At 44.9% G+C, this 71,331-nt stretch overlaps 1 protein-coding gene and 1 pseudogene across 1 annotated transcript; both read left to right on the top strand.

Moving 5' to 3' along the window:
• The first annotated feature begins 14,834 nt into the window (after nt 1-14,834).
• On the top strand, nt 14,835-65,199 carry SMYD2 (SET and MYND domain containing 2). The gene is made up of 12 exons (XM_053604960.1): nt 14,835-15,173; nt 35,042-35,105; nt 44,347-44,457; nt 46,769-46,829; nt 47,521-47,645; nt 52,436-52,503; nt 55,363-55,465; nt 58,045-58,155; nt 58,820-58,940; nt 60,182-60,356; nt 62,295-62,403; nt 64,763-65,199. The coding sequence occupies exons 1-12, from the start codon at nt 15,001-15,003 to the stop codon at nt 64,841-64,843; spliced, it is 1,302 nt and encodes a 433-aa protein (XP_053460935.1). The 5' UTR covers nt 14,835-15,000; the 3' UTR covers nt 64,844-65,199.
• Nucleotides 65,200-67,407: 2,208 nt separating this feature from the next.
• LOC128596404 (mitochondrial carrier homolog 1-like) lies at nt 67,408-68,308 on the top strand (annotated as a pseudogene).
• The last annotated feature ends 3,023 nt before the right edge of the window (nt 68,309-71,331 follow it).

Below are 71,331 nucleotides of genomic sequence, written 5' to 3'. Positions count from 1 at the left end.
AATGTGTTGCATAGGGCGGCGCCTGTGGCTCAGTTGGTAGGGCGCCGGCCCCCATATACTGAGGGTGGTGGGTTCAAACCCGGCCCCGGCCAAACTGCAACCAAAAAATAGCCGGGCGTTGTGGCGGGCGCCTGTAGTCCCAGCTGCTCGGGAGGCTGAGGCAAGAGAATCGCCTAAGCCCAGGAGTTGGAGGTTGCTGTGAGCTGTGTGAGGCCACGGCACTCTACCCAGGGCCATAAAGCGAGACTCTGTCTCTACAAAAAAAAAAAAAAGAAAGAAAATGTGTTGTATATTTCATCTGTACGTCTCTGTACAGTTCTCAAATAACAAACATTTAATGTTGCTAATATTTAACCCTTATTAGGAAATAGAAAACTAAGCCAAAACATGGGACCGTGTTCAGCTCTTCCATGGGTTCTTCCTCGGCTCACAGCTATTAACATTTTCCCTCCTGTATTTTTCTTCTCTTTGCATATAAAAGAAATAACTATACTGATATATTCAAATTTCTGTTAAGATTAAACCTATAAAACAGGTAGTAGGTTCAAATATTGCACCTCATCCTTTTTTTTTTTTTTTGGTGGAGCTGCTCTGCTCTCTCATAAAATCAATGGGGATTTCACAGGGGGTACGAAACCACTACAGATCTGTCCTCATGTGAGTTGCTCAAGGTCACCAGCCTTTGGCAAAGTCAGATTCTGCACCCAGCCCTCCTCGTTCGGCCACTAGATGACACCACTGCCTCCCACCAAAATAAGAAAGTTGTTAATACACGTAAGTTCTCACAAGATGGAAATGTGTAAGATTTCTGAACTTTGTTACATTCAATACTTCCTTTTCCTTTTATTTTCCTTTTCTTTTCTTTTTTGATGGGGAGAAACTATAATGAGACTTTCCAGAGATAAAATTGTAAAAGCTCACACATCTAGTTCAAGACCGAACAGCAGTCTTTTCTTGGCTCTTTGTTGCCTCTTTATTCAGTTTTTGGTATCTGGTCAAAACTATTATATTGCCTGAATCATGAGGACAAAGTCAGCTTACGCTTTTTTTCTTCTTTCTTTCTTTCTTTCTTTTTTACCTCAAACACAAGAGAATATAGCTGGCAGTTTAAGAATTGATCAGTTCTGACCCTGAAAGAGTTACTTCTGCAGGATGTCTCTGGCTTTCTTACTTCTCCCGCTGATATAAATAGCTTCTTATTCTGGGGGAAGTGTGCCTCTGGTAAAAACGCTGCAATGCGGCTGAGAGGCTGGTAGTAGGACTCTAAATTATGCGTTAGGGAGTTTTGCTCTTGCCACTCTTCAGCCTGGAAGCAAATTAATATTTCTGTTCGAGTCCACAATGCTTGCTTGCCAGTGAGACAAAAAAACATTGCCCAGGTGCCTTTTGACCATCTGCATGCTTAGGTCAACTCTTGGCACTTTCATAATTATTGTTTTAACTACCTTAGAATAAAGATTCTGATCTTTCTACCTCAGAACAAAGATATTGATCTCTTAAAACTCTTCATAGATTCACTACCTAGTTTTGTTTATTCATTCTTTGGATATGGTATCATGAAGTCCAGGAGCTGGGTCAAAAACATTATCAGTGTAACAGCCTCTTAAAACCAAAGTGCACCACCAGTCAAAGCCTTATTAGTTCTCTCTATACTTCAGTCACTCAGAAAACATGTCAGATTCTAACACATAACAAGTATCAAGCTATCCATTGAGAAGAATATGAAATAAATACAACGTATGTATTTCCCTTTGAAGACCTTTTAATGTACACAGGGAGATACACTTATGTAGGTACATATATATGAATATATAAGTATCCATGTACACAAGCACATATACACATAAAGTTGATCATATGCCAACAAGGTACAGATAAGACCTACCTTAGGAACTAGAAAGTGCTATGGGAAGAAATGTTCAGAGAGGCTTCTCAGAATAGGTACAACTAAAGCTGAGTAAGACAGAAGTTAGGTTTTTAAAGTGGGAAAGAACAGCTTGGCCTTGAGGAGCTAGACGGTAAGGGACTACTGGTAGTTCTTCAACAAAAGTGTCATTAACAGAGCAGACAAAGGCATATGGAATAGGGAGAGACTGGAAAGATGAAACTCATCTATGAACTCATGTCCTTAAGAAACTGACAGTTGTTGTTATGAGCCCTTGTTTTTCCGGCAATGTCCTCTCAGCTGGTTCCCTGGAGTTGCCCCTTCCATGTGGTCAGCATTGTGACGCGAGAGCACTGCGTGTTTGGTGGGGGTGGGAACATCTCCAGTCCTTGGTCATCAGTCCTTCTAGATCTCTGGGCTGGTCCCTGTTCTCACCCACAGTGGTGCTCCTGGATGGTGCCCTAGTCTATCCCAGCTGCTGTAACAAAAGGCCACAGTAATTTTGGTTTGAGAAAGAAAGACCAAGGTGCCAGCACATTCTGGAAAGGCTCTTTCCTCATACATAGCACCTTGCTGCTGCTGCTTCATGTGTGAAAGGGGCAAACAAGTTCCCTGCGCCTTTTTCATAGGGACGCTAACGCCATTCATGAGAGCCAGGCTGGCCCTCATGTTCTAACCACTGCCAAAAGGGCCCACCTCTTAAAACCACCACCATGGACATTAGGATTTCAGCCTATGAACCGGGGCACAAACATTTAGATCACAACATATGGCTCTTTGTGTACTTCGGGACTCCTCCGGAGTCCATGGGAAATCACTCTCTTGCTTCCCATGAAAAGTTGCATTTCCCCCACACACTCGTTTCTATTACGTAGGGAATCTGGGGGTCCGTGTGAGACTAGGACATAGTTATCTCTTTTCTGAATCCCTTCTAACTGACCAGGGGTGGGCTTAGCTCTGCTTCCCACTCACCGAGGGTTCAGTCTGGAAGGAGACCATGGTGCCTGCCCCTTCTCAAAGAAGTGCCGCAACTTCTCCCTGGCCTTCCCTCCAGTTCTCCCACACCCGGCCTCTGGAGAATCTTGTCTGGGCAGAGGGACTCCTCACTCCTGCATCATCATGAATTTGATAAGATTGGAGCTCTGAGCTCTCCGGCCAGTCCTCAGGCTTTTGTAATCCAAAACCCTAGGCTTGTGAAGCCCAGGAGGCTTTCACCCCTATCTTGCAATATCCTTTCTTCTCCAAGTCAATGCCCCCGACTAAATGGGAGGTAATGGTAAGTGGAAAGAAAGGTAGCGCTGTATGCATGGTCCTCGGCTAACGTCTCAAAGCATCACTCCACTGCAGTGTTCAGGAGGCTACTGCGCTAAACCAGATGTAAAGCCATAAGGGCTGAGCAGCTTAAGAATAGGAGAGGGCGGGTGGGGTGGTTCACAACTGTAATCCTAGCACTCTGGGAGGCTGTGGTGGGTAGATCACCTGAGCTCAGAAGTTCAAAACCAGCCTGAGCAAGGGCGAGACCCTCATCTCTACTAAAAATAGAAAAACTAGCTGGGCATGATAACACATGCCTGTAGTCCCAGCTACTTGGGAGGCTGAGGCAAGAGAATCTCTTGAGCCCAAGAGTTTGAGGTTGCTGTGAGCTGCGATGATACCATGGGGCACTCTACCCAGGGCACAGAGTGAAATTCTGTGGGAAGGGAAGGGAAGGGAAGGGACAACAGATATGGCGAAGGAAGAAATAAAACATCTTGTTTGTGGAATACATACAGGGCTGAAGTGGGGAGAACATGAACTTGAAGGATTTGTTGGAGGTGACATCAGCTATCTTTAGACTATTTCTATGGCCATATTCCACCTTCTCTTTTCCCTTTTCCTGCCCAATCCCCAGGTCCTGTGAATTAAGTTCTTCAGATCCGTACTGTTCCTCCTCATCGCCACCGTCACTCATACATGCCACAACATCCCTCCTCTGCAACAGACTCCTTAGCTCTCTCTTCCCAGCCCTTTCTAATATAGTCTCTATTTAGCACTAAAAATGACCTTTCTAAAGTAAAAAGCTGATGTCAGCCAAAACTCTTCTCTGGTTCCTAGTACAGTCTAACTCCTGGGCATATGGCCTTCATCCTGCCCATCTTCCTCCACCCCTAGCTCTGGCCTAACAGAGGCAGCACGGTGGAGAGGTTCTGAGCCTGGACTCACCCATCTCGCGGCAGCCCAGCCCCCCAGTTCACTCACCCAGTTATTTCAGGGCTCCCTTCAGCCACTCTACGTCTTTTGACTGGAGACTTTGTTATCACTGATCGGTAAGGACTTAATACTGACATGTTGTTACTGAATTTCTGGTTGCTTTGTGGTCTTGTCTTTCTTCTTTCCGATCTTCCTTTGTTAAAAGTGATTTTCTCAGGTAGCGTATTTTAATTTCTTGCTTTTTATTTTCTGTGTGTCTGTTGTAAGTTTTTTGATTTGAGGTTATCATGAGGCTCACAAAAAGAAACACTTTAAACCAATGCTTTCAAACAGATGACAATTCTGCGTACAAATAAATAAACTAGCAAAGAAATGTAACAGAAATTCTACCCTTTAACTCCATCTACCCCACCTCCACTCCACGGTTTTTTCACTTTTTGTTGTTTCCATCTATCTCTTTTTATACTATCTCTCAAAAGGTTGGGTGGCTCATACCTGTAATTCTAGCACTCCCAGAGGCCGAGGTGGGTGGATTGCCTGAGGTCACAGGTTCGAGACCAGCCTAAGCAAGAGCAAGGCCCTGTCTCTAAAAAAATAGCCAGGTGTTGTGGTGGGCGCCTGTAGTCCCAGCTACCCGGGAGGCTGAGACAGGAGAATCGCTTGAGCCCAAGAGTTGCCGTGAGCTGCGACGTACTACGCAACTACACCGAGGGCAACAAAGTGAGACTGTCTCAGAAGAAAAAAAAATACTACCTCTCAAAAAGTTGTTGTGGTTATTTTAGACGGGCTGTCTTTCAGTCTTCCTGCTCAAGATATAAGTGGTTTATAAACTATAATTACAACAATGGAGTAAGTATTCTGTTTGTGTCTTTACAGCTGAGTTGTATGCCTCCTGAAGATTTGTATGCCTCCTGAAGATTTCTTACTGTTCTTTAACATTTTTTTCTGTCAGATAGAAGAGCTCTTTTTTGTTGTTGTTAGGGTTTTTTGTTTATTTGTTTGTTTGTTTTTGAGATGGAGGCTTACTCTGTCAACCTGGGTAGAGTGCGGTAGCATCACAGCTCACAGCAACCTCCAACTCTTGGGCTCAAGCGATTCTCTTACCTCAGCCTCCTGAGTAGCTGGGACTACAGGCACCCGCCACAACACCTAACTAGTTTCCTTCCTTCCCTTCCTTCCTTCCTTCCTTCCTTCCTTCCTTCCTTCCTTCCTTCCTTCCCCTCCCTCCCTCCCTCCTTCCTTCCTTCCTTCCCGCCACAACACCTAACTAGTTTCCTTCCTCCCTCCCTCCCTCCCTCCCTCCCTCCCTCCCTTTCTTTAGAGACAGGGTCTCCCTCTTGCTCAGGCTGGTCTTGAACTCCTAAGCTGGTGCCTGGCTGAAGAGCTCCTTTAAGCATTTCTTGTGGAGCAGGTCTGGTGAAGATGAAGCCTCTCAGCTTTTGTTTATCTGGGAGTGTCTTTATTTCTCCTTCAGACTTGAAGGATGTTTTTGCAGGATATCATATTCTAGGGTTAAGGCTTGAATATGTCATGCCACTCTTTCCTGACCTGCAGGGTTTCCACTGCCGTCAGATGTATCAGAGACCGTTTATGTATTATTGTGTTCTTTTTCTTGCCTCCCTTAGGACCTTTTCTTTAGCTGTGACCTTTGGGAGTGGGACTGATGATTAAATGTCTTGAGGTAGCTTTGTTACTTAAGTCTGCCTTGTGTCTTGTGACATTCTTCTACCTGACTTTTTTATCTTTCTCTAGATTTAGAAAGTTCTCTCTTATTTCCTTGACTAAACTTTCGACACCAATCTCTCTCTCTATCTCCTCTTTAAGGCCAATGACTCTTATTAGATTTGCTCTTTTGAGGCTATTTTCTGGATTTTTCAGGCATGTTTCATTCTTATTCTTTTTTTTCTCTTATTCTTTTTTCTTCTTTTTCTCTTCTGACTGTGTATTTTCTTTTTTCTATCTTTCTTTCTTTCTTTTTTTTTTCTTTTTGTAGAGACAGACTTTTACTTTGTTGCCCTCGGTAGAGTGCCCTGGTGTCACACAGCTCACAGCAACATTCCGGTTCCTGGGCTCAAGCGATTCTCTTGCTTCAGCCTCCCGAGTAGCTGGGACCACAAGCGCCCGTCACAATGCCCGGCTATTTTTTTTGTTGCGGTTTAGCTGGGGCCAGGTTTGAACCTGCCACCCTCGGTATATGAGGCTGGCGCCTTACCCACTGAGCCACAGGCAGTGCCCTGACTCTGTATTTTCAAATAGACTGTCCTCATGCTCACCAATGTTTTGTCAGTTCTTTTTTTTTTTTTTTTGTAGAGACAGAGTCTCACTGTACCGCCCTCGGGTAGAGTGCCATGACGTCACACGGCTCACAGCAACCTCTAACTCTTAGGCTTACCCGATTCTCTTGCCTCAGCCTCTCGAGTAGCTGGGACTACAGGCGCCTGCCACAATGCCCAGCTATTTTTTTGTTGCAGTTTGGCCAGGGCTGGGTTTGAACCCGCCACTCTCGGCATATGGGGCCGGCGCCCTACTCACTGAGCCACAGGCACCGCCCTGTTTTTTTTTTTTAATCTTTTTTTTTGGCTGGGGCTGGGTTTGAACCCGCCACCTCCGGCATGTGGGACCGGCGCCCTACCCGCTGAGCCACAGGCGCCGCCCAGCACCGCCCTGTTTTGTCAGTTCTGCTATTGAGAGACTGAAGCATGTCTCGGTTTGTCAATTGAATTCTTAAGCTCTGGAATTTCTACCTGATTTTTCTTTTATTGTTTCAATCTCTTTGTTAAATGTCTGTGATAGGCTTCTGAATTTCTTCTTGGTGTTGTCATGGAGGTCACTGAGATTCTTCAGGACAGCTATTTTCAATTCCCTTTTTTTTTTTTTTTTTTGTAGAGACAGAGTCTCACTTTACCACTTTAGTGCCATGACATCACAGGACTCACAGCAACTTCCAGCTCTTGGGCTTCCGGGATTCTCCTGCCTCAGCCTCCTGAGCAGTTGGGACTACAGGCGCCCACCACAACACCCAGCTATTTTTTTGTTGTGGTTCGGCCAGGGCTGGGTTTGAACCTGCCACCCTCGGTATATGGGGCCGGCGCCCTACTCACTGAGCCACAGGCGCCACCCTTGAATTCCTTGAAAGCTCACCTACCTCTGTCACTCTGGCATTGGTGACTGATGCCTTACTTCGTTTTTTAGTGAGGTCATATCTTTCTGGATGTTCCTGATTGTTGTAGATGTTCACTGACTTCTGGGCATGAAGAGGTAGGTAATGTATATTCATCTTTATGGCCTGGGCTTGACTCCTCGAGAAGCCTCTTCCCACTTTCAGAAAGAATTGAGAGCTATAGTCTAAGTCCTAGTCCCTGCAGCTGGATCAGCACTGGGGCGGCCACGCCTAGTGCTGCTGTGTCTCTTGCAAACTCTTGGTGGTACAGCCTTGGTGATCTTGGGTAAGATACAAGAGAATTCCCTGGATTACATGGCAAAGTCTCTCACTCTCTTCCCTTGATCTCTGAGCTGGGAAGGAATGACACAGTGACTCTCTCTGGTGACCACCAGCACCGGGTCATACCTGAAGCCAGGCCAGTCTCACCCAAAGCCAGTGGCGACTATTGCCTGGATACCTCCAATGTTTGTTCAAAGCCCAAGGGCTCTTAATCAACAGCGGTGCCTCCTGGGTCCTTCCCTTGAGAGCAGTATGTGTCCTTCTGGCCCAGCATGGGTCCAGAAGTGCTATCCTGGAACATGGCCTGGACTCCGGGCCTCAGGAGTCTGCTTTGTACTTTATTTTACTGTGGCTGAACAGGTACCCAAGTTAGAAAACAGAGTCCTCTAAGCTCTCTCCTTTCCTTTCCTCCAGTGGAAGAGGACTCTCCCTGGGCGGCACTGCCTATGGTTGGGGGAGGGGTGACACAGGCACTGGCCTGGATGCAGCTGCTGTGGCTCATGGGGTCATGTGCATCCCAAGTCCGCTGGCACTGAGACGGCACAATCATGAGAACTGCCATGCTGTGTCCAGGCTGCCTTCAAATTTAATCCAGGCCCCAGGCTGCCCTTTGTCTGCTAGTGGTGGTGGGCTACCAGGGAATTGGACTTTGGGGCAGAGGATTTCCCTCTGGCCAGGCTGGTCCAAATGCTCCCTCTGTGGGCACCAGCAGAATTCTGCCGTGTGCTGTGTTCCCCTGTGCCAGGGTGGCCCTGAGTTTCAATGCAAAGCCCACAGTCACTTCACTCTCTCTCCCCCCAACTGGGTACACAGATTCTCTCCACTGGGAGTGTTGGTGAGGGAATGGAGGAGAGCATAAGACAAGCAAAACTTCTGCCCTAGGGGCCGGGTGGATGTGGTGGTGGCTCATGCCTATCATCCTAGCACTCTGGGAGGCCCAAGTGGGTGGATTGCCTGAGCTCACCAGTTTGAAACCAGCCTGAGCCACAGCAAAACCTCACCTCTAAAAAATACCCCGGTGTTGTGGCAGACCCCTGTAGCCCCAACTACTTGGAGGCTGAAGCAAGAGAATTGCTTAAGCCCAAAAGTTTGAGGTTGCTGTGAGCTGTGACACCATAGCACTCTACCTGGGGCAATAGCTTGAGACTCTGACTCTAAAAAAAAACAACTTCTGCCCTCTCTGGTGCCTCTTTTCTTGATATAATATTAAAATTCACCTGATTTTTGGTGCCTTTGAAGGCACTGGCTGGTGTGTACAGCATGGCTGTTATGTGTCTGTGCAGAGGGACATTTGGTGTCTACTCAGTTCTCTATCACCTAAGGTCCAAGTTATTTCACTTCTGTGATTGAATGTCCTCATTTTTAGGTTCTCATTTTAGGAGGACTAAATGAGAATATATTTTAAAGATGTGCCTGCTATATAATGACCGCTATGTAAATATTTGTTAAATCCAAGAAAAACAGTTCCCTGGATTGTTGAATTCTCTCTTGAATTTGTACTATTAGTACCTTAAACCATTTTTGTAGTCCCTTTTTCCTTTGGCCAATCTTTACTCTTCCTTTTAGAAAGAGCTATAAAGTCAGGTTCTCTGTGAAGCCTTTTTATTGCACTTCGTTGAACCCTTAGTCACATTTTATTGTACTATAATTATTTGGTGTTTTTTTGTTTGGGGGTGTTTTGTTTTTGCTTGTTTTTTTGAGATAGAGTCTTACTAGGTCGCCCTGGCATCACAGCTCACAGCAACCTCAAACTCTTGGAGCTTAAGCACGTCTCTTGCCTCAGCCTCCCAAGTAGCTGGGACTACAGGCTCCTGTCACAACGCCTGGCTACCTTTTGTTGCAGTTGTCATTGTTGTTTAGCTGGTCCGGGCAGAGTTCAAACTCACCAGGCTTAGTATATGTGGCTGGCACCATAACCACTGTGCTATAAGCGATGAGCCTGTACTATAATCTGTATTAGTTTCTGGTGGCTGCTGTGCCAAATTACTACAGATTGGGTGGCTTAAAACAAAAGGAATTATTCTATCATGGTTCTGGAGCCCAGAAGTCTGACATCAGCAGAAACAGTGGGGTGAAATCAAGATGTTGGCAGGGCCACACTCCACCCAGAGGATGTGGGGGAAAGGAAACTCTGTCCCTTACCTCTTCCAACTACTCAGTGGCTACTGGCATTCCTTGCTTTATCACCAAGTCACTCCAATCTCTGCCTCCTTTCCTGTCTGTGTCAAATCTCCTCCCGCCTCTCTTATAAGAACACTTATGACTGTCTTGAGGGCCCACCTGGATATTCCAGGATACCCTCACCATGGCAAGATCCTTAATTCAACACATCTGTGAGACCTTTTTAACCCATCTACGGTAACATTCACAGGTTACTGGGCTTAGGACCTACTATCTATGAGTGTCGTTATTCAGCCACTTCATAACTGTTTATATGTATGTTGGTCTTACCTCCTTCCTCATATGACTAAGGTGTATCATAATGAAAGCACATAACATATACTCAATAAATGAAATACATGTAGAGGAATTGCAATATCGGCTACAGGTCCTTGGTTCATGTTCATTGCTAAGGTTTTATTTCCCTAGGCTGGAACTATTTCTTTCATGTGCTAATGTGTAGTTGGAAGGGTAGTTTCCTCATGCATTAGATCGATTTCTAGGTTAAGTAAAAGGGCCCTTTGTCCTTTTAACCCTCTTTTCCTGGGTTTCAATGAGACAAAGTAATCAAAAATCTCCTTTCAAACTCTTATTCTTCAAAGTTATGAAGCAAAGGGAGTGGAAAAGGCCCATGGGCCTGGCAGCTCCAGGACTGCCCTCCCGGAATGTGAGAATGCAGAGTGGCCAAGTGACAAGTGTGAGCTTCGTGAAGAGGGCTGTCATCGGCCTGCCTTGCCTGATTTGTTGCCATTTCTTGACTATTTATTTGAAACAGTGGTTTTCAAATTTAAAAAAATAGTTTTCTTCATAATTTAAGTTCCTAAATTCAAGGCTATTCCTTCACTGACCATTTCTCCATCCCAAGTCACTTAACTTCAGCACAGGAATTTTTCTGAAATGAGGCTGTTTCTTTTCCAGTGTTCTCAAATCACAGTCACCTCTACCCTCAAGAAAAAGTCTCTTGAAGAGACTTCTTATCTGGAGAGACAACTCAGTAGCTATGCTATTGTTTTTTTTTTTCTTCTCAGCGGTGGAAATCTTTCCCAGTAAAAGAGAACAAAAAATTACTTGTACTTAAAAAAAAAAAAAAACAAGATTACTTTGCACAATTAATCCTTGAAACAGCAAACTGTCTGCTGCATTATAATTGGTTCTTGACTTTGAAATGTTGGGTTTCAAGGCAGCTGCCTATGTCCTAAAAGGTTGGGGTTTCAGGCAGCTGTCTTCCTCCTTAGTTCTTGGAGTCTTCTTGGTTAAAAAGTGACCAGACATCCCAAAGGCAAGTGGGAAACAAAGTTTATTGAGGAAGGGAAAGATAGGCATACAGAGCAAGACAGAGGTTTACATAACAAGATATGCTCACCACAACAGCAAACGGAGCCCACTGCCACAGAGCCCACTGCCACGGCAAATAGGCAGAGGCCAAGATTATGGCCTTGGATTCTGTTTTATACTGTCTGGGTTGGGCCTACCTTGTGGTTCAAAGGTCACCTTGGAACCAAGGTCCTATTGCATATCTGGACCTCCCATGAGCCTCTCTGAGAGCCCATTGAGGGGTGTGGACCATGATGTAGATTTAAGCTAATGACATGATAATTAGCCTTAAGGCTGACCTAGGTCACCTACAAGACTCTATTGTACCTGTTGCTAGGTCTGTGGGCTAGAGCGTCTTCTATATCCTTTTTCCAACTGGCACACTAAATTCTGACTGGTAAATTAGTAGGGTGTTTCCTCCTCCCCAAGTGTGAGCAATCACTTGAGACAGAACTAAGGTGGACAACACCAACATGGGGTACTTGGGACCCTGCCCTTGTCCTCCTTCCCCAAGAGAGCCAGATTTCTAACTACCTACCTAACATTTCAGTCGTTTCATCTTCATACTTGGTTAGAGACCCAGAAATCAGAATGTTAAAAAAAAAAAACTGGAGTCTAAAAATGTATCGAAGATCTGCCTAGGTAGGTGTATATTCAGAAACTTCTTGGGTTTGACAAAATTCTTCCCTTTACATGAAACTATCCACCTGTAATAAAACACAATTGTCAGGGTCAAATTTATCTAACACATAAACCCGTCAGAGCTTTCTATTGTTCAAGTAAACTCCCATAGCCTGGCCAAGGGTACCTATTACTTCCTAACTTCATCCTGAACTGTCGTTCTAGCTCTGGTCCAGTCATTTTGTCTTCCAAACAGTGGAATTTTGCAAACGCTATTCCCCTGCTTAGAATGCTTGTCCTACCTCCTTTTCTTTTGGTTAATTTCTACGCATCCTTTAGATTATATAGGTCAAGCATTCCTCTCAGAAAAGCTTTTCTGGGGCTGGCATGGTGGCTTATGCCTATAATCCTAGCACTCTGGGCAGCCAAGAGGGATGGATTGCTTGAGCTCAGGAATTTGAGACCAGCTTGCGCAAGAGCAAGACCTGGTCTCTAGTAAAAATAGAAAAACTGCCAGGCCTTGTGGTGAGAGCATCTGTAGTCCCAGCTACTTGGGGGACTGAGGCAAGAGGATCCTTGAGCCCAAGAGTTTGAAGTTGCTGTGAGCTATGATGACACCAGGGCACTCTACCCAGGGTGATATAGTGGCTCATGTCTATAATCCTAGCACTCTGGGAGACTGAGGTGGATGGATTACTTGAGCTCAGGAGTTCAATACCAGGCTGAGCAAGAGCAAGACCTCCTCTCTAAAAATGGCTGGACATATGGCAGGCGTCCCAGCTACTCAGGAGGTTGAGGCAAGAGGATCACTTGAGCCCAAGAGTTTAAGGTTGCTATAAGTTATAAGACCATGTCGCTCTACCAAGGGCAATGAAGTGAGACCCTGTCTCAAAAAAAGAAAAAAAAAAAAGCTTTTCCTGACTAGATCAAATCCCCTGAGCTCTGCCTTAGCACGTGAGACCACTGACAGTTTGCATTTGTTTGTGTGATGATCTGATCAATGTCTGCCTTCTCCACCAGACGATACAAAGCTCTGAGAGGGCAGGGAAAGAGGCAGTTTTTGTTACCATTGTATCACCAGATCTTATCAATACTCCTGGAATCATCTCTTCATGGAGATTTGCCTTCCTAATTATCAAGAAAATGCCTTTAAAAAAATTATAGGATATTTATGGCTCCTGTCTTGAAACTACAAGTCTAATCAGGCTAAAGCTAGAAAACCAACACTATCTGCTACATGCCTGCCTTTCATCTCCCCATGTAGACAAACTATATGGCTGGACAAGAAACTGGAGTTACCCTTAATATCTGTTCTTTCCCTGATGCCACTGCCTTGATTCCAGCTTTCTTCACCTCCTTAACTGCAAATGCTCCCTTAACTAGTGGTCGGGTTCCCTCCAGTCCACCTGCAATGCTGCCAGCAGCACACAGTCTAAAACACTGGACTGTTGGTGGTACCCTTCTGCTTAAACATTTTCAGTGGCTCCCCTATGACCTCTGTGACAAAACTCACCTCTAGAGAAGATGCCCCACCACCGTTTTTGCCTGACTTCCTGTCCTCTCCCCAAGAACCTATATTCTACTTGTACGCTGAGGGGGCCCCAACTGTAACTTTTTAGTTCTCTCTGCCCAGATAATTCTTCTCCCATCTTCAACTTGCAACATCTCGTCCATCCTTCAGGCTCAGCTTGAATGTTACTTAAGTGTGGTGCCTGCCTTGACAGTTCCCCAAGCTAACTTGGCCACTCACTCACTGTACTCCCACAGAACATCATAATTACATTTATTTCAATGAATTCTGCCTGTCTGCAGCAGAACATTGTGGTTAGGAGCAAGGGCCTAAATTCACACTGACTTTAAAATCAAATTCTGCCATTTATTGTATGACCCTGGAAACCATTCTGATTCCTAGTCGCCTAATGTTGGAAGTGGGGGACAGAACACTGAACTTATTAGGCTGTTGCAAGGACTAAACAAGATAATGTGCTTAATGACTAAGAAGGAGCCTTGATCCTTAATACTCGATAACTAATGTTAACTATTATCAGACTCGAATGTGTCAAATGTAAGGACCCAGGGCTATATTTTGTCCATCTAGCTATTCTAGTGACGGGCATAGTCAATGCTTCTTAAAATGCAAACATGAAATAGTCTCCATGATAGCTTTTCCTTGAAGAAGGGCCAGATGCTTATTTATTTTGCCAAAGTTACACTGATCTAATGACACACTCCAAAGCATATTCATCTTTCCCTTTGCTAAACTAATCCTGAGCTTACAAAGGTAGCACAGTTTAAGATCATAGTTTGAAGTACTTGTTTTCTGCTGTTTGTCACAGTGATAAATCTTTATTGCACATGCGTCTATTGCAGTCTTCACATGAGTCCTATGTGAAACTCAAAGCATATTCTTTTTCATATGAGCAATAGCACACACATGGATAGGGCTTATTGTCTTGGGCTTTACGAGCTTTAAATCCTCTGTGACTCACAACTGGAAAGACTTTTTCTAAGATCACAGTTGGTGGGTGGTCAAGCCTATTAAGCCAGCTTCAGCACAGTGTTCTGGCCCCAGCTTCACACGGGCCCCAGCAAGAGTCTAAGTTCCTTGAAGGCAAGGTGGTCTCCTTCCTCCGCGTCCTCCGCGTGCAGACGCGGCAGGCTGGGCAGAGCAGTCCACTTCCTCTTCCGTCCTCCGTGTAGTTAACTTCCACTAGAGGAGCAGAGGGCAAACTGCGTTCCTGTGCCTTACAGCGTCTACAAACCTCTACCCTTGGGAAAGTCACTTCAACCCTCGGCACACAAAACTTTTCCTCTGTTGGTTCCCCCTTTGCCAGTTTCTCCCCAGCGTTTCTAGATCACTCCTTCTACAGGTCTGTGACAAGGACCTAAGAACACAGGGTTGAGAGACATCTTCTCCCCGTTCCGTTTGCCCAGGGCGGGTCACCCTTCGAGCCAGGCCATGCAGGCCCTGGGATACCTGCCCCCCAGGCGACACCCTGGGTGCATCGGAGAGGACAGCGCGCCCTGCTCTCTCCGCGGAGACGCCACCCAGGCGCAGACGCCTCACGCCCTCCTCGCGGGAGCCGCCAGGGCTGCGGTTCTTTGTTGCGGCCACACCGGAAACGGACCCGAGCTCCGGCGGAGCGACCGCCGAGGGTCCCGGCTCCGGGCGGCGCCGCCGGGTCCGTCCCCCGCCCCCGGGGGCGCGCGAGGCCCGGGCGGGGCGCCGTCCCTTCCGGGGAGCGGGTGGCAGCCGACGCGTCCGCCGGGTGGCTTCCCTCCCCGCCCCCCGCCGCTCAGGGTGACGCGTCTCCAGTAACAGTTCCCGGGAGCCGCAGCTCCGGGCACAGCCGGCGCCGGGCGCCCCTCCGCCCGCCCCGCCGCCACCATGAGGGCAGAGGGCCACGGCGGCCTGGAGCGCTTCCGCAGCCCGGGCAAGGGTCGAGGGCTGCGGGCCCTGCAGCCCTTCCAGGTGGGGGACTTGCTCTTCTCCTGCCCGGCCTACGCCTACGTGCTCACGGTCAACGAGCGGGGCAACCACTGCGACTACTGCTTCGCCAGGTAGGGCGGCGAGCGGGCGGGCGCGGCGGGCGCTGCTCGGACCGCGGCGGCAGGAGGCGCGCGCGGCCCGCGGGGTCCTAGCGCCGGCGGCTGGGCGGCGTCCGCGGGTGCAGCGGGGAGGGGACCCGCCTGGCGCCGCAGCCCGGCGCGGGGCCGGGCCACGTGCGTTTGGAAAGTGGAGCCGAGGTCCCGCTGCACGCCCTGCACCGCAAGGTTTCAGAGTTGCCTACGCAGGATGTGCGAGCCCGGAGTGCAGGTCCCTGCCCTGCCCTCGGAGGGGCAGGGAGCCAGACTTGTTCCATACCGGGGCACAGCATGCTGCCTACTCGCTGCAGTGGCCGCGGGGCTCCAAATATGGGCAGCCACAGTCTGTCACCTTTCACTTCTGCTTCCTGCAGTGTGTTCTATCTATCGCAGCCCGGCCCTGCCTCAGATGGGCCATTTTCTTCAAGGAAGTTAATGACTTAATATGTCGTGTTACAGTACTGGCCCCCTCTTCCTTTTCACTGCCTGCATTGGGTGTTTGAAGAGAAGCCAGTGAGGCAGGCAGAGACCACGCACCTGGGATTCTAAAAAGCTGCAGTGATGAGGCGTGTCTAGCCCTGGTTTGGGATTAGGAAAAATGGTCGCAGGGGAGATTGGGCAAAATATATGGTTGGAAATGGCATTTAATTGAAACGTATCATGTGTATGTTTATTTGTATTCACGTATATGATACATATTCACACACCTTGATACATATGTCACACATACTTGTATCCTAAGCCTTGTAACAGTTTCAGATCTGAAAGGCACTTTAGAAATCACCCATCCAATCCCATCTTCCCTCATTTTATGGATTAGAAAACTAAAGCCCAGAGACGAAGTGTGGTCGTGTGTATCTGTTCACATCAATAGTTTAGGGAGCAAAGCCTGGCCTCCTTCAGTTCTGGCCATTTCCCACCTTTTCAGGTGCTCAGTAAATTTACTAAGGCAGGAGGTGTGACATTGTCATTAAATTTATACAAGGCCTTCCACTCCTCTTTGAGGAAGGGACTGTGCTTTGCTTTCTTTGAACCTCAGTTTCTTCATCTTTGAAATGGAGATTCCTGGGCTGGATTATGCTGACCTGAGGTCCAGTAGGTACCTTCTGAGTACAGGTCTCAAGTCTAGCATACTTAATCTCCGAGATCTGTGTGCCTCATTCTACAATAAGACGTAGCAAAAGAAGGGACAAAGGCTAAATATTATAGTAATCTTGCCCAGACTCCCTGCCAGAACTGTCTTCCGCTTAGGGGGACCTGGAAAGGAACTAGACACGGAATCATGCCGTGGGCAGCTTAAGGGCTGTATGTGATGTGGCTCTTTGAATTGGTGAGCCAAGAGCTAAAGGGTCATGGCACCACTTTGCAACGTTTGAGTGAAGTGAGCATTGGGTTTTCCCAAAGTTAAAAAGGCTGCTGTGACTGGTCCCTTGATCTTCTGAGCCTTGCTGTGGCTCGGAGTCTGCAGCAGCGTGGGTGTCTGCGATGGCAGGAGCAAAGCAGGTCACGCCGCACAGAAGGAGCCTCTGTCGGGGATCCTGGTGATTCCTGGAAGCCATCCTGTGAGAGAAGATTGGGGAAGCCAGGTGCATAGTAGGTACTCGCATGGTTGTTGCCAGTCTGCGCTCATCTCCAGTGAATTAAAGATCAAATCCCTCTGGGTTTAGAAGGGAGAAGAGGAACTGAGAAGTGCTTCTCTTTAGCTGTGAGTCTCCTAATTGTTTCTACTGTGTACATATGCACATCCCAACCTTAGAGCACTAATGGATGTTCACCTGCAACTTCTCAAATCAGTCAGCCTCCGTTGTTCTGCCATATGTGACAAAGTTTGCTGTCTTTTTTAAAAATTTCCTCATTGGCATTCATTAGTGTCACTAGCTGTTGCCTTAGGTCCCTGACCAGGGCTGCCACTGCACGCGGCCCTCCTCTGTTTGGCTTAGGTGAGCTTCTTTCAGCATCCCTATAGTTCATTTTGCCTCTCTCCCCCGTGAGTTATTTGAAATCAACTAAAACAATATTCAAGAAATAAGACCCATTGATACCCCTGCAATTAGAAAGATCTTTGTATCCCACTTTATGATTTTTTGCTAAATCTGATTAGTTTAGAATTAGTGCTTAGATCATTCTGATAGATTCAGCACCGTTCCTCTGTCAATTATTTGCGTATGACCTACCACTAATCGGTCTGTCCAGCTGTTCCCAGGAACATGTGTATGCTTGTGTATGCCTCCATGGAGCCTGGAAGGAGCTGGAGTAACATTCTGCATATGTTGATGCATACAGGTCAGAGTCTACCTCCTCCCACCCCACACACCCAAAAGAAAGCTATCCCTTATCCTTCCTTTTGCCAGAAGTTTCATGTAACCAAAATTGCTTAAGATATATATGTGCCCAAGATTTTCTGTCATATAAATTGTATCACAATTTCAATTATTTTGAAGAAAAAACAAACTGATTTCATCAGGAAGAAGTATATTCTGTAAGTTGGAAAATAATGGGAAATTTCTTGAATCTTAATAGAATGGGATTCTTATTGTCAGGGCAGTTCAGACAGTGGTTTGTTTCTGGGAGTTTGAAATTGGCATCAGATTTCTCAGTGTAGAGGGTGACACTTGGGATATGTACATGATACATGTGTATCTTGCCTTAGTTGCTGGAAGATAGCTCCTAAAAGACATAAATGTTTCCAGTTGGGAGCTGTCCCTCTTAAACCTTTTAGATATATTTTATACACACACACGTTTTGGCCATTGGTTAACTTTTGTGGCAGATTTTTTTTTTTAATACGTAGTTACATTTCAAACTGAGTATTGAACATATTTTAATGCTTGATTTTTTTTTTTTTTTTTTTTTTTTGCAGTTTTTGGCCGGGGCTCGGTTTGAACCCGCCACCTCCGGCATATGGGGCCGGAGCCCTACTCATTTGAGCCACAGGTGCTGCCTTTAATGCTTGATATTATTTGCCTCAGAAAGGGAGAAATCTGCTGAAACCCAGTGTTCCATTTGAATATTCTGTGTGTGGTTCCTCAGGTGGGCACACATCTCCCTTTTGATTTTTTATTCTTTTTACTCATGGATCATTTAAGGGCCAGAATATTGCCTTTTATTTGTTTTGAGTATGGGGGGAAAGGTAGGAAGGTCCCCTTAGCCTCTTTGGAATAGAGCTGTTAGAACCCAGTTTCATGGAATTTGAATCATGTCAGTTTCACTGAATGTGGTTGTTTTAAAAATTTTAAAGTTTGCAGGAGTCAAACCTTATGATTAAGATGTCCTATGTTAGAAATTATAAAGACTTTTTTCCTAATGGCCCCTAGATTTATTCTTCAGCCGTATTCCTCTTGTCTTTCCTTTTGTCTCCTCTTGTGTCAAACTGGCAAACTAACCTTTAATTGATCTTAGTCAGTATTAAGGGTTGTGAGATGTTGATGCCATTTTCCTAAAGTTCTCTGAAGTAGCTGTGGTCCTGGCCATCTGAAGCTGCGTGTGAGAAAGGGACATTATCCCCAGGGCTACTGTGACTCTGATGATTCTAAGAATGTTCTCTAAGAATTGTCTAAGGGGAGAAATGGCTTCAGATGTTTTTAAATTATCATGTTTTCAGAATAAAAAATTTGACACATGCTGGAATAGGGGTTCCCCCCGTTCTTTCTGGATGCATTTTTATAAAATGAGAAATAAGATTAAAAGATACAGACAACAGTTTTCCTCTAAACAGTTACATTAAAGAATACCCAATTCAGCTGTCTGTATATTAGGTCAGGAGGTATTGTGTGGTCACTTTTAACATTTCAGTATTTCAGGTTTTTCACATACAGTCATTCATCACTTAATGACCAAGATATGTTCAGAGAAATGTATCATTATGCTATTTCCTCACTATGTGAACATCATGGAATGTACTTACACTAACCCAGGTGGTATAGCCTGCTACACACATAGGCTGTGTGGTGTAACCTGTTGTTCCTAGGCTATAACCCTGAATACTGTAGGCAGTTGTAACCCAGTGTGAGCATTTGTACATCCAAACACAGAAAAGGTACAGTCAAAATATGCTTAGGGGACCACCTTCCTATATGCTGTCTGTCATTGACTACACCTTTGCTTTAGAGCACCTGACTGTATTTAGGTAGAAATGGCAAAGCAGAGATTCTGCCAGATTGACTGGGTTTGAATATGGCTTTATCCCTTCCTGATGATTTTTCTTTAGGCCGGTTATTACTTCTCTGAACTCCCAGGTTCTGTTATCATCTGTAAAATGCACATAATAATAATACCCACCCCACCAAGCTAGGCCTGAGAATTACATGCTAGAGTGGAAGTCAGGTACTCAGCACCACTCTGGCACACAGTAAGCTGTCAAAATCAACCTCATCTTTTGATAAACTCTACTGGCTAAATGTTTCTGACTTTATTAAATTGTGTGATGGAATATTGTGATTTCAGAGACATTTTTATGGAGGTGGGGTTTGGCTAAGGAAATACTGGGAAGGAAACACTGGAAATTATTAGGCAATGGCATCACCATTAAGATGGGATGTTGACCAATAGCTAAAACTAGCAGTTCTCAACCTTGGGTCTGCCCAAATAATAATAGATAGCTGGGGTCAGTTTTCTATCTTTTTCAAAGCCTATTAAAAACAATATAGCACACCTACCCTGGTAAAGCTTCTTTGAAAAAGAGCCTTAACTCCAAAGTACTTAGATGCTTTAATATTCTTTTAATGAGACTCAACAAATGTTTCTAGAGAGAAATGGAAGAAAACAAATGTTCACGTGGCTAGGATTCCTGGCTCCTCTCCGTCCCTCACCTACAACATGATTGTTTCACCTGAGGTAGGGAGACGTCCTTTGAGACTTCAAATGTGCCAGGTGCCGTAACACGCATATTTTTCATATGCAGAGAACATAATTTCTGTTACAGCTTATAGGGGCTCAGTGACCAAGCTGCACGTTTGGAAACGATTTCAGATGAAAGAGACAGAATAGCAGCAGGATATCCTGAAGTGAAATTCAAACCCTAGTGAGTTAAAACCACCATCTAACACCTTTCCCTCCCAAAAGCAATTGCACAGCATCCTCTCAATCAAAAAAATCTGAAGATCCCGTAAAAATGACATTTCTTTAAATCATATTGCTCTTTTCAGCTCATAAAGTATTTCCAGATACATTCTTATTTTGATCCTTCTAAGGATGGCTGGTATACACAGGGCCTTTTTCCATTTTAGGTAGAGAGTATGGTGAAGTTAAGCAGTTTCTCTGAATTTCACATCTTTTTTTTTTTTTGCAAATATTTAAGTGCCTCCTAAGGGCCAGGCTCTGTGACCTTTAGAAATGAAGCCAAATCATCCTATTCCGAGTGTGATCTTCCTTCCTGAACAAGGCATTTAATCCTAAATACACCACCTGTGTGGTCCTCTGATATCTCCTAGAACAGTGATTTTAAATCCATGTGCCACAGCACACTGGTGTGCCGTAAGAGGATCTTAGGGGTGCTACAAACATTTTTAAAGATCATTAATTAAATTATTTTTGGAAGAAGTTCAAAGGACAGTAAGTATATTCTTTTCTTTGCTCTTTTTCTGGATCAACATAATTTAAGTGTGCCAAGGAAGTTTAACCATAGGTTCAAATGTGCTGTGAGATAAAAAAGGTTGAAAAACACTGCCCTAGAGTGACTACAATTTATAATTACCTCTTTTTCTTTTTTTTTTTTTGCTTCCCCCTTCCTTAACAGATAATTAAACAAACTAATACATTGGTTCTAAAAGTTTAAAAAAATAATTGATTCTGCTGGCATCCGTCTGCATCTTTATGTTGATATGGACTCAGACATGCTGGTTTTATTATAATACTTTGGAATTTGCATAAGAGCTATGTATATTCTTCCGTATGTATCAATTATTACATAATAAAACATAAAAAGAACATAAGGCTTTGGTCCTTGGGTGGGTTTGTAATATTTTTAATATTATGCTAGAACTAAATCAGAGTTTATGATTTATACGGCTTTGTCCCTTCCTGATGATTTGTCTTTATAGGCCAGTTATAGGCCAGTTATTACTTCTCTGAACTCCCAGGTTCTGTTATCATCTGTAAAATGCATGTAATAATACTACCCACCCCACTTTATATATGTATTCTTTGTATGCATATATAAAGAATTTAGAACCAGCCTGTAATTCTAGCACTTTGGGAGGCTGAGGTGGGTAGATTGCTTCCGCTCCGGAGTTCAAGACCAGCCTGGGCAAGAGTGAAAATAGGAAAACTAGGTGGGTGTTGTGGCAGGCATCTGTAATCCCAGCTACCTGGAAGGCTGAGGCAAGAGGACTGCTTGAGCCCAAAAGTTTGATGTGGCTGTGAACTGTGACACTACAGCACTCTACCCAAGGTTACAAAGTAAGACTGTGTCACAAAAAAAAAAAAGAATTTATTTCTGTCCTGTGTGATAGAGCAGCATCAGCCAATAACCCCCTTTCTTTCTCTTAAATCCATTCTTCAGATTCTCCCCCTCCAACAGTTAAGTTGGTGAGGTTTGGAAATGTAATTTATGGGACGGCTATTCCAGGAGGCCTCTGCTGCATGCTGAACCAGCAGGTCGCATACTACCTGTCAGAGGTTCTCTTAAAAACGTCTTAAAATTCTTTGGAAAGAGCCGGAGCTCAGTGCCATGATTTTGCAGGAAGCTGATTTTGGGGATAACTCAGAATTGGTGAGAATTCGGGAAAGAATCAGGCAAAGTTGTCTGTATAGTGGGAGAATTGCAAAGGAAGTTCTGCATCATTTGGATGTTTTAGGCTTAACCTCTTTGGACTTAGGTTAATACCCCCTTTCTTTTTCCTGTCAACACAAAAACATGAAATAATAATTTTGTTCACTTTATTTTTGCTTCTCAAGGAGGCAATCAATAATTATAAGCATCCTTTATATTAAATTCCTGGGGTCATGAATAAGTAAATTCACACACACCCCCAACACACCTTTCTTTTGGATCTCAGATGTACAGTTGAGGTAATCCTATTCCTGAGTTGAAGACATGCCTGTATCTGCTATGTGCAAGGCCATTTCATTTTTTTAAATCATTCCTTCTCATTTCCTCCTCCTGTCACAGACAGCCCCTCTATGGATTTAGGTACATGTCTTTGAATACTATATATATATATATATGCCCAGGTGATCACCAGGGAACTACAGACCGGTAACGGGGCACTCTGATTGTACTTGGTGGATTCAGTCGACCTTGAATGATTTCTGTAGCTATATCCAAGGTGGGGGTCACCGCACACTGGCCGCTTTGGCTCAGCAACCAGCCCATTCTGGGACTACAGGGAGGCAGGGCACGTCCAGGTCTCTTTCCCCTCTCAGGGACTTGCTTTGTCAGCCCACCCACATCCCCAACCCTTACATCTTTGGATTTCTAGCAAATCTGCAGTAGTTTAGGGGTGCAGTCCTCTGGCAGGGAATTGACTGAAGTATCTGCCTTTTCAGGGGTTGAACCCACGACCTTGGCCTCATTAGAGCTCTAACCAGTCACAAAGCACATACCTCACTTTGTGTAACTTCTGCTGACTCGTTCCTGCCACCCTCCGAGCCTTCTTTTCAATTGCAAAGGCGTTCACACCTACACAATAGAACAGAAGGAAATCAGATCTCTTCAAGACTTCTGTGAAGGACAGAAATATGCAATTTAGCAGGAAAATAATACAAAAAAAGTCTTAAAGGTTCAGGAAACAACTTATCTTTCTAGCCCATGCATTTGCTGAGAATCCAGCTGTGTCCCTCAAAAAAATTAAAAATAGTATGGAACTCCTTGGGCCAATTTATTAATATAAAATTTGGCGATTTGTTCCTGAAGTGCAAGGTTTCAGATGACTTATGTAGAATTATTGTATATATATCATTAAAATGGATTGAGTTAGCTTTTCTAGGAAAAAGCAGATCTGAGAATTTGTAAGTGCTTATCTTTGGCAAGTTTATTATAGTCCCTAGAGACCAAAATGAGTACTTTTTATAGTAACTGAGACACCGTTGTGTATTAGCTATTGCAAGATGGTGCACAAGGCGGTCTGTGCCCAGGCAATACAGAGTTGACATAGAGAAGAGGAGAAACAAAGATAACTCACTGGAGAAATGAATTTCACACCAGGGCTTGAAGACAGGGCCATATCCTGGGGGAGGGAGAAGGAAAGAAAATCCGGATGCCCAGAAAGATGCGGTTTTTCATCCAAAGCAAATAAAATGTCAAGGATTTTATAGCCTGGCACTTGGAATTATGTTGAAATCTGTGTTCTTTTTAGTCTGAGTAGCAAGACAGACTCTTTGGGGATGTGGGTACTGGCTCCTATTTTGGTGATTTTTTTCTCCCTCTGGTGATCAAACACTTGTTGGTATAGGTAACACCTGCCCATTTGCCACCTGCAAAATCTCCATCAATTCTACAAGTCTGTAGTACTGTGACAATTACTGTGCGAAGTGTATGTTCTTAAAACCTGCAGTGAGAGACATTTAATTTCAAGTGGGTAGGAAATTCCTTAAGGGTAGGAATTCTGTTTTTTTAACTTATTCACAAGATATTTATATTTATGGCACATTTACTGAGCTCCGTCTTTCTGGAAAACAACTGTAAAGAAAAGGAACAAAAATGTCTACTACTATGGAGCTTATTTTGTAGATTTTATTCATCTTTGTTTTACCCCTTAGTGCCTTGATGCTGTAAGGTTTCACCAGATGTTGTGTAGAAGGCAGCAAGGTTTGGGGGCTGTATTCTTTTTCTGTGTTTTATTCAGTTAAAAACTGGCAATCCAATTTATGGCACGAAGAACATTCTGCTAACCGGAATGTTGAACCATGCTGGTACCCAAGAGTTGGGCGCTTTGGCATACTAACGTTTCCAACTGAGCGGCCTTGTCCAGCAAAGTCCTTCTGACGTTCTCCTGTCCTCCTGCCCCCTTTCCTTTGTTCCCTCAAAGGCGGCCATAGAAACTAGAAATGAGCTCTGAGCTCCCTCTGCCTTTCTGTATCGGAGCTGGCCTACAGAATAAAGAAATTCTCTGACCCCCCTGTCCGACAGTAGGTCATAAGACCCTCGTTCTAGAAGGGGTCCGGCCCTGTGCCTCAAAGGAAGGAATGCTGCGCAGCAGGTTAATCTAGAAGAATGAGAACAGACAGGCCTGATGGGTTCCCACCTTCCAGTCCGACCATTAGCTCGTACCCTTTGGTCCATTCTTCATCAAACCTAAGCATAAAAATAGACAGTTTTCCCTGAGTCTTGGAAAACTCTGGATAAATTTGTTCTGCTCTATCTTGTTAGCCCATATTTTGTTATGGGTGTGTCAGGTGTGACTCTTGTGATGGATGAGGAAAGGCATCAAAGTTTTCCACCAGTGCGGCCACAACACCCTGTCTCCTGACTTATACAAACTAAGAGCTATAACCTGCTAATACTTAGGTCCATCTAAGGACATGGCAGCATTCCTACTTGGTGCTAAATAGCAGGAGCTCTGGGTAGACATATTTTGGAAGTTAATGAGATGTAGCCTATCCCCTACACCTGACTATTTCTAAATATCACTTTATAAAAACATTCGGGGTAACAAAAAAAGTAGGCATTTAGAAGCAATCTACTTATTTTGCCAGTATTTGAGTTCTGCACATGTTCCAGTTTTACAAGACACCAGCTAAGTAAGTATTTTCTAGGTGCAAGAAGAGGAAAGCAGCCCGCCTCTACCTTCTGTGTCTCTGAATCCGAGAATGGCCCTCATGGAATTCCCATTGCAGAGTCGGGGCTTCCTGATAGGGACCCCTCAACAGCCGTGTCCGAGTCCAGCTTGCACTGGCATGTCAGTTTGGCTCCGGTCATCCGACTTGCTTGCGGTGATGCACACACACATGAACACAGGCACACACCTGCAGGCACCTTGCCGACTCCCTTCTTTGTCCGGACAGCTCTCTAAGTTCTAAGAAGTCTCCTGATTTCTGCAGGCTGCCTCCCTTTCCTTCCTCTTTACCCCCATTGCACCTGTTTCTTACACTCTATTATTACCTCCGTAAACATTTGTGAAATGAATAGTCTCGTTTCTTCATCTTCCCTAACTGGCGGCCCTTTGGTCAGGCCTCATCACCTATCTAAATATACAGTGCTGCTCCTTCTTGGAAATGAATCCTTGTAAACACTTTCAGAACCCTTCACTGACTCCCTGTTTTCTTGAGGACAAACTCTAGGCTCCTGAAGCGCTCCTGCTAAGTTCTTCTCCCACTTTATCCAGTATTAGCCCTTAATGTATTTTTACTTAGACCCTCAGCTCAACCTGGGTGGTCTTTGTGGTACTCTGCAAAGGTGCCCCATCATTTCTCTTTCTTCTGTTGTTCATTTGTCAGCTAGAATGTTTTTCTCTGCAATATTTCCTTCTTCATCCTCAGCTTTCTTCCCAGGTAAGGCCTTACCTTAAATGTGTTCATGCTCAAGAAAGATCCAGTTCAAATCACATCTCTTTCATGATGTTTCTTCTTAACTGCTGCAGCCCACAAATCTCTTCATTTATTTCCCACCTTATATTTATTTTACAGTAGTTCACTATTTACATTTATCGTACTATTTCAGGCATTATGCTCTAACCATTAGGTTTTGAAGACAAGTGAGAGAAAATCCTCAGTGAGTGTGGTTACCCTAACTTTTTTGTCTTCAAAGGACTAAGTTCTAAGGGAAGTGTCCTGCCCCCAGTTCAGTGTCATCTGGACCATTTGGACACTGAATCATTGTCTGATATTTATATTTGCCACTGTCATGTAAACAGGTGTTATTTCCCCCAAATAGCTCAATTTTTACAAAAATATCATTCCCCAGTGCCTCGCACAGTACTTTGTGCACAGAAAGTAGTACCTTTCTATTTTTTCTTTTTCTTTTTTTCTTTTTTTTGAGACAGAGTCTCATTCTATCACCCCTGGGTAGAGAGCTGTGGTGTCATAGCTCACAGCAACGTCAAACTATTGGGCTTAAGCAATCCTCTTGCTTCAGCCTTCCCCCAAATAGCACCTTTTTAATAGAAATCAACTTGGCTATGGTAAATTAACCTACCTCCTTACTGCCTCATGTGCAAGGTTTTATAGCATAAAAAGTGTTTCTCAGTCAGAAATACAAATAAATCAATAAAGATCAAAAGAAAAATGTTCAAATATCTGTTAAATTTGAGTTTGTGGGGTAAAGTCCACAACTGGAGTAATTCTCCTAAAGAAATCGGTAATTCAATTTTTTATTGTTTGCCCGTGGGGTAATAAACTGAAGGAGATGAAAGTATGTAAACTCTTTAAAAATTCTTCTGTAAGCCTTTAAAAGGTCCATTTTCCTGTACATAGATTCAGGGCAGTGAGCCTGAGCAGGGAGTTAGCACCAGGGCTGGCTGCAGGGGACCTGGTCATCCTCATTCTGCAAACTCACATTTTTGCATTAGGTTATAAAGGGATTTTTACCATGGTTTATTTCCACTTGGTAAACGGAAAGTTGAAGTGAAGAATATTGTTAGGAGTACCTAAAGTTTTAAAATAGTTTGATTTATGTTACTTTGGTTTTGCCGTTTTCCTTGATATTTAATCACATGAATGTTACAGTCAAGGGGGATCTGATGGTCTCGGCATTCCTTACAAAGTACCAATGGAAACTTCTGTCATTCACAGCACTGTTGCAAGTCATGGTGGATACGCACTCAGGTGTTGTGAGTCCCTTTACAGGAGAACTGAGTGAAAAGAAAGGCATTCGTTGTTTCTTTCCTTTTGACTCCTCAGTCAGAAGGTACTACAGAAGTAAAGGTAAAAGTAGCAAGGAAGTCATCATTCTGATTTTGCCCAAGAGTCAAGACAGCATTTTCAGAAGGAAATGTGAAATTTTAAGAGCACGTACATTCATTCCTTGAGAGAGCTGGAGATCAGACAGGGCCTACAAGATGAGGTTTGGGTAAAGATGTCATGTTCAATGCCTGAAAAGAGTAATTTAATGTTCACTGTTCCACAGATGAAATATCTCACACCTATTCATAGGCAAGGTGAATTTTTTTTTTCTTCCTAAGGTAAAGGAAAATTTCCTGTTGGCCAGAGGCTGCATGAAAACAAACCCCTGTCATCGTTTTATTACAAGGTCAGCTGTTAGCCTGGCCACCAAAGCCCAGCTTCCTCCTTGCAAATCACAGCTCCAATTCCAATAGTTGGAAAAAGCCTATTACTTGCTACCTTACTGCCCTAAATATTTCCTGCCTCCACTAGAGGATGCAGGCTGGAACTTTTAACAAGCCTCAGAACAAAGCCCGGTGGGTAAGGCGAAGGTTCAGCACAGCTCTGGGAACAATCCCCCCGGCTGCACATGGGTCCCGTTTCACGGTTACATTGTGGATTAAAGTGATGTGGGGTGCATCTTTCACAAAAACCTGTAGCCTGAGTATTATCTTTGTCCCCTGACCAGGGTTATAATAGGGTTCGGCCACAATTCTTCCCATTTTTATTTCTCTTCAACAAGATTGGAGGCCTTGCTAGTGTACCACCCCTCTGGGTGGGAAGGTAACTTCGTTTCTGGTTGTCTTATGTCAACCTATGGTGAAGTTATATTGCGCTGCTGGGCTTTTTTCCTTTCCCTTTTTCATTTGGCTGGGACTGCCTCTGTTCAACAGAGCATCCTTGTCACTTCTTCTGTCCCCATTAGTTAAAAGTAATTGTTATTGCAAACCCCCTCTATGTCAGTGTCATTTTCTTTCATGGTGAAACCCACTAAGCATTCATTTCAGCCGTGGAAGTAGGGAGCTTACAGAATCCAAGCCCTTTTATCTAGACCAGCAGCACCTGCGGCAACGCATTAACTAGCGGGAGTTGTTAATTACATTTCTAACTTGTTGATCTTCATGGTTTGCGATTTTTAAAAGCAAGGAAACTAATCACCGTGTGTGTCTCCTCCAGTCGGAAACGACAAGAGCGTGTCTTCTGAGTTCTGTTCCAGTCACTCATAATCAAATAACTTGCGTTTTCCTGTTACATTTCTTTTCCCCCTTTGTGGCTAGAACCATTTCTTTTTTTTTATTATTAATATTAAATCATAGCTGTGTACATTAATACGATCATGGGGCACCATACATTGGTTTTATAAACAGTTTGACACATTTTCATCACACTGGTTAATATAGCCTTCCTGGCATTTTCTTAGTTATTGTGTTAAGACAATTATATTCTACATTTACTAAGTTTTAAAGCTATAACCCAGTTTTAACCTAAGAATATGGGGATTGGGGAGAGGGAGGAGGGAGGATGGGCGGAGGGAGGGTGATTGGTGGGATCACACCTACAGTGCATCTTACAAGGGTACATGTGAAACTTAGAACCATTTCTTAAGTTCAAAGAGCTCTTCTATTCACAGCAGGGTGCATATTTGCCCATAAAACAAAGGCTTTTAGAAACACAAATCCTCTAGCTGTGAGCATAAGTGAAACTGTACTGAAGGTATTTCAATAGCTGACATCACTTAAAAAGAAAAAAACCAAAGGCAAAGGGACTAATTAAAAGTGTAGTGGTAGTACCCAACATTTATTCAATATTTACAGCATTCCCAGTGGTGTATCAAAGGCTTCACTCGTGTATTGTGTATTGTCATTCAACTTTCTTTCTTTTTTTTTTTTTTTTTGTGATTTTTTGGCTGGGGCTGGGTTTGAACCCGCCACCTCTGGCATATGGGACCACAGCCCTACTCCTTGAGCCACAGGAGCTGCCTGTCATTCAACTTTCATAGCAAACCTATGAAAGAGAAACTATACCTTTACCTTACAGGGGAAGAAACTGAGGCTCAGAAAGGATCATTAACCTGCCTGAGATCACGTGGCCCACCAAGCACCAGAAAGAAACAAGAATTTGGGATAAGGAGGTGGGAAGAGTAATTTCCCATATCCATCCTCAATTGTGACTTAGAACTCAGAAAGGAGCAGAAAGCCAGCCTCACCTTGCTTTCTTAAAACTTGGCACCTGAATTCTAGAACAGTTTCTGTCATAGAAAGCACGGTATCAGTCACTTTTTTCTTACCTAAGCACACATCATCAAGGCAACTAAACAGCCTAATACATCCTCTGTATGCCATTCCTTCTGATGAATCTCAGAACAGGCTAAATAATCTGCCTTGCCGTGTGCTTCAACACTGTACAGCAATTTCTGCACAAAAAAGGCACTCAGGCTGCCAGTATTACCACAAGCCTGGCACTCTGCATTCTGGAAGCATGTGGAGTCTCCTGGGGAGTTCTGAGGGTCCCATTGCCTGGGCCCAGCACTCACCAGTCAAATGAGAACCTGTGGGCTCCCTACCCCGGGCAGCCAAGGTTGAGAACCTCTGCAACAGGTTACTAGCCATTCACTTTTAACCTTCCTTTTAGTTCCATTCCTTGTGGGTTATTTCAAGGGGATTTTTTTTTTTTAAGGGAAATTTTGTTTTCTTTATTTTGTACAATCTTTCACCAAACCTCCTGGACAATTCAAATCAGGTTACACTGCAAATGAAAGATTTACAACCGTGCCCTTTGTAGGCACAGAGTTTATGCCAAATGCCATGTCTGTTCCTACAGTGAAAATGGATAGCCCGTATGAAGTTTCTCTCTGGCTGTGACGCCGCAGTCAGCAATCGTCAGGCACTCACAGGACCTCTCTCTCTCTCTCTCTTTCATGCACACACGCGCACACAACAGAATGCAGCAAATTTTAGTTTGAGTTTTGTCCGTGAGACTTAAGAAGAGTTTCTATCTCTCCCTAGCTATGGAAGAAACTGAAGCATGTGTCTGGATCATTTAAACAGAGCTCCCTTCCCACCCCCACCCTACCTCATCTAGAATTGCTTCTACTAAAATAGATCAAAATAGATGCTATCACTATCAGTATCAGTGACGTTCAAAAACCGTTAGCGTTTCTCCTTCTCTCTGAAGGCAGTTGAGCTCAGGAGGTTCTATGAGGACCTATGTTAAGAAAATTCTCATGTAACAAGGTAGCTGATTCAATGAGCATGAATATACCCTAGTTGAATCTGCTAGGCAGGACTTTTTAGTTTTTAGGGAAGCGTGCTACAGGACACGATCCTACAGGACACGGTCTGTCTTAGACTTTCCCACTGTCCAAGAGAAATGTAGGTTTATCATTCTAAACAAGGGGAAGGAAACTTCTTTGTATGGAATAAATACAGCATCAGTCTTATTCTTCCAGTCTATTTCAGGTGAGCTGGATTCCTATGTCACAGTTGTGGAGACACCCCTTTTGGTGGGAACGCACTCTCCCCAATTCTCATTTTAAAAAATGGTCCTGGATTCCCTCCATATCATGTCTTTGAGGCAAAATGACATTAGTGAGTCCCCACTGGAGCTGGGACGCATACAGCCCAGAGACCTCTGCTCTGTTTTGTTATTACTGTTAGTGTATCTGGATATGTAGGTTGTTTTTGCTGCACGTAGTCTGTTCCCCCTGGAGAACTGTCATGGTACTCAGAGAAGGATGCTCTTGCTTGATGAGAACAAAATGTTTGAACTTTGATTTTGCTACCCTATTTGCTGAGTGCCCACATTGGATTAGTTATTTCACTTCTAGGCTCATTATCTTCATTTGAAAAACAGTTATAATAATAGCTTCCTTATGGACCTGATGGGTACATGAGCAGTTTTCAGACTTTTTGGTGGTGTCAGGGTCCCTCCACACTCTTAAAAATTATTGAGAAACCCAAAGACTTTTCATTCATATTGGTTATATCAACACTTACTATATTTGGAATTAAAACAGAGAAAATTATAAGTATTCATTTTAACATGATAACTATTACTATTAATATTTTTTTAATGAAGAAATATTTTCCCAAACAAAAGAATCAGTGAGAATGGTGGTGGCGTTTTATGTTTTTGCAAGTCTCTTTAAAGTCTGGATTTATAGAAGACCAGTGCATTCTCAGATAGGCTTCTGAATTCAGTGTGTGGTGTTACATTGTTTTGCTTGAAGTATGTGGCAAAAATAAAGCTTCACACAGGTGGGTATGATTCAACACTAAACCTGGATAAGTATCTTAAAAGTTAGTTGCAGTGTGCAATCTGCAGCCCTATTAGTGAACTCTGTACAGTTGCAGTGTGCAATCTGTAGCCATATTAGTGAACTCTGTACAGTTGCAGTGTGCAATTTACAGCCGTATTAGTGAACTCTGTACAGTCTGTTACAGAAAAATGCATTGGATTATCTTGCGCTTGGAATGGCTCTTTTAGCCGTGCATAACTTCATCAGACATCGGTCATTTGGAAAACATTGGATCCCTAGATTATACAGATTTTCTAAAAGTGACTAATTTCATCAAACCATATAAAAAAATCATAATTATTATCACCACGAGTTTCCTCAGGAAAGTCTTTAAGTATTGAGCTGTTGAGCTCAGGATGGCAGATACATGTTTTCCAAAATTTGAATTTCTGCTTAAAAGCTCGAATTTTATCATAGGCAACAAATACTGTTTTCTTTGAAGTGACAGGGTCGCTTAATTCATTTCAGTAATATATCATCTGAAGCTGGGCACAGTGGCACATGCCTGAAGTCCCAGCTACTCAGGAGGATGAGGCAGGAGGATCCCTTGAGCCCAGGAGTTGGAGGCTGCAGTGAGCCATGATCGTGCCACTGGGCTCCAGCCTGGTGACAGAGCAAGATCTTTTCTCTAAAATAATAATAATAAATCATCTGCCAAGTGCTCAAGTCCAAATATCCATCATTTGTTTAAATCTATTCTTTCAAGTAAAAAAAAAAACAAAAAAACGGCATTCCAAGAAAAAAAGACCAGTTCCATGTGCAACACCAGTGATGTAGCCATTATTATAAACTTCAGCATGAAGCAGAAATACGTTCTGCTTTCTTCCCATTTCACCATGTAATATCATGGGCATATGTACTTAAGAATTGGAGTTTAATGAAATCAATATTTATTGCTGCTTCATCAGGAACATTCTCAAGTGAAACTGGCTTTCTGGCCCCTTTGTGAGTACATTGCAGTGAAGAATACAACTCCTTGGACAGTTTGGTGCCGCTGCTTTGATTTCTCTTGAGGCTCCTTTATACCTTACACCTCTGCAGTGCAAATGTCAAGACAGTGGGGAAAGAAAAAACAAATGACATGTTAGTATTTTTTTGAAAGTGGTTTTGACCTCCCCAACTCCCTGAAAGAGTCTGCAGGGCCCCAGCAGCCTGCAGACCCCGACTTGAGAACCACTGAGGTAGTGGAAATCACACACCACACCGCCAGCGTGGAGAAGTCAGCCTGTTCTTCCTGTTGTTTGTTGTTTGTGGCTGTGGACTTGGTGACTAGCTGATCCATATGAAGGCTGGCCTTTGGGAGATTTTATTATTTTGATGAAATCCCACTAGAATTCTTTTCCCAGTTCCCTGGAGCCCAGTTGCCTTTTCTGTCCCTGGGCCATTATGTGGAAGCTGAAAACAAGGCTTGGTTTCAGGTTAACTTAACTGCCAGCTTCTGTATGAGAAGACCCGGGTAATCCCCGCTTTTCTGTATGTTGTGGAGCTAGTAAGTATGCTTCTTAATGTGGTAATTCCCTAATTTTTACATTACAGGGTCTTCACACTGATTTCAGAGGCTCTTTAGCAGTCCATGTGGCACCTGAGCCCTTGAAGTTTTATAAACTTTTTTTGGGGGTGGAGGAGAAGGTGGTTTGTGGAGGAAAGTTTATAGCTTCAATCAAGTTCTCAAAGAGGTCTGTGACCTGCTCCCTGCAAAAACAAATACTAAAATATGACTTTTCAGATTGACATCCTTAGGGGGTGGCGTCGCCCCTCACATTACCCCTTTCCTGAGGCACCTATTTTTGGAAGAAGTTTGGAAGTCCCCTCCCTGGTCTGCTCATCTTTGCCTTCCAGCCCCAGGACATTTCTTCATAGTCATCTAGCATTTGCTGGTGGACCTGGCATGGTTGGCTTTGAACACACCTCCTGGGAGAGTAGGGACAGCTTCTCCCTTTTCTTTCTCTTTCTTTCTTTTCTTTTATTTTTGAGACAGAGTCTCACTATGTCACCCTTGGTAGAGTGCTGTGACGTCACAGCTCACAGCGACCTCAAACTCTTGGGCTTAAGTGATTCTCTTGCTTTAGCCTCCCAAGTAGCTGGGACCACAGGCGCCCACCACCACGCCTGGCTACCATTTGTTTCATATTACAAAATGCAGCATTACAGTTGGATCCCTGCAGATGCGCCCTACAGGGAGAGGGTGGTGGGTGTTTCAGGCCAGAGAATATACTCAGCTAAACTAGCGGGTCCTTTTGGATGGTGGAGATATGCAAACTTGGAATATTTATTTATGCCTCAACCCCAAGATGTGTTTTTCTCCCACACATTCTTCAGTCTGTTCTTAGAGCCCAAGTGCTGTCATGAAAGCTGCAAGGCAGCCTGTTTAGTTCCAACAGTAGCATTTCTGGAAGACTCTCTCAGTTCCGTGGGAGGAGTGTGGTGACTACCACTTGCCGACAAGAAGCCGCGGGGGATTCTGTGGGTGACAATGTGTATATCTGTATCCTAAGCTGTCAGCCCTGCCCTGTGTGCCCCAGTCTCAGCTCTGCAGGGCTGCAGAGGGGGTGGGATAAGGTGGCACCAGGTGGCTCTGCAGCAGTGCAGAGGCTGTGACGTCCCTTAGGGTGTTAGCGTGTACTTCAGCATAGGAGGTGAGAATTAGACAGCCTGGTCTCAGGATCCTGCTCTGATTTAAACAATGCGATTGTCCTCACTTCAAAAGAAGTTAGGAGTTTTGTAGTAAGTGGCTTAATTCAGGGGCTTTACAGCTTTTGAAAGAGCTTCAGCGTGTCTCACCTACACCGGCACCTAACAGCTGGGAAGCAACAATTTCCTCATCCTTTATGGGAAGCAGGAAAATAATAGCACAATGAACAGTTGAAGTGACCTCCTTCTGAAGAGGCAGGAGAATCACTGAATAGTACACTGACCGGACAGGCATGCGTCCCGATCAGGTCCAGTGGTGCTGTAGTCTCGTCTCCCTTGCTAGGCTGCGTCATTCTTAAATAGCTTTCTGGAAATGATTTGAATAGTACTGGCTTGCTAAATTCCGTCTTCTTGAAATCTCTAAACAATGGAAGTTATCACTCACATTGTGCATACCCAAGTGTTCCATCTTCATGGGGTTAAACCTATACCATGGTTTTGTTTATTTCTGTGGTTCTCGAGCAGATGAGAAGACCAGTACATAAAAGCTTTTGACTTGGGCGGCTCCTGTAGCTCAGTGGTTAGGGCGCCGGCTGCATGCATCGAGGCTGGCGGGTTCGAACCCAGCCCGAGCCTGCTAAACACCAATGACAACTGTCACAAAAAAATAGCCGGGCATTGTGGCGGGTGCCTGTAGTCCCAGGCAGAGGCAAGAGAATTGCTTGAGCCTGTGAGTTTGAGGTTGCTGTGAGCTGTGACACCACAGCCCTCTACCCAGGTCTACAGCTTGAGACTCTGCCTCAAAAAAAAGGAAAAGAGCCTTTGACTTGTTATTTATTAGTAGCTCAGATGATGTTACATAGTAGCAGCCAAGTGTCTCTAGGATCACTTGGCTGTGTGGGGGTGGTTGTCTCCCCGTCCCCCATCTCAGAACAGCACCCCTCATAATGGCAGGGCTTATGCTGTGAGTCACTCCCTGCTCCTAAGGGCCGAACCTGGTCCCACCCGTCTGTGGGAGAGCGCCAGGTGCTGGTAGGAGAAGGAGGTAAGGTGGACCTCGGCTCGTCTTTCCAGCAGATGGCTTCTGTTATTGCATGATGAATGCGCAGCTTCACGTTGCTGTGCCTCTCGCCACTACAGTGCCCTTTCTGTTTTTAAGGAAAGAAGGATTGTCCAAATGTGGAAGATGCAAGCAGGCGTTTTACTGCGATGTGGAGTGTCAGGTAGGTGCTGGGCCAGCTGGCCGGGAGGGCCCACTCTGGAGGGGGGAATGAGGTGGCACCAGGCGGCTCTGAAGGCCCCTCTTGCTTGTCGTGGCATTCCTCAGAGCCCTCCTGCAGTCAGAGCTGGCAAGTTCATTTGTGGTGTAGGACGTGGCTGAATGCCCTTGTGTGTGTGCTGCCCTGGCCCTGACAGGCAGCCAGTGACAGGCGTTCACGTGTGGGGCTACGTGCAGGACCAGACGTGAGGTGCAGGGGCGGCAGGAAAGACAAGGGGAAACCCTGTTATGGACAGGCAGGGATTCTAACAAGGTCGAGAATTTGCCACCCCACCCCCCCCAACCCCAGCAACAGATGGAAAAGGCAGAGATGACAGATACACACTGTTAAAATGCTATCTCTAAAATGTTTTACATTTTTATTGCTGTGGGCCTGTGTTTTTATGACTCCCTAGAGCAGTGGTTCTCAACCTTCCTAATGCCCCAGATGTATTTTCCTTGTTACAAAGGGGTTGCGACCCACAGGTTGAGAACCGCTGCCCTAGAGCAAACTACACCTCACTCTTGGCCTGTTTGAACCCAGCCTGACTACAGTTAGACTTCGGTGAGCCCTGGCCCAGCCTCCGTATAGCCAGGGAGTGGCTGCTCTGAATGAGCCAGGGCTGAGGGGTTCCAGGGAGAGATGTCTCATGTAGGGATGGGAAGTTCCATAATGAGGATGTTGGAGGAACTCTGGACAGGCTCACTGAGGGTCTAAGAGTGGTGTTTCCAAAACTGTTAGAGTAAACACTAGTTCCCTGAGACATTCATAGGTATTCCACAGAAAATGTATTTTGTATTCAACCAACTTAGGGGAACATGGTCTGTTCCTTTACAACCTCTAATGGTCTTCAGTGTGCTGTGAGCTCTGTGAATTTCCAAGTCTTCTTATTTGATCTTGGATACCCTCCCCGGCATTTTTTTTTTTTTTTTTGGCAGGTTTTGGCCAGGGCTGGGTTTGAACCCACCAGCTCCGGCATATGGGGCCGGCGCCCTACTCCTTTGAGCCACAGGCGCCGCCTCCCTGACATGTTTTCTTTCAAGGGAACCTATTAATGTACCTGGGGAAATGCTGATGCTATTAAAGGGTGGCTCTGAGGGACAGGGGAGATTTTCTCCACATCTGCACCTCATTATGTTGTTATTCTTCCTGTACCTGGTGTCATCCTCCCCTGCTGCCTGCCAGTCCCACCCCATCCACTTCTGATTGCCCATTGTTTCCTTTTTGTTATTTCTCACCTTGCTCTGCCATTGGTCTCTGAAAGGCCTCAAAGAGCATTAACTAGCAGTGGGAGAGACTGCTAAGCTGGTGTCTCATCTGACCAGAGCCCTCCAGTGGCATTGGCTTGGGAAGCAGGGACTCTGCCTGGGCTCTGAAGACCACACACCCAGACCCCACCCCTTCCTCCTCCCCCAGGGCAGGCGGCATTCTGAGGGTGTCCTCAGCCCACATGGCAGTGACAAACAAATGGGGCTTGTCCTTGAGTTTTCTGGGAGTGTGCCTTCTTTTGAAGAGTATGCTTCCTACTTTGCTCTTACCAGTTGTGGATAGAGTAGCGGCCTATTTTGTGGAAATCAGTAGGCCCTGGGAAATGTACAGTGTGAGTCCGGGCCTGCCAGGTAAGTTAGCTGCTTCTGTATGTTAGCTGAACACTTCTAGGAAAACTAACTCCTTCCCTTCTAGTTCTTCAGCAAAGCAAGCATAGTGAACGACACGCAGATCAGAAAACAGGACGTGGAGTAGTGGGAGGACAGGGCTCCTAGCTCTGCGGGGCCGGCAGGTCACAAAGTGTCTCTGAGTCTCAGTTTCTTCAAGTAAGAACTGAGGACAGTGGTGCCCATCTTAAGGAGTTAGGGGACACGGGATAGGACAGATGAGAAAGTTCTGTGTAAACTGTGACCCTGTACACAGGTGTGAGGGGCTAGTATAACTATTAATGCTATAGTTCACAGAAAGTTGAATATGTATAATTCAGGCTGGACTGAAGCGTAGCTTTATGCAAAGTATAAAGTAAACAGCATACTTTTGATTTCAGGGGCTTGTTCTTTCAGCCTCAGAGAATGGCTGGATTCCAAGAACTGGAGGGCACTAGTGGTGTACATCAGGAGAGTAATGCTTGTTACAGAGTGAGTCGTAACTCCCCTGAGTAACCATGAGCAGCTGGTTGAAGGGGACCAACAGAGTACGTGGAGTGCAGAGTTGGCACCGAGTCTCCTGAACACCCTGCTGAGCTGGCTTCATCAGGCCTTCGTAGGCAGCAGCATTTTGGTGAATTGTCATGTTCCAAATTAGGATTTTGAAGTGTCCACTATGATTCCTTTGTCCCCAAGACCGCATCTCGCAGACCCAGAGACCTTAATTGTGGGCATGCACTGAGGGGTGTCCTCCCTGGGGTAGGCTTACATTTACCCAATACTCTACCTTGTATGTCCCAAAATGTTGGTTTATTACTTTTCAGCAAGCTGTTGGGTAGTCTGTATGTCCTTCCCCTGAAGACAAGCTACAGGTGCTCACACATAATGAGACAATATGGAGGAAACAGTTACGGGATTCTGCAGTTCATAGGCTGCGAGGCCCAGAGAACCTGCTGTGTGTCGCCTCATAATGGAGAGTTTCCCCTGCTACTCACTCAGTTCCTGGGCACCGGCACCCTGATCCCTGGGGAGGACTTCTGCAATTCTAGTTTTCTATACTTTTTTTCGAGACAGAGTCTTACTTTGTTGCCCTTGGTAGAGTGCTGTGGTGTCATAGCTCACAGCCACATCAAACCCTTGGGCTTAAGTGATCCTCTTGCCTCAGCCTTCCATCCCCCTTTGCTGAAGGAAGAGGCTAGAGAACAGTCATTAAGGTTTTTCATCCTTCTAGTTCTAGTATGAAGAACTGAGTAAGTGTGGGGCAGTGTTTATAATGAGAGAGAGTGGGCATAAAGGCTTAATAAAAGTAGGTACCTAGTAATACAGGGTGGTACAAGGGCTGCATACAGGAAATCATTAGGGAGGAACTTGGGGCATTTGCTCCAGAGAACAATATTCAGGGTTCAGCTTGAGGGAATGATTGGGTAAGATCAAAGTGGAGGCTCTGCTAAGGATAAAATGTAGCACAAAAAAAGGACAGTGATGAGGAAGGTCAGTGATTCTCCACCTAAGAGAGCATGGCCCCATCTGCTCATAATTACCTTGGCCTTCTTAAGAGGAGGAGCCCATGCCCCTGGAGTCATCAGGTGGCTGATGCCACACAGCCGATGATGCAGTTGGCACGGAGGCTGTCGAGTCCAGCCTGTCCATAGATAAGCAAAGAGAGTCCCAAGTGGTTGGGTGATCTTCCCAAGGTCCAACAGTGGCAGAACTAGGATCTGACTTTACAGACAGCTTGGGGCTGGGGCTTTCACCCTTTACAGTGGTGTGCTTGGAAGAACTGAGGCTCTCTAGGAGAGGAGACTCTGTGGGTCTGTGTCAGAGAAAGATAAGTGGTCTTCAGTGAACGTGACAGGGAAGAGCTGTGTCCATTGTTACCTTGGCCAGAAACCTCTCCGAGAGTGCTAAGGCACACTGCTTCCTGGGGGGTTCCTCTTTCCATGGAGTAGAGCATCTTAGGGGATCCCAGCCACTGTGTAGAGTCTCCCCAAGTCCTCCTCCATCTTCAGTGCTTTGGGACTTTGCTTCATTTGATACAGTTCAGTTCTATCTTGTCCCGTTTGCTTCCTTTGTAGTTCACTTGACTCAGTGTGATGGAGCCAGAGGAAAGATTTTAATTGCCGATGCATGAAAGGGTAATAGGAAATATAAAAGAAATAGAGTTTTCTTTTTAGTTCACTGTGTTATTTTGTAATGTGTATGTATGTTTTAGTGAACTGTACTTATTTTTGTAAATATGCCTGGAAAGCAAAGTGTATTATTCATTCTTTTAGGTTCTTCATTAAGTTGTACCATGATATTTTCGAGGAAGAGTTTTAGAAAGTTCTTTTGCAGAGTAGTCATGGTGCAGCAGAGCATTCTAGAGTATATTTCCTGACTTGAATGAATCTAGAGAGAAAAACGTCCTAGTGTTTTGTGAATGGCGGGGTGGGGGGGAGTGATGACAACGCTCTTACAAGTAGGAGGGACTAAAAACGTGTGTGAGGAGCGTGTGGGAAAGGTCTGGAGCAGGGTCCTCAGACGTTTTAAACAGGGGGCCAGTTCACTGTCCCTCAGACTGTTGGAGGGCTGGACTATAGTTTAAAAAAAAAAAAAAAACATGAACAGATTCCTGTGCACACTGCACTTATCTTATTTTGAAGTGAAAAACAAAACAGGAACAAATACAATCACACCGCCTCATGTGGCCCGCGGGCCATCATTTGAGAACCCTTGGTAGACTTTTATCATAGACTAGAAAATAATTGAAGTGTAGAAAATGCCTAATAAATGCTTATTAGACTGTGTTGTTATGGAAATTAGCAAATGGGGCCAGAGTCCTGGGTTTCAATCCTGGTTAAATTTGCTCTGGTCAGCCATAGGAAGAAGCATCTTAATCTTGGGCCACTCTTCCCACCCCCCCATCCCCCCATCCACCTCATCAGTGGAAATAAATGTGTGTGAGCAACTGAGTGCATCCATCACTCTCTCATTGGGAATGCATAGAAATGTCCTGGCTCGGCGGTGTCATCAGTTGCCTCCATGTTGGGTAGTCGGTACCCACCTGATTCCTTTTGCTCTTTTGCTCTCAAAAATGTGGTAGTGGAAAGCAGAAACCCTGTAACATATTCTCCCTATTCCATATTTTAGGAAATCACATGTGCATGTGAACAAGTAGGCTGTGTTTGTTTCGAAACTCCATTAGCCCCATAGAAACCCCGCACACTGAACGAGGCTTTATGACGGCCATGCAATCTCCTTACCCGGAAAGGCAGTGCATCATTTGCTCAGCAGAAAATGGGAAACCATAACAATCACTCTTTTCTTCCAGCATTGGAAATGCTGGTGCCCCATGAGACAATTTTGCAACTCCTTATGCATCTTTAAGCATTTTCATCCATACACAAAAATGAAAATCATGCATAGCAGTTATTATCTTGGCTGAAAATGAATTAGAAGTTGAAAAAGGGGATCATCAGTACAAAAACTGCTGTATCTTACTATTTGATTGCTTAAGTTTATTACACAAACAATCTGTGCTCATTATAGAAAAATCAGAGGGTACAAACTAAAAGAACAGAACAAGCATTCATAATCTTATCCCTTGAGAGAAAACCATCAGTAGCATATAGTTTGATGTTCCGTGCCAATCCTTTTTGTGCATGTATATGTATGGGAATTTTTTTGAAAAATGGGATCCTAATTTATGTAAAATTTTATAAGGATTGCATTGAAGGCAGGACTGCCAGCTTGAATTTTGAAGAAAAATAGTAGGAAAGGTTTTAGAAAAACTGATAATGTTTTTAAAAGTGCAAAGAGTTGCAAAATCACTCTGGGTACAACAAAAAAAACTTGCCAATATCCAAAAGCAAAACACTTAACATTCATTGCTACTTATCAATGAAATTTCTCTTTTCAAAATTTGTCCTTTCAAATTTTGTTATTCACAATTTCTTAGGAACCAATTAGGGCAGTTAGTTGCCCCCATAAGATATGTGGAGGGACCATCTCTGTGCTAGTTTATCAAAATATGCTCAAAACTTGTCTGACCTTTCTGCTTGATGTCATTGCTCTTCCTTTTTTAAAAAGTTTCTTTTAAGAATTAAAGCTGAGAAGTGCTATCATGGAACATTTCTTCCTTTCCTCCTTTCTTCCACACCTGTCAACCACTTTCAGGAAAGAAAAGGAAAGCTTATTATTAACATTATGGCAAACTTTCCCTTATGAAACTTACAGGATTCTGCATTTCCTCAAATTTATCCAGCTATCTGATTTACCTGCTGTCTGAGGGACTGTATCTAATTACAGGTGCTCTTTTATCTTATGTTCTGACGTGGTCATAAACTGCTTGAAGTCAAAAACTTTATCTGCCAGCCCTGCCTCCAGGGTCAGTTTGTGGAGCTTGTTGATCATGAATGAATGATCTTCGTGGTTTATATGCCAGGCACTGTTCTGAGTGCTTCCTGTGGAGTTATCTACTGGACCCTTTTGTTTGCCTGAGTGCCTGATTATTTCTGTTTGGTCTACATTTGTTGGTAGTCATCAAGCTTTGTATCTGATTATCACTGTTGGAAGGTGTAAAATCATAGATTTGGAATTCTAGACCTGCTAAGTAACTTAGGGATCATGTTATTTACAGCCAAGGAGTTAGGTGCAAAGGGATTACAGAGGCCTCCATAAGGTCTCTTAGCTGCTTCACTGCAGAGCAGAGATGAAAACTCAGGTTCTCTGAGTCCCAGCCAGTGCACTGGGTCCCTCTGCTTTTCTTCCAGAGCCTTCCTTGTAGTTAGCTCCCCTTCTCCCTTTGAGGAACATTTATATCAATGAATGTTGATGTTAAGTATTATTCATAATAACAGGTTTAAATCAATTAATGATTATATTAATAAATGTTCATATCTAACTTCTTTGTCCTAGGAGTTCACCACCTATAAATCAGAAAAACAACAGCTTAAAGGCCCATCCAGGACAGAGATCATTCTTGTCTTACATTGGACATTTTTTTTAGAATTCCTGGGGTCACAGTGGGCACTTGTCTGTAGTTGTTAGTTAATCCGCATGTCCCCAGCTGGTGGTCCCCATTGTCCCTCATCTATCTGAGGGCCTGCTCTGCCTCTTCCTGCTTGCTTTGCAGCTGGTGAGGGAGCAGACTAGTCTGCAGGGAGCCTGCCCCACCTGTGCCCACCTCTTCGCCTCATCATCATGTTCTCCCATTTTAGACTTTAGCCAAAAACAGATCCTTTTCTCCCAGGTGCATATCTTGTCATTTCTTTCTCTCCCAGCTTCTAGTGATATTCAGCACGGTCTTATTTAACCCTGTAGAACATCTTGGCACAGAACTTGAGCTAAGGGGCTGTGCCACATGCTGCATTAAGTCACTGAGTGACCTGGTGTGCTTCCTTCTTGGGACTGAGGTGGAGGGAAGGGTGTAGGGAGACATCTTCATTCTTATGCACTCAGCTTTATGGAGTGCATAGTGAATGCCAGGCATTATGGGAGGTTCTGGGTTGCAGCTGTACATAAAACAAAGTTTATTTATTTTAATGAAGGGAGACAAATACTAAACCAAAAACACTAGTAAATACATAATATATCAGGTGGTGAGAAGGAGAAAGCAAGGAAAGGGTGAGTGATGGGAAAAGTGCTATTTTTGGCAGGGTAATCACAGCAGGTGTCTTGAGAAGGTGACTTAGCAGCAGAGGCTGGAGAGGTGGAAGGAGGGAGGGAGCCCTGTGGGTCTCAGGGGAAGAACAGAGTGCTAGCCAGGAAATAGAGGAAGTGCAGAGGCCTTGGGACAAGAGCACAGCCTGATGTGCTCCAGACACAGTGAGGACACTGCTGGGGCCATGTTCAGAGAGGCAGGGAGAACAAGCATGGTAGGAGGCCATGGGTGGTAGTGGTGGAGGAGAACTCCCGTCAGGTGTGCCCTTGTAGGTCACCCCAGGCATTTTGTCTCAGATGAGGAGCAGTTAGCAAGCTCTGAGCTAGGACAGGCACTGTTGGTCAAGTGCTGTTTAATAGGCTCCCTCTGGCTGTTCTCCAGAGTGGACTCCATGGGGCCAGCAGAGAAGCAGGCACCAGCCCGAAGGTGGCAGCAACTATTGCGTGAAAGACACCAGGGCTGCGGGAGTAGAGAGGTGGAGGAGGGAAGAAGTGATGAGATTTGACAGGGCAGAGATTGCCAGTCAGATGTGGATGGAGTGTGAGGGAGAGAGCAGCGCCAAGGAGGACCCCAGGGCTCTGGCCTGAGCTTCTAGAAGAACAGACTTGGCCATTTTTGAGCTGCAGAAGGCTGGGGGCAGAGCAGGACAGTACCCATTTCCACTGTGAGAGAGGCAGTGTCTGATATTTCCCATCTAAAAAGAAAACACCCTTAACCCCTGATCTCCCCAATCCTGTGCCTCCATTTCAGCCAACTTGTGTCTCCTTCATTCTCTCTCGATCCACTCCCAGGAGTGTCTACCTGCCTCACCCCCCTGAAACCGGTTTCTATCAAAGTCAGTGAGCAGGCTTGGCTCCTGTAGCACAGTGATTACCGGGCCAGCCATATACACCGAAGCTGATGGGTTCAAACCCGGCCCCTGACAGCTAAATAACTAAATAACAATGACAACTGCAACAAAAAATAGCCGGGCGTTGTAGTAGGCACCTGTAGTCCCAGCTACTTGGGAGGCTGAGGCAAGCGAAGCTCTAAAGCCCCAGAGTTGGAGGTTGCTGTGAGCTATGACTTCACGGCACTCTACTGAGGGTGACATAATGAGACTCTGTCTCAAAAAAAAAAAAAAAACCAATAAAGTCAGTGAGAATTACTTCTTGGTCGTCTCACATAAAGCCTGTCTCCAGCGCTGGTGTCTCATTTCTGCCCTGGTCCTGAAAGTACTTTCTTCTCTTGGCCCCAAACACCATGCATCCTTCTCTCCCTCCTCCTGCCCATCCCCAGTGACGGCATCTGCACCCCTCTGGAGACAGCGCCTGTAGAAATAGCTCACTCCTTTCCACGGAGCAGACAGGCTTCAGGACATGTGATAGAAAGGAATAACAAATATTAAATAAATACATAAATAAAGTTGTTTTACCAAATGAATCTTTGGGAAGTCAGTATTTCTAAACATTCCCAATGGTTACTCTTGACAAATCCTTCATTTGTGATTTTTTTTTTTAAATCACTTGTGACAGGGGCCTAGTTGCTGTGTCAGGCATGGTCCCTGTTGATGAGACAACAGAGCCATATCAGTGGCTAATACCCAAATTGCTCACCTCTGCCACTTGACAGCTTGCACGGAGAATGGTATATGAGTTGTTTGGAATAATGAAGGCTTGCACAAAGCTACGAGATGCTTTATTGAAAGAAAAAAAACTACCAAGCAAATTTTTACATCTAAACAACCTTGACCAGGGCCAAGTCAAAGTTACGCAATCCCATCTATCTCAAAAGATGTTTTTATCATTAGCGTTGGTGAGCACCCTCTTGTTCTCCAAAAGGAAACATATTTTACTTGACCTTCACTAGGGGGACATACTGCATCCTCTCTTTTCACACTTTATTCCAGTGTGTGTGGTGTTTTTAATACTTTTTTTTTTCATCTTCCCAGAAAGAAGATTGGCCCATGCACAAACTGGAATGCTCTCCCATGGTTGTTTTTGGGGAAAACTGGAATCCCTCAGAGACTGTAAGACTCACAGCAAGGATTCTGGCCAAACAGGTGAGGAAATAGGATAATGTTCAAAAGCACTTTATTTTTATTTTGCTCTTAAAGGTCAGAAAGATGAGTAACTGAGCTGTCTCTTGTTGAACCTCCTTAGACTCCATTTCCTATCATATCCATGTGGACAGGGGGTGGGAAAAATATCCCAGGCACAGTCTGCTTAGTTGTGTGCCCTCTGCAGTTAGGATATTGCTACGCTGGTTCCTGGTTAGGGTAAGCAATGCCGAGCTTTTTTAAAGACAGGTTTACGTAGGAAAACACAGTGTGAAAAACTTGAACAAAAATAATCAGAGCTTCTTAGGGAACCAGACTGGCCTGAGCAGCTTCAAGAGTCTTCCTTCTTTTCATTCAGACAGAGTGCAGCCCATTCATAGAGGAGGAGCCAGAAGGAACCACAGGAGGATGGCATATGCAAAGAAGAGAAAAAGATAGAAACAGATCAAAGAGGGGAGGAGAAGAGAGTCAACAGTGGGGAAGGGGAAGAAAGAGGTGCCCCTGATGGAAACAGATGATAGTCCTCAACAGTTGTCTTTAAAGATGGTGCCAAGACTGACTGTTCTCCCCTGTACTCCATCAGTCTTTACTAATTGCATGATAATTAGACATCTGATCTCTGAAGACTCAAACTAAAAAAAGGATAAGAAAACACCATAGGACTTATCCTTGTAGCCCAATGAAATAGGCAGAACCTGGCGCTTACTTCTGTGGAGATCTCGCATCTCTGTGTTGGTGGAGAAGGTGGTGGCAAGGCCTCTGGACTGGAAGTCTTTTAAAGCTACAATTTTATCCATGTCTACCTTAAGCCTCTTGGATGCTCCCACCTTAAAATTTTCCTATTTTATTATCTAGTCCCAAGTGTAATTATAATGATTAGCGTATGTCCGCCATGACCGAGTTAGAGTCCTGGGCTGCATAAACAGAAGTAGAACATTTCTGAACTCTGAGGTCAGCATTCCATTATGTTCAGCTTAGGTCAGGTGCTCACCGAAATGCCACTTCACCAGCTCAGATTAACCAAAGCCGTTCAGGGGATGCCTGTAGAGGGAGACCAAAAAATCAGAATTGTTTTCCCTGGAGAAGATTAACGTTGGGATCCATAATACGTTATCTTTAAATTTATGCAGAGTAGCTTGGGCTGAAAGATGGAGTCGGCGGAAATGGTGTGATTGGTGAGGTGCCCGGGTCAGAAGCCCTCAAATTAGATCTGTGCACATCTCGGGAGGACTGGTGGTAACTTATTGATGTTACTTACAGTGTTGTGTTAAGAGTTCAGAAGAAGCTGGTATACTTTCCTGAATGAAAAGCTCTCCCAGGCGAGATGACTTATTAATCTTATAGAAATGCATCCTGTGAATGGAAGATTTCTGCTCTCAAAAAGAACTATTGAAATATTTTGGCACCAGGAGGGTGGTCTGAATGCTATGATGAGTTTATACTAGTTTCATTCAACTTTTATTATAATTACTACTACTACTAATAGTGTATTAAATGAAAGTTACCTGCCCATCTTTTCATCTCTATAGGAGTTGATGATTAAAAAAACAGACCATTTGTATTCTAGTAGCTTGCAAAGGATTAGGGGAGACAGGCTACCAAAGTACCAAGGGGAAGCTTAACATGTTAACTAGGGAGGTGAGAGCGCCCTGCTAGACCACCTGTATCCCCAAATTGAATAGCCAGATTACAAAGACACGGCCTCAGGCCAGCTCCTGAGCTCTGCCTTTGAACTCTTGTCAACACCAAGTTTATTCATGTTCTCAAAGCATAGCGGGTTTACTATTGTTAGCTCCTCTTGGGGTGTCTAGAACAAAGCCAGCAACACGTTTAAAGTGAATCCGGGCGCACAGATTCAACCAAAAGTGTTCTTTTTGAAACACAGAATTTGAGATCATGTTAGCCTATGCTTAAAGAAAGTGTAAAATGGATGGGGGGTTTGATTTTGTTCCTTTTTAGAAGGAGAAATAATAAATAGGAAGGTTTGTCTGTAGACTCAGTCCTTTTAAGTTTGGGCCCTAGAAAGTTGTTTTCCGGCCCTGTTCTTTCCCATAACAGGCATTTTTGAGCCTACTGTGTGCACAGTATCATCAGGATATTAGGAACACTGCAGATATTTTTAAAAGATTCTTTAAAGGGCTTCTGGATTTGGATGTGAGTGAGCCTGAGGGGTGGACTCCTCGGCTGCCGGCTCTCTATACTTCCTTGAGCACCCTTGTTCTTTCTTGGTGCTGATGTAAAAAGTAAAAGCGCTACTTTTTACATAGGTTGTTAAAATCTGTATCTGTGTGATTTTTCTTTCCCCAATTACTAGAAAATCCACCCAGAGAGAACACCTTCAGAAAAATTGTTAGCTGTGAAGGAGTTCGAGTCACGTAAGTCTTCCTGTGACCGGGGTGGGGGGCGGTTCTTTCAGCCCCTGATCTAATGTGGGCTCAGGCAGAACTGAAGAAAGGAAGGGGTGCCTTGTGCTCTTAGAGGGGCGGTGATTTTTTAATTACTAGTTCTCATTTTGATGTGTGTACTGTTTTGAAAATGTTTTTTTTTTTTTTTTCTGAGTTGACAGGATTATTAGGTAATAATTAAGGGAGATGGGAATTCATAAGATGAATTCTTGCATCCCAAGCTGGCCCCCTGCTGGCTCTCCTGGCAGGCTGAATATTTTTGCATCTTTGCAGAATTGCAGTCCTATAAACAGCTGATGCCCTTACCAAAAGGTGTTACATCAGGGACTGTCCAGTTGCTTGACCATGACACAGATTCCAGGTCCAACTGGGGGGCCCTTGTTGACCAGACTGAGGCTGGTCACTGCCACTTGTTCCTGACGTCATGGCTAATGGTCAGTTGAAATCTCACATCCTAAGTGACTTCCAGTTGTCCAAGGAAGAAAAGAAAGAAAGGGCATGCTTCCTCAAGGGTTTATCAGTTAGAACAAGTGAGAAGAAGAATGTTCTCTGGGGGCTCGACATGTTTTATACCCTCCTCTCCTCCATCCTGTTTACAGTGATAAAAGGATGTAGCTGGTAGAGTTTTCTACCCAGTAAACAGTGGACTGTTTATCCACAGATCTGGATAAGTTAGACAATGAGAAGAAGGAGTTGATTCAGAGTGACATTGCTGGTCTCCATCACTTCTACTCCAAGCACCTGGAATTCCCTGACAACGACTGCCTCGTAGTGCTGTTTGCACAGGTAAAGATACCAGTGGCAGGTAACTCTTAGTCTGGCCTTTCCCTGCCCCAGCACTCACTCAGTGAAGATGAATGGAAACAGAACGGTGGCATCTACCTGAGGACAAGGTTATGGACCAGTTGGATCCTGTGTTGCCATAGCCTTGCTGGGTGACCTTGAGCAGATCAAGGCCCTCTCTGCACTGGCCCTCACTGATGGGTGGAGTGTAGGAAATCGCCTCTGCTCCGTGACACAGAGAGTTCATGAAAACAAAGGAGTTGCCAGTGCCCTTCTACTCTGGCATACTTAAAGCTCCTTGTAAAGAAAAGACTATTTGAAGTTCCTACATTAAATTTTACTTTTCTTAAACCTTCTAGTCTGATGGCAAGAGCCTTTCTATCTGTGAGGTCCTTTACTCTTACCAAGGCTGCACTGATGAAACAGAGGTGCATATGGATATCCCCAAGAAAGAGGCCCTCTCTGATGGCCCAAGGAGGGACAGTCACCACCAAGAGGGGCCCACATGGGTCCAGGTGTGGAAAGCCTTTCCTGGCAGTTGCAAAGAAGTCTTGTTTAGAGAAGCCTTGGATTGCCAAAATCAGATATATTAAAAATATTAGACTTCTAAGCAAGAGCAACTTGGGAGTGGTTAGAGCATTGGAACCTTGGCCACTGACAAGCCAAAAGCTTGGGCATCGTTGGGACAAAGGAAGAAAGGTGCAGCCGTGCTTCCAGGAAGGCCCGACCTCCCGGGTACTGCAGGGCGGGCACTGCAGGGCAGGTACTGCAGGGCGGCTCTTGCTGGCCTGACTTGCTAGACCGGATTTTTTGCTCTTGTATTCCCTTGCATTTTCCTCTACAAGCTGGGCATGTAGCTGAAGGTGACCTTCCCAGAGAGAGAAATATTGTAATTGTGGTCCATGGGTGCAAATGGCGATGTTGCCTGACCAGAACCTCCAGCCTCTAAGTGTATCAAAGAGCTTAGGTGGATAGAATAGAGTGAGCCTCTACTCTCTGCTCAAAGAGAATAGAATCCACACTAAGAAAATAATTGGAGATCATGGATGGAGATTTATGTACCGGTTGTTTATTGTAGGATTCTTTTAGAAGCCAAAGGAAGGAAGGAAAGAAGGGAGGGAGGGAGGGACAAAGAGAGAAAAGGAAGGGGGAAAAGGGGAGGAAAGGAAGAGAAAGGAACGATTACAAATGACCAGTAATAGGAGTTTGGTTAAATGAAGTATAGCATAGACATGTGATGGAAGGTTACGTAGCATTTTTAAGTTATATTTCAAAGATTGTCTAAAGATGTGGAAGATGCAGGAATGAAAAAGTGGATACAGTATGAAAATATACAGACATAACTTAAAGATTAAATAGAAGCTCATAATCATCTTTGAGTTGTGGGAAAAGTCTGGGTTTTCTGGTGAGTGATATTTTGAATTTTTTGCAATGAACATGTATAACTTAAATACTAAGAAGAAGAAAAAGGTAAAAAGTACACACTTTAAAAATTGTGAGGTGAGTCTTTTGTCACTTCTACCCATTCCAACCCCTCAAGAGAACTACTGTTAATAATTCCATGAATTCCTTTATAAACCTGATGTTTAGTTAGGTATGTTTCAATTACGTGACTGTCATCATCAAAACTGCATTGTCACTTGTAAAAGAAAAAACCGAGTCCAAGGCCTGAGTGTTAAGGTGGAAGGAATGGAAAACCTTCCTGGTTTTCATATTATATTCTGGATTTATCCATTCTTCCCAAAGCATCCTAAGACGGTAGTTTTGGCTGATAGTGAAAAATCCAAGAAGACTTCTCTTTAGTAGTTTCAAAACCTGGATACGTAATTGTTTTTCTGGATTAGATGAGACATGGTTATATGAAAAAGCAGAGAGATGAAATAAAGCATCTGCTCTTCTCGTCTGGTTCTGAAAAGAGATAACTTTTCTGCCAGCAGAGATACTTGCCCAGCAGGATCTCTCAATGTCGATGTGGTAGACATGGAACCGTATTTTCGTAACCAAACATCAAAGCACTTGATCTCACAAGTGAGGTATATTTATAGTGAAAATGACCTAGTCTTTAAAATCTGGACTGACACAAAAACGCCAGGATATTTGTATACCTTAAAAAGAGTGTATATACACACATATCCACACACACACACAGAACTGTAGATAATCCCTTTATTCTCACTTTATATTTATCAAATCAGCATCTATCCTGAGATTGTCTGTGTACACACAAATACATACACGTCACTTTTCTCATATGTAAATTTGAAAAATTTGGTATCCCCACTTAGTATTCCTCAAAAAACTCTAAAGCAAAAATGGAAAATGCTGCTGAAGCCCCATCTCACCCACTGGTCCTGCCTCTGAGCCCCCAGCTGCAAGTCTGCCATTCCAGCCTCTGAGCCCTTCCTCTGCCTGGTCCGTGGGCGGCTATTGTGGGTTAATTTATGACCAGCAGCAACTGAGAGTGGAAGGTGACTGCACTTTTCTGACAGCATCAAGGTGCATTTTAATCACTGGGAACGTAGGCCGGGTTGGGAAAGTATATCTTTGGTGTGCACCCTACATCTAGTCTAAATGCTAATTGTGGGAAGAGCTTTAGCAAGGCACCTATGCCTGATTTGACTTGGAAAAAAAAGGACTGTGGCCCGTGCATTTTTCTTAACATTGCAAGTTCACTTTTCTTCTCTAGGGATATTTCAGAAGGGAGGGAAAGCTGGCAGGAAAATTGCTATGCAATTTGGCTTAGACGACGATCGCCGCCTCCCTGAAAGGAGCGGTAATGACTCTTAACACTCATGGGAGCCTTAGCTTATGAAGAAACACGCGCACTCTTCCGCAGTAAAGGAGGAGGAGGAGGAGGGAATAAAGAGACTGATGGTCATGCGGTGTTCCAGCCTGGAGGAACCTGGAGTTAGGATGGTGCTGACTGGGCTTGCTGAGGAGGCGGGACTCACAGCAAAGGAGAGTCCTGTCTCCCCGGGAGCTCAGGAGCTTTCAGTTTTGAAAATTATTGCTAAGTTCTCTCACTAATTCTTTCATTCTGCAAACATTTGTGGTCCTTTGTGGATACAAGGCACTTCTGAGGTGTGTTAGCATCCAGTCTGAGATTATAGGTAGACAGGAAAGTACAAGATCTAGATCATGCTCCAAAAAGTTTTGTTGAATGACTGAAAACCTTAATTTACTCATACCTAATGTTGGCTTATGGTCATTGGTGAAGGTCCCCATGACAGACTTGGTCAGGGTACTTGGAGTTAGCACAGAAAGTAGTATGCTGGTCTTCTACTTACTTAGAAATGCCCAGCCCCTCAGGGTTTCAAAGGCTGTGTATTATTTTACTAATCCACAATACCCTCCCATTTTCCTGTTTCTGTTTTGAATTGTAAATTCTGCACATCAAACCCATTATAGCCCTTATCTCTGTGTGTATCAAGATTTCCCAGCCTTTGCCATCAGCCCTTTAATTTTACATAAAATTGCCACATTAACTTTTAATAGACCTGACCAATTTTAGAAGAAATGTGGAGTAGTGTGAAAAAAACAGACTTTGCTGTCAGAATAGCTAGTCTGAATTCTAACTCCTGCCACGGGCAACTTAAAGAAGGTTGTCATAATGAGGCTGGACGGCTGTTGCAGAATTAGGAGCTAGTACTTAGCACACTGCCTTGTCCAGAGGAATGCTAGTTTTACAAAGCCCATCTACTGGCTGGAATTGCAGCAGCAGGCTGTCTCCAGCTAGGGAAAGGAGTGGGGTGGGATCATCCGGTGTGGGTGCTTCACAGACAGAACCTGCACGGCACCATGGGCTGACACAGGCTCTCAGCATTTGTTACCAATTAGCCTTATGATCTTGGACAAATCTTGGACAAGTCACCACTCCTCTCTGACCTCAGTTTCATCATCTAAAAAGTGAAGAGACTGAATTTTCTTCCATTTCTGACATTTTAGGCACATATGAAGAACACCCAGCAAATTGTCTCTCTATGGCTGGATATTCTTTGAGGCCACAGATTTCGGACTGTTTATCTTTCTGCACACAGTACCCAGCACATAAGGGCTCTCAATAAATGCCTATGGAGAGAACGAATTTATAGAACACCATAGAAATTGGGCACGCATAGTCCTTATTTTCAGCCAGCTTCCTTTAACGTAGGCTTCCTGAATGGTGAGGGCTGCCTTGGCAGTTTTCAACGCAGCATTTCTTTTAAAAGATGAGAAACTGGCCAGAGGTTGGATTTGGCTGAGACGTGAAAGGCAAGGTCTCAGTCCTATAGCTTTAGGCCCTCCGTCCCTCTGCCTGTCAGATGAAAGGACAGCAATTAGATTGGGTGAGTAAGAGTTTTAAGGTTTACCACCTGGTGAAGCTTTGGTGGAAGTGAATTCTTTCTCTAAGAACAGAGAGACTCAGGGTTGGGCTCAAGATCACGCAACAAAGCTGTGTCATAACTGGGATTAGATTCCAGGTATCCTGACTCCTACGTAAGTACGCAGACTCAGTCCATGGAGCTTGGGGAGCCCTCTTGGGACCCCATATTTAGGTAATGAGCAGGCTAACACTAAGAAGTGTTTCAGCCCTAACAATTCTGCTTTTAGCTATTCACACATGGGATTGATAAATAAATTTAGTTTGAACAAAGGATACCATAACCAAAATGAAGGTTTTAAAACCACTCAGCCAGAACGTTTCTTTAGTTAATTTGTTAAAGGTCAAAATTAAAGAACTAATTTCTATCCAGAGAGAAGCGTTAGCTCATTTTTTTTCTTTCTTTCTCCCTCCTCCCCCTTTCTCACTGCAGGTTAACTGCAATGGCTTCACGATCGAAGATGAAGAACTTTCCCATTTGGGATCAGCAATATTTCCAGAGTAGGCTGAGTTTGACTTTGTTTCTTTCTTTTTCCTTATTTAACACTACTTTGATTTTTTTTTTTATTTTTACATAACCCACCTAACTGCATGTGGCAGCCGTGAAACTCCAAGTGAATTAAAACAGCTTTTTAATCTGCCAGATTTCAAAATATTTCCCCTACACTTAAGGATCTGAAGGTAGTAGTTAAGAGAACAGTTGCTTGTTGAGTCCTGCTAGGCAGAGAGCTGTTATTAAGGAATATTTTATAGTGTGCATAGAAGGAACAGCCCATGCCCTGCTGAGAAATTTGCTTTCCACAGATCTGTGGTTGTAGAAATCTTTGGGTTTCTTACGCTCAAAGTGAAACATTAATTGCCAACCAAGAATTGGCCATAGGCTTGTGTAGAGAATATACGAGCTGCCTCTCCATCTGTCCTTCTCGAAAAATACCAGCACAGAAACAGCACCATTTGGAGGGAGAATATGCTGAAGGAGTGAACTAGAGAAAGATTTCAAAGAACTATAGCGTTTTTCTCTCTGCTTCAGGATTACTGGAGTAATTCAACAAAGGCTAGCCCCTTGGCAAATGGAGATCTTTGTAAATCTGACTTTAATGGATTGCCAAGAATGGCTGTGCCATTGTCTCTCTGGTGGAATGAGCATTTCCAGAATGCTTCAGTCCCCTGAAATCAAGCCCCCGCTTCCTGAGTAGAGCCAAGAAACCCTTCCTGTTGTCCTCTGTCTGAATAATCCACATTGTGGGTTAGTTCCATCTAGAGAGAGGTCGCTTAGTGTATGTATACTACAATGGCTTGGGGCTTTAGGTTGAAGTATACCTAGGAAATGCTTAACACGTGTGCATTTGCTGTGTGTGTGTGTGTGTGTGTGTGTGTGTGTGTGTGTGTGTCACTGCCAGGCACTGAGCATTGTGTGGGTCAGAAAGAGAAGAATCTGTACCGGTGTGTGTCATGAGCAGCTGTCTCAGGCTTACTTAAACCCGAGAGACAAAAAAGTTTGCTTGTGAGATCTTAACTGCCCCTGAGGCCAGAGTGGCGTCTTCTACATTTTAAAATCAGATGGTGAGAAAAGAAGCATGTTTGGGGTGAGGCTCTTTTAGACTTTCACCCTTGGGTAAAGGAAGAAGAAAAAGAGAAAAGGGCATTGTACCCTCAAAAGAAGCTTGTGTTGCCACCTTCAGAACTGAAAAGAACTCTTGAGTATCTCTGTTCTCTGTATCTTAAAGACTGAAAGAAAGATGAAAAGTGGTATTGTTGGAGGCTTCACCTCTTTCAGTGATTGCCAAGAAAATTATGAAACTAAGAACATGAGTTGTTTTAGGTTCTTTGCCTGAGTGCATCCTCCTCCCCATTAAAAAGATACTCAAAGTCTGTCTTGAAAGGAATTATTTACTTTTTTTGCTGCAAGATGTCTCTAGAAATCTGCTTTTCGTTTAATATAACTACCTTTTGGATGCATTTGTTTACAGATTTCCTGGGGCCTGATTCCCTGTGCATCACTTGCCAGGAAGCGGGTGGGCCTTGGTACAGGGTGGAGGCAGCCCTCCCCAAGAGCAAGAGCAGGAAGTGGCTGCCTGTTTGTCAGGGGCACAAGGCCAACCATGCACTTCGCTCAGGCCTCTAGCAGCCAGGAGGTGGAGGAGGGCCGCTCTCCCCAGCCACAGCAACCTGGAGCAGCTCATCCTCACCAGTCTTCCAAACCCCTTTGCTTTTTTGTATTCTCAGCGGGGTAAGCAGGCAAAGGAGCTATGGTCTCTGAAGGGTCGGGCAGATGACATTGGCCACCAGAGCAGTGATATGCATGGCTGTCAGTGCCCATAGGAGCATGAGCCCCAGTTTCCATGCCGTTTTAATTGGGGGAAAAAATCCCTTTGGGCTGAAATCATATCGGCATTGTGATTTCAAAGGCAGCATTTTCAGAGATCAAGCACTTTTTCCCCGTAGTTTAGAAATTTCTGTTCTCAGAACTTTGACCTTGATATAATCAGAAAGCTCAAAGCACCTCGCATAGGCGAATCTCTCTCTCTCCTCCTCGCTGTCCCTGAAAAGCAGACAGTGAGCAGCAGGAGCAGTCATGTCCCAATTTTCCAGATGAGGAAATTGAGGTGCAGAGAAACTCAGGCGTCTCCGGGTCTTGGGGAATCACACACCCTCCCTCCCGCCTGCCCTCCCTCAGCAAGCTGGCATCTCTCAACATCTGAAGAAAACATGTGAGAAGTAATCCACTAACACAAAAAGCTGCTTGAAAATGATGATCTGTTTGTCTTTGACAGTGGACAGTGGAGTCGCAATTAGCTGTGGGCCTTGGGTTCCCAGCTGCACCTATCAGGAAAGACTATCCATAGCATTTGTTGTTTTTATTGTTGTGAATTTTTTTTACTTTTGGCTTAGATGCCACTGTTTTGAATTGTGGATTTCACTTTTCAACATAAAGTTTTATTTATTATTTATTTTTTATTAAATCATAGCTGTGTACATTAATGCGATCATGGGGCACCATACACTGGTTTTATAGACCATCTGACACATTTTCATCACACTGGTTAACATGGCCTTCCTGGCATTTTCTTAGTTACTGTGTTAAGACATTTATATTCTACATTTACTAAGTTTCACATGTACCCTTGTAAGATGCACCGCAGGTGTAATCCCACCAATCCCCCTCCCTCCGCCCATCAACATAAAGTTTTAGATATTAGTATTATAAATGCATGCAGAACAACCTCTTAGAATATGTTGGCCAACTTTAGATGTTTTTTTTAATGTCTTATGAAGATCCAGTTCCTTTAACATAGCAGATCCGTAGCCAAGGAGACTAAATGTCTTCCTCAAACTGGGTTTTTCTCTTTTCATCAACAGTGTGGCCTTGATGAATCATAGTTGTTGCCCCAATGTCATTGTGACCTACAAAGGGACCCTGGCAGAAGTAAGAGCTGTGCAGGAAATCAACCCAGGAGAAGAGGTGAGTTCGTGGCCACAGGTGGCTGTGGCAGTGGGCTTCAGACAGCTCTTTTAAAATGACTGTAGCTGAATCCACACAGTATCACCCAGCGGTATTGGCTGTGAATGATTCCAACAGTCACATGGTATCTGTCCTCAGGCCCACAGGGGGTCTGTGGTCAGATGTGTGACCTGTGGCTTGGAATCCCACACCTGGGGGCTTCCACCTGGTACTTAACCTTTTCCATCTTTAGTCAGGATGAAATAGGAAAAAATTCTTCCCCAAGATCAACAGAGATTTAGAGGGAAAAGAGAGGGCCAAAATGAAACCGTGATTCTCTATAAACTCTAAAGGGGTGTCCAGTCTTTTTTTTTTTCTGCCCTACATTAGAAGAGTAAGAGTTGTGTTGGACCACGCCTTAAATTCGCAAACACTAACAAAAGCTAATTAGAGAAAAAAAAGTCTGTGCATACTTTCTGCAATATCCCACACCACAGATAAGCAAATGAAGTCCAGATAAAATCAGCATGTGGCCCCAGCAAGTATGTATCTCCATTGCCAAACAAATGAATTTGAGCCCTCCACCTTTTTTTTTTTTTTTTTGCCTGTTTTCACCGGCAAAGGATCTAAAGTGAAAGAGAACAAGCAGCCAGAAGTGGCTGAAGGACACCCAGCCCGAGTGGCACACCCACCTTCCGTGTCATTTCAGATCCACATCTGAACTTCCAGGTTGTAGGTCACTTTTTAGGAGTGTAACTCAGATGGCCCACTGTGAGTACTCTTAGTAGAAGTTACAAGTCGTCTGTGGTCACAGGGTACCATTTTTCCCTCTCTAACTTGGAGAGGGGACACCCTCTCTCCCTCTTAGGGACACCGAGAGAAACATCTGTCACTTGCTCGGTGGTTCCCTTTTCCTTCACCCATGACCTTATAAGATGTCTCATCTCAACGAGGCTGGCCTGGTGACTCGCTGTGGTGTGTTCCATTTCCTAAAGTAAATCCCTAGTGGGACATATGAATTTTTAGGGACTGTAGTCACATATTCTAGGTTCGATTTTAGTTTAATAATTTGTAATACTATTTTAAGATGTATGTCTGGATATTTAAAATTTAAATATAATTGTGTGCTAAATGGTGAATGCTTTGATTTCTCTAGAAAGTGTTAACCAGTCCACAGCTGAACTAGGAGCTGAAGCCCCCTCTACCCCTTGATAAATCCACCCCAACTAGGGTGTACCCCCTTGGGGCCCGACATTTAGGTTTCTGAAGGCCTTGTGGAGCTTGATGCCTCTTTGCTGAAATGGACAGTCGCTGTCAGTCAGAGTGTGGTCTCCAGTCAGTCAGAGTGTCACAGGTCCCAGCACTGACTGGACAGAGGAGCCATTTGTCACCTATACTGTCTGAACCAGGAGCTCTGGTACAGCTGTGGCCTTTGTCGCCATCTTCTGGAGCCTCTGTTTGTTGCACTGTGTCCATCAGTCCTGTCAAGACACCACCAGGCAGGCCGCGGCCCTGGGAGGCCGGGCAGGGCTGGCTGCTGTTCCCCTCCGCCATCTTGTTCTCACAGATCTGAAATGCCATAACCTCGTTTTGGGAAAGTCAATGCTTTGGGGGTTACTTGCCCTTCAAAACAGAAGGAACCATTCCCCCAAGTGTCAGAGTGAGCCCCGACGTGTCCGTGGGTCGGGAAGGGCTTGGCTGCCCCCGTGGCATCGAGCCCTGTGCGTGTCCCTGTCCTGCCTGCCTGGCGGTGCCTGCAGTCCCTGGCACACAGGCGGCTCTGTGAAACCCATCTGTTCAGTCAGACATTCGCCTGGTTGTGTGGGATGAGCAGCCAGGGCCGTCCCAGTGAGCAGATAACGGACATCTAAATGCTGGTCTCCTCCATATGCTCCCAGCCTCAGTGACAGACCCTGATAGGAAGAGGCCAGGGTGGGAGAACCCCTTGAGCCAAGGTGAGACTTTCCAAGTCCCCAGCCCGGGGGCATTAGGATCTGCTGCGGCAGCAGCCGCCCGGAGTGTCCTAGAAGCTGGGTATTCCCTCTGCTGACTTCTGGCCCACACAGACCTTCCTGTACTATTGCCAGCTGATGTGGGAAGAGAAACTCAGTAGCAGTGTGTGTGTGTTCATGCCCTGCCCTGCACACACCCAGCGGGACGGCCAGGAAAGCAGCTGAGCCTTTCCAGATTGTGAAATAAAGAGGCTACACAAAGGCCCAACCCTGAGGTTGAGTTGAATCTTTGCCCCGGGGCCTTTTGCATTTGTATCTGAGACCAAAGCAGCCACCACTGGGACAGACCCCCAACTGCTGTCTTGGGGGTGGAGGGAAGCGGGGATCCTTTCGACCCTCCATTGTCCCTGTTTCAGGGGCTCTTCATTCTGTAGGTTATTTCTCTTAGCTATGAGAAGGGTGACAACATTAAGTGGCTGCTCAGTTCAGGAATTCAGCGTTTAGCAGTAAACAGCACGTCCCTGAACTGTGGCCCTCCTTATCCTCCATCCCTGGAGGTGGTGCAGGGGCAAAGGACCGCAGAGCTCAGAAATGATAAAGATGGAGTTGGCCTCCCAGACCGAAGCTTTACCTTTTTGTACCCTTTAGGTTTTTACCAGCTACATCGATCTGCTATACCCAACAGAAGACAGGAATGACCGCTTAAGAGATTCTTACTTCTTTATCTGCGAGTGCCAGGAGTGCACCACCAAAGACAAGGTAAGGGCACTGTCTGCACTCTGACCTCAGGACCTCTCTGCAGAATGTGCTCCACTGTCTGACACGGGCTGTCTCCGCACAGACATTTTTAACCCTTTCAGCCCACCTTACAAAGACAGCCAGAAGGAACCCAGTTTGACCAGGTCTCTGTTCAAACTTGCTCCTACTAGCAGTTAACAACATTTCCATTACACTGTACAAACAAGGCAAGGAGTGGCCCAGTTACTAGTATATTTCATGAAAAGAAATGAATGCTCAAAAGAAAAAGAGAAGGAAAAAGAATTTTAAGAATTTTCAGGCTTTTTAACCTGTTCACCAGAATGTGTGGAAGTTTTCCTGGCATTGTCCAAATTGTTGTTTTGGCAGGGCCGCCTCTCTTTATTCTCTTGATTCATAGATGTGTGAATGTACACATTTGCCCCTAACAAACACACTCTAGAGAAGGTTGTCTAAAAAATTAATGCAATTGCTTTTATTTCTATAAAAAGGCAGTGAAGTATTGAATTTCTTTTAGATCCATTGCCTGATTTCCTTTCATTCTTTTGTAACCTTAAAAGGGGCAAGCCACTACCTCTGCATAGAAATATGTATTATTTAAAAGGTTTTCCCATCAATATGGTTGCCATGGGAGGTAACTTCTTACACTTGTGGACGTTTCCTTCAGGATAAGGCCAAGGTGGAAATCCGGAAGCTCGACGACCCCCCAAAGGCAGAAACCGTCCGTGATATGGTCAGATATGCACGCAATGTCATTGAGGAGTTCCGGAGGGCCAAGCACTATAAATATATCCTTTACAACTGCTCTGGCAGTTTACCAGTCCCTTGCCCACAAGACATGGTGCAAAGCTGGGCAGAGGAGCAGGAGACGGATGGGTTTAAGATTCTTAATATTGACTTGGTGCCTATAGCACAGTGGTTAACAGTGCCAGCCACATACACTGAGGCTGGTGGGTTTGAACCCAGCCTGGACCAGCTAAATAACAATGACAACTGCAATAGAAAATAGCTAGGCGTTGTAGTGGGTGCCTATAGTTCCAGCTACTTGGGAGGCTGAGGCAAGAGAATCACTTAAGCCCAAGCTTTGGAGGTTGCTGTGAGCCATGTTGCCACGGCACTCAACCAAGGTTGACATAATGAGACTCTGTCTCAAAAAATAAATAAAAAGATTCTGCATATTGAAGGAAGTATGTCTTCTGGTAAATGGATGAAGGCAATGACCACTGTCATGTGGTTGTGACCCTGTCAAACGTTACAATGATGTTCTTGTTCCTGCCCATTTGTCTAGCCTCCCCAAGCAGGGGAGGGCTGTAAAGGACAGAACTCTGAAGGCCCTCCTGTCTTGGGTATTTTACTTTGGGCAAGTCACAGTGCCAAGAGCCTGGCTTATTGCAAGTCTCCTCACAGGAACTCTGAGTAGCAACTGTTGTTATTCCCGGGTAGCAGATGACGAAACAGGCTCATAGATATCAAGTAGTTTGCCCAAAGGACACAGCTGATGGTGGCAGGGCCAGGATTTGGCCCAAGTTCTGCTATCAGAATCCATGTTCTTAACCACTACATAGTAGCCTTTTCTTGGGAGCTGAAGAAGGATTTGATGTGAACCCTAAAGGGAAGAACTTTAAACCAATGAGAGGAAATTAGAGAAAGGCACATTGTTTCTCAATGTAAGAAAGAACATGGTCATGGCAGGAGCCACGCTCAAGGCCAGCTTGGGTGAGGATTTGGATTTGGTAGGAAGACTGAGGATTTGCGATCCTAATCAACACTGTTTATGTCAGAACTGAGAGTGTGTACCCTGTGGCTAACAATTTTTAGTTTTGTTTAGCAGTTGAGGTCTTCAGATTCTCCCAGTTTATTTCTTTGAGGAAAATGTAATTCCTTTCACTTTTTCTTGGCTTTTTGTAATTTACTTTTTCAGAGGGTGAGGGTGTGAGTGGAGTGGACAGAATAACTCCCCTTGAACCCTCTCAGGGGCCGTCTCCAGGCAGCCTGGGCCCCATCAGTCCCTTCCTTGACTCCCTGGCACCCCCTAGTGAGCTGCTGGAGATCTGCGAGCTCAGCCAGGAGAAGATGAGCTCCGTGTTTGAGGACAGTAACGTGTACATGCTGCACATGATGTATCAGGCCATGGGCGTCTGCTTGTACATGCAGGACTGGGAAGGAGCCCTGCGATATGGACAGAAAATCATCAAGCCCTACAGGTGATTGCAGCAGCTATTCTGATCATCCTAGCTCAGAATGGAATTTGATGCTGTGCTGCCATCTTCCCATCTCATGTGGGAACATGCCTAGAACATGCCTCTTCTCTGCACCACATCTGGAGGTACAGGCACAGGCACAGTGCTGCTCCACCAAGGCAGGCCTGTTCTCTCCAGCATCCCAGGGATGCAGGTTAAGGTTATGCTGGGGGTACTGGGGCAACATGCCTCCAGGTCCCGTCCAGGGCCCATCTCCATAGTAGTTAATTCAGGCTAGTGTGTAAAAGCCACTCCTTGACATCTTTCCACACCTACTTTCCCAAGTTAAATGGCACTTAGGAGTCGGAAGGGGGTAATCTCAGAAACTCTTTCCATCATTACTCGCACCATCACCTCCTTTTGCTTTTTCAAATTATAGCCCTAGTTTGTAAGTGAGGAAACTCTGGAACCAGTGGGTTGCCCGTGGTTATCTAATGTCCTCCCACTCCAAGTTTGAAAACAAAAAAAGTTGATTTTTCACTGGTAGCAATAATGAATCTTGGCTATGGGCATGTGTCCTGTTTGAGAAGGTTATTAAACCTTTAAGTGGTGACAGAAGTCATGACATCTGGCTCTGACTGGCCACTCCGAGCTCACATGGTCTACATGAGCTCACTGGGGTACTTGTTAAAGGCACTGACATTTTGTGTTTACAGGTCTGCCCAAGACCAACTGGACCAGTAGATGAGAATCTCTGGTCATTAGACCCAGAATTCCTTATGTTCCAGAGGTACCCCAGGTGTACCTCATGAGTTTGAAAAGCCCTTGTTGCCCCTTTAAGGGTTTGGGGACTGTAAAGTTTGGCTAGTCTGAATGTCCACTGCTCAGTCCACCCTCCACTTACCCCACTGTGCCCTAATCCACCAGCAGGGGGAGTCCAAGGGGAAGCCAACTCTTGGAAACAGAATTTGTTAAATCAGAGATAATCTCAAAGCCTTCCCTTCCTGCTGACATGGGTGAGGAGGCTCCTGCACACTTCCCTGTGTGAGATCTGTAGGGGACAGACAGACAGACATAATTCCAGACTCTGGGGGTTCTCCCAGCAGGGCTCTGCTGCACCGGAGCCTTCCTCAGCTGAGCTAACCCTCAGGGAGGCCCAGCTCTGGCCCTTCGTAGGGCTGGTCCCAGAGCTGCTTCTGGGCAGCATGCTGCCTCCTGCCCAGGAATACAGCTAGAACATGTCTCTTTTGGACTGATGTTCAGGGTAAACAGGGTGGAGCAAGCCTGTGTGTAAATAAACACCTCCTACTCACATAAACAGATACGCTTGCTCACTCAGGAGCTGCTGCTTGAGCCCTGTTCTTAGGAAAATGGCTCTTTCCCAGGCAATCCCCATCAGTCAGCCTTCACTTAAAACCAGAGCATGCCTCCTGGACAATAGAGAAGATATGCCTAGAAGAAATAGGTGGGAGTCCCTGGGCCTCAGAGAGCTTATGATTTTGCTAAACCAACTCATATTGCAGGGTGTGACAGAAAGCAGGGATCTTAAACCACACGAGGGAGTGTGTGTAAGTGCACTGTCTTTCCAATGGGAGGTGATCGGTAACTGCTGCCCTCATCCGTGGGGCATTTACTTTAAGAGGTGTTTTCCCAGGGCCTCGTTTTGGGCACCTGAACTGGAATTGAATGTTTCAGTTGCACATGTCTTTGTATAGAATTTCTCCTGTGGCTTTTATGCAGCTTTTTCGAAACACACAAAGTGCAAAATAATGAGCAGAATCTACAACGTACAGGCAGCATTCAGCAGTCCACACTGTCCACCCAGTACTCCGCCTGCTGCTGCGGAGAGGTGGTCATATGCTGAGTGGCCCCAGGCTCACTGCAGCCAGCCTGCAGGGCCGTTCAGCAGCCTATGACAGACAGCCTGTGACAGATGGCCTGTTGTCTCTTCTCTCCTCCCAGTAAGCATTACCCTCAGTACTCCCTCAACGTGGCCTCCATGTGGCTGAAGCTGGGAAGACTGTACATGGGTCTGGAGCACAAAGCCGCAGGAGAGAAGGCCCTGAAGAAGGTATGTCTGTGCTCAAGGTTGGGGTTCCAGGGACGGGACGGCCTCCTGGACATCCCTCCTCCATGCCAAATAGGCTGCAAGGCTCAAGTGGTGGAGGGTGATCAGCTGTCACTGTCACCTACCCTGTGGCCATAGGAGCAGTGGGGAGGGGGTTCAGCAGCTCATTCCCAGGGAGCCCAAGTTTCCTCCCTGAGAATGAGGTCAGGCAGCCTTGTTACTCTGCAGTTGCTTTCATAAGACAGTGCCTAGCGAGGAAAAAAATGGGAAGTGAGTAGTTGAGCCTATGCCCTGCTTTTGTCCAGGCCCCCCATAAGGAAAAGGTTGTGCACAGCAGTGGGACTGCCCACGATCACAGACCCAGCCACTGGCCACGGAGAAGGGGTGACACCCTTCACCCTGTGAAGCCATAGAAATGGTTACAGGCCACTGGCGAGCGATTCTGCCATTTGCCCTTTAGGATGGGCAATGGATTTACGGAATTAGGATGCCCAGTTGTGAAATCAAGGAAGTTGGATATGGAGAGTTGCTCGACGTTAGAATCATGCATTTTCTCTTTCCAAAATGTAGTTAATCATCATCACCATCTGTTGAGTGCCAGTTACATACTAAGACCCTCTTGTTTCTTTTTAATTCTCACAAAAATGAGATTTTCAGCATGAAGAAAGTGAGCTTCAAGCAGGTTAAGTGAGTAAGGAGCCCAGAGTAGGTAGGTGCAGGGGGGCTTTCTGCACTGAAAGCTTCAGCTCCTCCACTTGTGCTCTGATGAAAACTCAGGGGGAGCCCGGCCCCTGGGCACCATTTGCCCTCAGTCTTTGAAGCTGCCCTGTGCTGCCAGCAAGGGCATTTTACAGTAGCTCAGAATGATCATCCTGTGTGTTAACTCTCATTATTCTTTATGTGGAAGTTTACAGTTAATAAGGTGGAATTTGGGGGACAGTCTAGTTACTCCTATAAAAGACTGTTTATAACATTCTGGTCTGTTGAGAAATGAGAAACGCAACAACACTTTAAGCCATGGAGTTTGTCTTCTAAGATTACATACACTCTTAGGTCGGAGGGGAAATTAGCCAATTGGGTCACAACTGTAAAGTGCTGGCAGGTAATTAAACAACAGAGCAGTGAAGGCTGGAGCAGATCTGAGCAAGGAATATGAGTCTTGAAATTAACACAGAGGGCTGGGAAGGTGTTTGGACCATAGATCAAAGTGAAGGTGTGTATTTATTGTGTGGCCTGCCTTCTGTTGGTTTGACCTCTAGGAGTAGAGTATATATAGAAAGGAATGCTTGTCATAGTCACAGATCATCAGAAATTCCCTATTGGGAAGTAATTGAAGTTTTCCTATCTGTGAGGAATACAGTTGAACAAGAAAGGACAAATGCATTCTTACCGAACCAATCCATTTAATATAAACTTCCTAATGCCAGAAACTATTTGAAACATTCTGTGTGTATTAACAACCCTGAGAAGTAGGTATTATTCCACTTTTACAGATGGGGGAAATGAGGTACAGAGTAAATTGCCCAAGGTCCCATAGCTGAGAAATGACTGAGCCACCAGAAAGTCAATCACTATATAGTGCCTGACTGTGCAGAAACCTTGTAAAGTATGTTCTCTCTACCGGCCCCCAAGGAAACCTGCACGTGTTTTTAGGTTTTTCAGAATATGTATTAAGAGGTAAGAATGACCAGCATGGATTGTTTTAGCAAGACCCCCATCTCCACAAAAAAGAGAAAAATTAGCCAGATGAGGTAGCCTATGCCTATAGTCCCAGCTGCTCAGGAGGCTGAGGCAGGAGGATCACTTGAGCCCAGGATTTCAATGTTGCTGTGAGGTAAGGCGAGGCCCCTGCACTGTAGCCTGGGTGACAGAGTGAGACCTTGTTTAAAAAAAAAAAAAAAAAAAGGAAAGAATATAATTTTTGAATAGCAAAAATGGTTTAGCCATGTTTTCCAAATTAATAACTAAAACCAAAATAGGTTCAACATGAAGTTCACTATGGCCTTTTCTTGTCCAGCATTACCTGTTTTCATGGTTGAACATAGTCAAAAAATTAAGTCTTTAAAGTATTTTTGACTGAAATATCTAGAAGGTTGGGGCAAAAGAATGTCATGGAATCAGTTTCTCTACCTCATTCCTCCAGCTGCTAGCTGGATATTTTTGCAGAATGGATGACTAATTGGTCACCAGATAATCTTGTTTCCTTTGTTAAAAAACCATATTATGGAAAAGAACATAGACTTCAAAAGCCAGTTTGCATCCTGTGCCTTAAAGCAGAGAGGGTCAACTTGAATTGAAGTCAGCCGGGGTGGAGGTATGAGGGGATCTCTAGGCTCTCACGCTTTCTCTCACTCTTTCTTAGGCCATTGCAATCATGGAAGTAGCTCACGGCAAAGACCATCCGTATATTTCTGAGATCAAACAGGAAATTGAAAGCCACTGAAACCACGCAACATTTTAGTTTTCATTTAAATACTTAGTTCAGAAACCTTGAAGAATTTGAATGTTTGAAATCATATACATCAATTCGGCATTTCTGTAAAATAATTGGAATGAAAACACTCAATTGCACTTAAACCTTGCACATGCCATACTTTGAGGTTAGTCTCAATCTTGAACTTTCATATCAAATTAATTTTGAATGTTTTTGTTTTCCTAAGAGATAATGGCATGGTTTTCATATATAATATATACTTTGGACAGATTGAGTTTTAAAAATGCAATTATTTTTCTCTTCATGCCTCTTGTAATGTTCAGAACAAACTTGAATGTTGAAAGAGAATAAAACAGATCACAGTACTTGAGGTTTGTGTTTTCTTCTGTGTGGGGGAGGATTTCCAAGTAGTGGCGAGAGCTTAGTCTTGGAATGGACGTGACACCTGTTCTCCATAATTCAGCGAGCCCAGGTTTCCTCCCTGGGACTGAGGTCAGGCGGCCTCTTAATTCTGCAGTTACTTTCATGAGACAGTGCCTAGGGAGGAAGAAAATGGGAAGAAAGAGGAAAAGTGCAAGATGGAAAGAAAAGTATCTGTGGCGAAGAACATTCACGTGACCTGAGTGCCCTTCTGGGGCAGGAGGATGTTTCCAGTCTTCTCTCTGTGCCTGGTGTCCCTCCAGGATATAAAGGTGCTTAGTACAGGCTTTGTTTTCTTGGCTTTTCCCCTGCATGCCTTTGAAAGCAGACTTTCCATCTCTCATTCTGTTGATTATTCTGTGTAATATTCTCCTTTTTTGGAAAGACTCCAGGGTAAGCTTGAGAAGGGAAAAATTTTTTCCTTACCAACCAACCCTGTGTTGTTGAGCAAACACCGATCTCTACCCACACAGACAGGAGGAATCCGGCTCTCTGTGGCCCCGCAGCCTGGACGGCAGCAACCTGGGGAACTGTTTGTTAGCAACCACTGCACAGAAGGACCCAGCATGCACGCCCACGCTCCTGAGTGCAGGGGTGTTTATCTTAGGAAAGTGCCTTGTAGACCAAAGAGAAGAACTTCCCCATGGGTTAACAAGTAAAGCCAGTTGGAGTTTAAACTTCAGTTATCTTTCACAGGCATGATCTGAAGACAGCTAAAGTAGCTGTAAATGTGTTTTTCTTTCATTCTCATTGGCGCGCGTGCACACACACACAGACACACACACACACACCCTTCTCACATACCGTGGGATTCAGCAGGTAGAATGCATTCTATCCAGGGTAGCAGTGTAGTCAGTAAGACATTGATTGAGGGCAGCACCTGTGGCTCAAAGGAGTAGGGCGCCAGCCTCATATACGAGAGGTGGGTTCAAACCCAGCCCCCGCCAAAAACTGCAAAAAAAAGTCGTTGATTGAACATCAATCCTTGAATATGCCAATGCTCTTCAGGTACACAGGGAACAGTAAGGCATGGTCCCAGGTGAAAAGAGCTTAGTTTTTAAGAATGTACAGTGGCTCACACCTGTAATCCTAGCACTCCGGGAGGCCTGAGGCAGATGGATTGCTTGAGCTTAGGAGTTTGAGACCAGCCTGAGCAAGAACGAGACCCTGTCTCCACTAAAATTAGAAAAAACTAGCTGAGCATTCTGGTAGTAGTCCCAGCTAATTGGGAGGCTGAAGCAAGAGCATCTCCTGAGCTCAAGAGTTTGAGGTTGCTGTGAGCTATGAAGCCAGAGCACTCTACCAAGGTGACAGAGTGAGACTCTGTCTCAAAAAAAAAAAAACAAAATCGAATTTACTATATTTTCTGTGGCTATGCTCAAAATAAGCTTAGCCCACCATTTCTATAGGCTCTATAAAGTTTATTAAAATAACACTTGCCCAGCATGTTCAAATAACACAAATGTATATGGAAAAGGGGAGCTGTCCTTTCGTCCTCCTCACCAGTCCTGCTCCATGGTGGTAACTTGCACTATGGAGTCCATTGTGCGCTGTAAAGAGTTTTCTTTACGTGATCAGTTTTTCCTGTGCCTGTATGATGTCTCTCAAACAGATGTAGGAAAACAAGGGCCAAATGGTACTGACATGTGGTTTTGTAATCTGCTTCTCTGACTAAACAATAAGGATATAGCACTTACAGAGCAGCCTCGTTCTTTTTGGAGGCAGAATGTCACATGGAATGCATCTGTGATCATTTACATAGCTTTCTCTTATTTATGGACATTTGGTTTTTCCCCACTGTAAACAGTGCCACAGTGAATAATATGAAACAGAATTTTGCTGTCATATGGTACCATTTTGGGAAATAGATTCCTAAAAGTGTAATTTTGGGATCAAATAGTGGGAACATTTTTTATTTGAATAAATATGGCCACATATCCTTTAAAAAAAAGATTTTATCAGGTATCAACAGAAGAGTATTTGTTTTCTTCTCCCTCATAACACTGTATTATCTCTAAAAATATTTTTGACAGGGCTTGTGGTAGAACTGGGGCAGGCACCATACACAACCATGCCACCTTCAGCCTGTGACATAGCCTTGGGCCCTCAGGATGGACAGTGGCCGGGTGGGGGGAGCGCTGGGCTCCGGGACAATGCCCCAGCTTTTTGTGGCCCTAGATGTGGGTGTGATGGTGCTCAGCCATCAGCTGCTCTGCATGAAGCTGCTCCTCTACTCGGGTCATGAGCCAGTGGCCTCCACCCTTGGGACTGATGTGCTGGGGAGGAAGGTCCTCTATCTGCGGAGCTTCTTCAACCACACCAAGTGCATTGTGCAGGTGGATGGTAAGGGAGGGCTGTGCCAGGGTCTAAACCCCCAGCTGATGTCCATTGCGCTCTCTGCTGTGACTCGGGGCCATACAAAGAAGGTTTTTCCTCTAGATGAGATTGAACAGGTTTCCAACAAAGATGACTTCTCTGGAGAAAGCAGTGAAGGAGACCTCCTATGAGAAGGCGGTGCAGTGTATGTCTGCATGCGGGCCATCCCCACCATGTTATCTCAGAGAGCTGCATGGTCCAGGCTGTGGGACCCGAGGCCGACTGTAGTGGCCTGCTGAGCTTTGCTGGGAAATTTTCAGAGAGGAAGGGCTGCTGGGATTCTTCGAAGCCCTAATCGTTCACCTCCTGGGCAATGTGGTTTTCTTTCAGGGCTATAACCTGCTGGCCCACTTTACCAGTGCCGACCTGGTGAATGATAGTGTGGGTGACACTCCAGGGCAGCTGGGAAGTGACCAGAATCCAGATTCCCAGTGTAGCCAGGCCCTGGCCATCTGGAGCTACAGCACGTTTGTGATGAGGAGTGCAGCAAGCATGCTGACCTATCCCTGCTGGTCGGCCAGCTCGTGGCTGTGAGCAACTGTGGGCTGCCGGCTGGGCTCCCCCCTTACTCCTCAGTGTTCAAACCCTGGGTTTGCTGCTGGACGTACCTAAGTATGCAGGGCCAGCTTTTCCGAGGCTCCAGCCTGCTTTTCAGGATCATGCTTTGCCCTGGAGTAACCTGAATTATCTTAAAAAAAACATGTGTGTCAAGCTGGCCACCATGGGCGAGGCCTGATCATCTTGAGCCACCGTAAGGCGAGCCCAACCCAACAGCACCTAGATGTGCTCCAGCCCACCTGGGCTTTGGTTTCCATATTTTCCATGTGTCTGACCCGATGTGGGCATGGGCTGGGGTGGGGCTGTGTTCAGTGGATCAGGTCACCTGTCAGACCTGGGGAAGGTGGGGTGGGGGTTGGGGAATTGGGCCAGAATCCTCTGACTTACCAGACTTGCTGAGTCTGTCTTGTGCAGGGGGCCAGAGAATGGCCATGGAGGGCCAGGCTGGATGAGGAAAGGCTAATGGGCCAGATCCCATCTCTTCCTCCACCTCTTGAGGCAGCCCAGCTCCCGTCCTGAAGCTCAGCTGGGAGCATCACTCTCCACTTTGTAAATGGGACACAATCCCTCCTTTATGAGGCCACCATCATGTCTAAGGCTTGCGTGAGGAACCTAATGCCAGGTTCTGCCTTCATTTTTCTCAACACTACTTTTCTGATATTAGGGGAGCACCTTCTTCTGAATGAGAAATCATGTGACTACTCAGAACATGTCCCCGTCATCTAAAGCTCCTCTGTTTACTGGTGATGGCTCGTCCAGGATCTGGTTACCTGTGCATTTGTGAATACCTAGAGGTTAGGTGATCAGTGTCTTTAGTCCTGCCCAGTTTAAGATTCATAGTAAGATTCAACCATATCTCCCTCAAATAAATGTATTGGTGGGGGAGGCACCCATGGCTCAAAGGAATAGGGCGCCGGCCCCATATACCGGAGGTGGAGGGTTCAAACCCAGCCCCAGCCAAAAACTGCAAAATAAATAAATAAATGTATTGGTGGTAGTTTGGAAAAAATATGTACTTTTTGACAGTCTAATGTGCAAAGTATTTTGTTTCATATGCATTTGATAGTGAGGTAGGATGATTTTTCATATATTTAGGAATTATTGTTAATGCTTCTGTGAATTGATCTTCATAGCTGAGCTATTTTTTTAGTCACAACAGCTCTGACACCATAAGTATGGGGTTTTTCTCCCCACATCAACCATTCCCTAACTCTCCAGACACCAAATGTGTGCCCTTCAATTCAGTTCAGTTCCGACACTACATGAAATTAGCGTCACGCTCCATAGGTTTAAGGGCTCAGTTTCACAGGACTGTCCCCACTTTAAGATGCCAGATTACCCAGTTTCTGTCAGACTTGGCTACAATGTCTTGGGGGTGTCCACTATCCTCTCCCTATCATATTTGATAATTTGCTAGAATAGCTTACAAAATCCAGAGAAATTTCACTTATTAGTTTATTATAATGATACAAATGAATAGGCAGGTAGAAAGTACATAGGGTGAGGTCTGGAAGGGTCCCGAGCACAGGAGCTTCTGTCCCCAGAGAGCTGGGGTGTGCCACCCTCCTGGCTTACAGTTGTCTTCACCAACTCCCAAGTTCTTCAGGCTCCAGTGTTTAGAGTTTTCAAATGATCGTTGGTCATTTAATCAAATCATTGGCCATCAATGATTAATTCAATCTCTAGCCCTTTTCTCTTCTCCAGAAGTTGGGAAGTTGAAAATAAAAATTCTTCTAATCAAGGGTTGGTCTTTTAGAGACCAGTCCCCATCTAGAAGCTATCTAGTGGCCCACCAAGAGTCACCTCATTAGGAAAAAAAGAGGCTCCAATCACCCACATCACTCAGGAAATTCCAAGGGTTTTAGGAGTAGTGAGGCAGGAACTGGGGAGAAAGGCCAAATATCTTTCCTTGATGCCAGAGAATACCTACGTCCTGTCTTTGACCCACAGATCCTTCACAGCAAAAGGATTCTAACAGTTAAAAGTTACTGGCACATTTCCAGTCTGTCATTATGTAGCTTAAAAATGTCTCCCAGGCTGAGCCCGCTCAGGTTTGCAGGCTCCCCTGTGATCTCCTCAGGTCCCAAATGCAGGAGCATTCTTAGCAGCATATGTCTTCAGCCTTTCAGGCCTCTCATGTAACTGAGCTAAGAGACAAGACCATCCCTTTTGCTGAGCCTCTTTCGAGACAATTTCCCTTATTAATCCATTTACTCATGCCTTTGCCCTTAGCTACTTTTTCTCCTTCCATTCATACCCAAATTGTTCTACTTTTAGAAGAGACATTAGGTTCCCCCCTGTGCTGGTCTAGCTTGCAGACAACAATATTAGTGTAACAAGTGCCTCCCCCAAGTTCCCCTTAGATAGTGCAAGGTTATACAGGGGCTCTACTAATGGGCTGCGTCTGCCACTATTAACTTTAACTTTTTTTCCTAATTCACTATTAACTTTAATTTTGCCGGATAGGATAAAAGCCCAACCCATCCCATTAGGAATTGTGACAGAACGACTGGAAAATTTAGTTATGGTTTCTTGCTTAGGAAACGTCTCTGCTTGTAGTACTTGTAGTAGTAGCCCTGGTCCTGTGACCACTGTATCCAGTTGGGAAAAGCAAGATGAGATGATATGGGGAATGAAATAAAAATCAGAATCGTACCAGAATCATCTTTTCCTCTTGGGAAGAACTGTAATCACACCAACATCCTTCCTCACTCCCTCTTCCTCAGACGCACCAGGAAAACAGGACCCTACCTGGGTGAGGGCACGCCCTTAAATGCCCTCCCGTGTGTGCGCACTCCCTGTGCAGCACGTAAGCCAGCTAGCTCTTCATGTCTTTGTCTCCTCTCATTTTAGACAGTAAATACTGGCTGTTCCCTTCTCTGAGGATAATCTGTAATATTATATGCCTATTTGGTATGATATCTCTTTGCCCACTGTTGGACACTATGGGCTGTGAAGTACATTCTTTGGTCTGAAACTGATGTGGTATCTTCTGTTGTACGCTCTGAGCATTCCATCTACCACTGGGTAAGCAAACCCAGTCCAGATCCGTGTCTGTTCTCACCAGGACCAGGTTGTAGCCTCCTGGGGCTACTGGCATCATTCTGACTTGCCAGCATAGTTCAGGGCCTTTCCCCAGGGAA

This window comes from Nycticebus coucang, chromosome 10, assembly GCF_027406575.1.
Source record: "Nycticebus coucang isolate mNycCou1 chromosome 10, mNycCou1.pri, whole genome shotgun sequence".
In the NCBI taxonomy this organism is placed as follows: domain Eukaryota; kingdom Metazoa; phylum Chordata; class Mammalia; order Primates; family Lorisidae; genus Nycticebus; species Nycticebus coucang.
The sequence above is the reverse complement of the archived record's forward strand: the minus strand, read 5'-3'. Positions and strand labels throughout refer to the sequence as shown.

Bases quoted from the DNA above. Each gene is read 5' to 3' on its own strand.
- SMYD2 (XM_053604960.1), top strand. From the start codon at position 15,001: ATGAGGGCAGAGGGCCACGGCGGCCTGGAGCGCTTCCGCAGCCCGGGC. The intron at 35,106-44,346 runs GTAGGTGCTGGG...TCATCTTCCCAG, and splicing joins ACTGCGATGTGGAGTGTCAG to AAAGAAGATTGGCCCATGCA. The intron at 60,357-62,294 runs GTGATTGCAGCA...CTCTCCTCCCAG, and splicing joins AAAATCATCAAGCCCTACAG to TAAGCATTACCCTCAGTACT.